We start from the raw sequence: 72,089 nt of genomic DNA on the forward strand, positions 1-72,089 counted from the left end.
AAACCAGACAAGGATCCCAACAAAAAAGAGAACTACAGACCAATATCCTTGATGAACACAGATGCAAATATTCTCGCCAAAATACTAGCCCATAGGATTCAACAGTACATTAAAAGGATTATTCACCACGACCAAGTGGGATTTATTCCAGGGCTGCAAGGCTGGTTCAACATCTGCAAATCAATCAATGTGATACAACATATTAATAAAAGAAAGAACAAGAACCATATGATACTCTCCATAGATGCTGAAAAAGCATTTGACAAAGTACAGCATCCCTTCCTGATCAAAACTCTTCAAAGTGTAGAGATAGATGGCACATACCTCAATATTATCAAAGCCATCTATGAAAAACCCACCGCAAATATCATTCTCAATGGAGAAAAACTGAAAGCTTTTCCGCTAAGGTCAGGAACATGGCAGGGATGTCCATTATCACCACTGCTATTCAACATAGTACTAGAAGTCCTAGCCTCAGCAATCAGACAACAAAAGGAAATTAAAGGCATCCAAATCGGCAAAGAAGAAGTCAAACTATCACTCTTTGCAGATAATATGATACTATATGTGGAAAACCCAAAAGACTCCACTCCAAAACTGCTAGAACTTGTACAGGAATTCAGTACAGTGTCAGGATATAAAATCAATGCACAGAAATCAGTTGCATTTCTCTACACCAACAACAAGACAGAAGAAAGAGAAATTAAGGAGTCCATCCCATTTACAATTGCACCCAAAACTATAAGATACCTAGGAATAAACCTAACCAAAGAGACTAAGAATCTATACACAGAAAACTATAAAGTACTCATGAAAGAAATTGAGGAAGACACAAAGAAATGGAAAAATGTTCCATGCTCCTGGATTGGAAGAATACATATTGTGGAAATGTCTATGCTACCTAAAGCAATCTACACATTTAATGCAATTCCTATCAAAATACCATCCATTTTTTTTCAAAGAAATGGAACAAATAATCCTAAAATTTATATGGAACCAGAAAAGACCTCGAATAGCCAAAGGAATATTGAAAATAAAGCCAAAGTTAGTGGCATCACAATTCCGGACTTCAAGCTCTATTACAAAGCTGTCATCGTCAAGACAGCATGGTCCTGGCACAAAAACAGATGCATAGATCAATGGAACAGAATAGAGAGCCCAGAAACAGACCCTCAACTCTATGGTCAACTAATTTTCGACAAAGCAGGAAAGAATGTCCAATGTAAAAAAGACAGCCTCTTCAATAAATGGTGTTGGGAAAATTGGACAGCCACATGCAGAAAAATGCAACTGGACCATTTCCTTACACCACACACGAAAATAGACTCAAAATGGATGAAGGATCTCAATGTGAGAAAGGAATCCATCAAAATCCTTGAGGAGAACACAGGCAACAACCTCTTCGACCTCAGCCGCAGCAACATCTTCCTAGGAACATCGCCAAAGGCAAGGGAAGCAAGGGCAAAAATGAACTATTGGGATTTTATCAAGATCAAAAGCTTTTGCACAGCAAAGGAAACAGTGAACAAAACCAAAAGACAACTGACAGAATGGGAGAAGATATTTGCAAATGACATATCAGATAAAGGGCTAGTGTCCAAAATCTATAAAGAACTTAGCAAACTCAACACCCAAAGAACAAATAATCCAATCAAGAAATGGGCAGAGGACATGAACAGACATTTCTGCAAAGAAGATATCCAGATGGCCAACAGACACATGAAAAAGTGCTCCATATCACTCGGCATCAGGGAAATACAAATCAAAACCACCATGAGATATCACCTCACACCAGTCAGAATGGCTAAAATTAACAAGTCAGGAAATGACAGATGCTGGCGAGGATGCGGAGAAAGGGGAACCCTCCTACACTGTTGGTGGGAATGCAAGCTGGTGCAACCACTCTGGAAAACAGCATGGAGGTTCCTCAAAATGTTGAAAATAGAACTACCCTATGACTCAGCAATTGCACTGCTGGGTATTTACCCTAAATATACAAACGTAATGATCCGAAGGGGCACGTGCACCCGAATGTTTATAGCAGCAATGTCTACAATAGCCAAACTATGGAAAGAACCTAGATGTCCATCAACAGACGAATGGATAAAGAAGGTGTGGTATATATACACAATGGAATACTACGCAGCCATCAAAAGAAATGAAATCTTGCCATTTGCGACAACGTGGATGGAACTAGAGGGTATCATGCTTAGTGAAATAAGTCAATCGGAGAGAGACCACTATCATATGATCTCCCTGATATGAGGGAGAGGAGATGCAACATGGGGGGTTGAGGGGATGGGAGAAGAATAAATGAAACAAGATGGGATTGGGAGGGAGAGAAACCATAAGTGACTCTTAATCTCACAAAACAAACTGAGGGTTGATGGGGGGAGGGGGGTTGGGAAAGGGGGGGTGGGGTTATGGATATTGGGGAGGGTATGTGCTATGGTGAGTGCTGTGAAGTGTGTAGACCTGGCGATTCGCAGACCTGTACCCCTGGGGATAAAAATATATGTTTATAAAAAATAAAATTTAAAATATGTAAAAAAAAAAAAAAAAAAGAACAAAGGGCTAAGAAAACAAGACCCTTGGAAGTTCAGAAAAATCTTGAAGGTTTGAAGGTTGTGTGCATTGGCCTTCAAAATAATTCTCCCTACATTTCAAGAGTCAAAGAAGTCCAAGCTGATGTGGAGGAAAATGGCTTAGATGAGGCAGCTTTTCAAAAGGGTGTAACTTTATTGATTGATTGATTGATTGATTTTTGCAAATTCTTGTTCATTCTTAGATTCTACCACAATTTCATACTAATTCTTTAATTGCATTAATTTTTCTGTCTTTTAGTTAGGTTTAGAGTTTTCTTTCCTTTGAGATGGATGACAAATGGACTTGTTAAAGTCCGTATTCTTTTTGAGCTCAATATCTTATAGAAATTCTCATCTCAGTAAATGTATGTTTGCTAGGGCTTCCAGAACAAAATACCACAGAATAGTCGCTTGAATAACAGGGTTTTTGAGGCTAAAACCCCAAGATCATGATGTCAGCAGGGTTGGTCTCTTCTGTGTCCCCTTCCCCTGGTTTGCAGATGACTACCTTCTCACTATGCTCCCATAGGGTCATCTCTGTGTCTGTGTCATGATTTCTTCTTATAAAGACATTAGTCATATTGGTTAGAGCCTAAACTAATGACCCCATTGTATCTTAATTACCTCTTTTAAGGCCCTATCTCCAAATACAGTCACATTCTGAGGTACTACAAATTAAAGTCTCAAGATATGAATTTGGAGGGATACAATTCACTGCATAACAGTAGCATAATCATATTTTCTCTGTATTATGTAATCTAATTTGACAAAACCTTCTGTATCCTTTATATATCTGTATCTGTATCTATATCCTATATAATGTCATATTCCTTTACCACCATAAATGGAAATGATTATTTTCCATCAATAATTACATATATCTATAAATACACACAGCTACCACACATGTCAGAAATCCCATTACAGGCAGGTCTATGTCTTGATCACTCTAAGGTACAATCTTCATCCTCCATATACCAGATTGTATCTCTGTTTTTATGTGTGTGTGTGTCTTCACATGTCTATAAATCTTGTTTACTCATAGTATCTTAATTAGGGTTAGGAAAGACTGATTCCTAGTATCACCATAGAAATTACATATTTTAATGAAGGATGTTACACATGGGATTATCTATTGGATAGTTGTCTCTGACCAATGTAAATGTCTACTGTATTTTGGTTATTTGAGTCAGAAATCTCAGACTGTTAAGTGATGGATAAAGATGAAGAAGAGGGAGGCAGAAAACAGTGTACAAAATGTAAGCCAAGAGAACACAAGGAACGCAGTGACAGGCATAAAAATACAATGTAATCCTTTCAACATTCTGTAACATGTTTTTCTATGAGATTATGATACTTTAGATATGGGTTATAGAAATGCCATTATTTCTTTAAGTGCTACTACTCCCTCTCTTCCAGGATTTCTACCACATTACAGAGAATTTATAAAAATCATTAGAAAAGGTCCAAAGTACTTTGAGCTCCTCAGAAGAAAGGCATAAAATAAAACTAACTAATTGTCACTACTATCATTATTATGCATTAAACATGTCAGGTTGCTTCAGAAAGGTTACTCATGGGACCAAAAAACTACTATTGTACTAAACAATATATTAAATCGATTAATATTTAAAAGGGTATATAAGAATCATTGCCCCTCAGGAATTTACCTTTCATTAATCAAATTACTAAATGTAAGTATTAAAGCAGTACTCTATGCATATCAACAAACTCAGAGTTCCCAGATAACAAACAAAGACTAAATTTGCCTTCAGGCTCAGGTAGATTTATCTTCACATACAACACTTCACAACCAGAATGTAAAGTATCTACAGCTCTAAGTTTCCAACCTTACTTCTTAAGAAATCTTTTAAGATATCATCTGAATAATTGTTAGGAATGATATTATACTGCATGGAATCAGAGCTGTGGATTTGATAAGTATAAAACTTTTTAGTAAGTGTTTTTATGTCTCAAAGTCTTAAATTAAGGAACAAGCCAGGAATCTAACTTTTAATATACTAAAAATGAGAATTTTAAATGGGTATACTGTCAGTGCTGCCCATACTCATCAGAGACAAATTCTGTAAAAGGATTTGTATATTAATTTCAATGAGGCATTTTGATGCCCTAAAGAACTGAGATGACTCAGGATTTAAAAATGTTTGCCTGCCCAATGCATCCAAAAGGCCGGCCAACTCAAATGTAGCTGTAAATTCAAATATCTGAATTATTGTGCATCTGGGTATAGCTAGATTACTAAGTGCCAATAAAAATGTCAATTTGTAATAGAGATTTTTGAATTATTGTTCATTTCTTAAGAAATGTGTGTATTTCCTTTTACTTTTATGTGCATGTATATCTCACTTTTAAAATACCACAAATAAACAAAAACAGAGAATTCATTCCTAGTAGTTGTGCCTTACAAAAAATATTAAAGGAAGTTCTTCTGGCTCAGCTGGTTGAGTATGTGACTCTTGATCTCGGGGTTGTGAGTTTGAACCCTATGTTGGATGTAGAGATTACATTAAAAGAATAAATAAATAAAGTAAAATAAAATAAATAAAAAATAAATAAAATAGATAAAAACAAATAAAAGAAGTTATTCAGGATTAAAGCAAGGAAAGACTGATGGAATTTGAATCCATAAGAACAGAAAGCACCACTAAAGGTAATTATGTAATTATTTAAAAAATATATATGTATGTATATGTATATGTGTATATATATGAATATATATGTGTGTGTATGTATATATATGCATGTATATATGTGTGTATATGTATATATATGCATTTTCTTCCTCTTCATAACTTAAGAAGCTATTGAATAAAATAATATGTATATGACATGTAAGTATACTATATGTATAATATATTTGCCACCAACAGCTAAAAGAGTATACTTTTTGTAACATTAATTGTTGTAATCTGTGCAGCAATAATTCCACAAAAAGGGGGGGAATGGAATAGAGATATATAAGATAACATTTCTATATATTACTGGAATTATGTTAATATATGCCTGAAAATAATTCTATAAAATAAGTTCAGATGTATATGGTAAGCCCCAGAGCAACCATTAAAAAACAAACAAAAACTGAAAAACTCAAAGAAATTGAAAGGCCATATTAGAGAGTATTTATTTAATGCAAAAGAAAACAGCACGGGAAAAACAGTGGCAAGAAACATAAGACATATAAAAAAATTAAAAGTGAACTGGCAGATGTAAACACAACTATTATAATAATAACATTAAGTGTAAATGGATTAAACAACCCAATCAAAAGTCAGAGATTATCAGACTGCATTGAGAAAAAAAAAAATCTGTATGTTGGAATACTAATACCCAATGTGATGGTATTAGACAGTGGGCCTTTGAGAAGTGCCTAAAGTCATGAGGATGGTATCTTCATGAACAGTGCAAGCATTCTTATAAAAGATATCTCACAGGGATCCCTAGTCCCTTCTACCATGTGAAGACAAAACAAGAAGTCTCTGGCTATGGGCCAGGAAGAGGGCCCTCACCCAAATATGCTGGCACTGTGATCTCAGACTTCCAGCCTCCAGGGTTGTGAGAAATACATTTCTGTTTGTAAGCTGGCTAGTGTGTGGTGTTTTGTTATAGCAGCCTAAGTGGACTATGACAGAACCACACCTGCAGAAAACACCATGTGCATAGCTATAACACTCTGATGTGAGAAATATATCAAGCGAAAAATGCTTTTGAGAAGTCAACATAATGGTTGGCAACTGAAATTTTTGTTTTCAAAATTTTTGTTTGAGGAAACAGCTAATAAGTAAATTGGCAGGTTTTATTTATTCGGATAAATGGTCCTACCACGGATCCTGTTTTAAATAACCTTTTTGGCTTTTATTCTGCCATAGGTGGTATATGAATTTCACAAGATACAAAAACAGAGAACTAAGGTTATTATATAGCCAAGTTGCTTTGCAATGTTCATATTAAGACCAAGATTACCATCTGTTCGTTAGGAAAACTGTGTAACCACAGGAAGATGTATGCTTTGCCTCAAACATGTCTTTACCCATCAAATTAAATAATAGTGGCCACTGCCTTGATATTACAGAGCTTCTGTATTATAGAATAAAATATGAAATCAAGTGCTAATGAACAGGCATAGGTGATATATAACAGACATAGCCAATAGGCAAGATTTTCACTTGTCAGGAATGACACCCTTTTTTAAAATTATTGGATTTGTATATTCATTTTGTAGGTTCAAAGTGTTTTTGTATGTGGCTTTTCATTTGATCCTCACAATGGTCTAAACTCCAGAATAAAGCAAGAGAAAATATTCCTTTACCAACAATATTTTCATTTTTATGGTAAAACATGGCTAAAAGTCATTCTGTGTCATGCATTTTGTGAAGAAAAATAATGGTTTTTCTTCCGATATTCAAGAGGGTCATCAGATCATATGCTTAACATTTAGCAAGTATAGATTTATGCCTGACCTAGGCTATTATAAATGTATGAACTTTTTTTAAAAAAGGAATTTCTATTTGCAGTTAATCAAATGAGTTATTTCTTTAAGATAGTATCCTAGCAACTTCAGACAGAATAGGAAGTCCCTGCTGATGTTAGAAAGAGATTTGTTTATCACATACCCAGATCTAACTTCTGAATGTGCTTCAAAGTGTTGCTTTGATCAAACAACTATCAAAACTTTTCTATTATAGAACTAACAAGGTTGTAAGAATTTTCATTTCACAATTTCTCAATTTGAGATACCCATAGAGAGGGAATGGTGTTTCTTTCGTTTATAATAAACACCTTTATTAAAATAAAGAATATTTTAATGAGACTGTATCTCTAAAATAAACCTAATAAGTTATCAATAATGAAACATTTAACTAAATATTTTCAAATATTATTGGGATGACAACTAAGTAATTAGGAGTTTGCAACCAACTTTAAAATAAACCTTACCTGGCACATTATCCAACTTAATATCTCAGTCAATGACAAATGAAAAACACTTGAGTTCTTAATATCATCTTCCAGTCCCTGTTCTTCGCTTCTAACCTCTACTCTGATTCAAATCCAGAACTTAAAAAAAAAAAAAAAAAAAAAACTAACCCCAGCTTAAAAGCATTGAGTCCAGTTCACTCGGTATAGTCCATGATTTCACATCTCTGTTAAACTTCTCTCAGGTAATATAGTATAATAAGAGGAACTATCAGTTGAAAATGTGGCCTTGGTTTTACAACTTCTAATGCAGAAATGCAACAGCCCTACCCATTGGTTAGATTAGGCAAGAAGGAGAGACAGGGAATCCAATGAACAAATCTAAATTTGAGGACATTGATACCTGAGGAAATATCTAATATATATAAATGAATAAATAAAATAAATGAATGGAGACTAATCCATGTAGAACTTTGAATCTGGCCTTAATGAAAATACATTAATAAGATGTATGGAGAAAAATCTGTTTCTTCAAGTTTTATCATTTCCAAAGTTACAGGATTTTATATTGGAAAATACAGATATGTTTTCACATTTCAAATCTTATAATTCATAATTAATCCCTAACAACCAAGGAAAATACAAGCCTATAATATCTACATTTTCACTTCTATAAATTTCAGTCCCTAAATTTGGTAGATAGAAGGACAATTCTTAAAAGCATTAAATACTGTGTCTTGGTTAGCTTCCCCCACTACTCCCTATGAATCAGTCACTATTAAAGAATGTAAGTTAGAATAGGAGCAATGCTGCATATCATGGATGCTGGGAATAATAATGTTAAGAAGCAAGATGTGCCCTGTTCAATTAAATCAGAAAGGAAAAGGAATCGTCTATCTTTAACTGATAACAAAAACGATGGCAATAATAACATCTAACCTCTAATAAGTGCTAGATGCTGTGCTAAATTATCTATATACATTAGCTCATCTAATTTTTATAATAAAACTTCAAAAATTATTATGAATAGTTGGTAGATTAAGAAAATAATGCTTAACAAGGTTATGCAACTTCCCCAGAGTTACCCAAAAAGTGGCAAAATTGGAATTCAATTCAGGACTCTATAACCCTAAGTCTGTGGTGTTTTGCATGATGCTACACGGTTTTCTATCAACCCAGCATTGTCAAATATCTTTAAGTAATGTAGGATGCATGGTTCTAGGAGCCAACAAATCCTATAAGATTATATTAGAAACAGAGGCAGTGACTTACTTCCATGAGCCATTTCTTCATATCAGTAATTCCAGTTTGGGTATTAATCAGGTAGGATTAGCTTGGTCTGCATAAAACATAACACCTTGCCCCTAAATAACAATGGTTTAAGCAAAACAGATGTTTATTTCTCCTACAGGTAGAAAAAATTCAAATGTACAGAGTCTAGAGCTGATGTGGCAATTTTACAAGCACTCAGGATCCAAGCTTATTCTGTCTTTATATACCTTGATCTTTAGAACTGGTTTCCATCGACAACATTGCCTTACTGTACAAGTTGGTTGCTTGTGTTAGTCATCTAATTTTAGGCAGGAAGAATGAAGAGGATGAAGGGGGAAAGGGGAAAGTGTCACTCCTCCAAGATGAGTCCACACGCTTTAAACAAAACAAAACAACTCTTCTAGAAAGACCAATACCCATAGTTTGCACTCACATCACCTTGGCCACCCACAACTCACTTCAAGAAAGTTTGGAAATGTCTTCCAACTGGGAAGGCTTCTAGTGGCAAAGTACAAATGTGTAATAAGTGTTCTATCAATAACTAGCAATTTCTTTTTTTTTAAAGATTTTATTTATTTGACAGACAGAGATCATAAGTAGGCAGAGAGGCAGGCAGAGAGAGGAAGAAGCAGGCTCATCTGCAGAGAGCCTGATGTGGGGCTCGATCCGAGGACCCCAGGATCAGGACCTGAGCCGAAGACAGAGGCTTTAACTCACTGAGCCACCCAGGTGCCCCTATAACTAGCAATTTCTATCAAGTGTGAGATACTGTCACTGGTAAGGTTGTGTAATACCTTCTTTTAAAACTGTCTCAGAGACAAAACCATTAAGTAAAACATGGCATCTTGTAGAAGCAACACTTTTTGACTCGTTCAGAAACATGTAAAGAGACACAAATCTCATAATCAGAATTCTATTCCTGCTTTAATAAACATTCTTCTAATTACTTATAATTTAAAGCTTATTAATTCAATATTAAATACAAATTAGATACAAGGACAACTAAGAAGAATCCTAAGCTACTAGATAACACATCTGTCTAATTTATTCTAGCTCATTTGGCTCTGTTCCCTGGAAAGATTTCATGTATTTACGACAAAATCTGGTCTGATGACCAATGTCCATAATTAACATTCCCAATCTCAAGCTCTGTGTTTTCTTTGTTTTCTTTATTAACTTATGTTACCTCAGATATAGCACCCTTTCCTCCACCTCCATTAGCCTAAATTGACCAGAACACATCCTCTGGAAGTATACTTCATATAGCTCAGAATCAAATATTCTTATTTCTCTGCCATGTCATTGAAAGGAAATCACAAAGTCCTTACCTCTGCTTCCTCCTTCAAAACCTTACCATGTTCTCTTCATTTCTTTCAAGTAGCCACCCTTGTATTTGGCTCCCCTTATTTAGACTATCATGATTAATTATCATGTATAATAACATGTTAAAATGAACATTTGATATGGCTTCATGGTATAGAATGAAAGCTTATACGTAGAAATGACAGTGAGGCAGATGTAGCTAACGTCTTTACTAACCTCAAGAGTAGCCTCAAAGTGGATAAGACGATCTCAAGGTGCAGACAACAAATACCATACACCATTAAGCAAAGGCTAGATGCCAACCAGTAGGGATAGTAAAAAGTGAACTGTTATGTTGAGTGGGAGGTCAGCTGATTCCCTAACATTCCCTTACACTAAAGTACTTTGTCTAAATTAAAATAAATTGAGTTGCGCCACAACCCTCCAAGTGATAGCTAATGAAAGCTTATATTTTATTGGATATTAGCTTAGCTGATGAAATTATAGTTGGTCCTCTGTGGGAGTGCCTGTGTCAAATATTTAATACTAATTAGACAATAAAATTCAGATCTAGCATTGACATAGGGAGGAAAAACAAAAAGGATTATTAAATAGAGGTGATGATTGCATGGGTTTTTATTGCTTTTAGGAGAACTTAAAACTTAATCAGCTCTTCAAGTGACTGATTATTTACATTGACTACAAAGGATTAAACATTGAGAGAAAATACCAAGCATTTTAAAGAAAGCTAAGTAAAAAATCTATCTATCCATTATCATCATTAACTATGTTAAATCTAGTTATATAATACTAGAAAACAAGGCAAGGTCTATGAAAACATATCAAATGACTTCATTGCTCAAAAATATTGAACAAATTAATATAATGCAATTTTAAATTGCTCCAAGATAAAACATTTCTATTTTTACACAAAAATAACTTTTCTTTCTAATATTAATCTAGTGACTTTATTTTTTTAAGATTTTATTTATTTATTTGTCAGAGAGAGAGAGAGTACAAGCAGGGGGAGTGGCAGACAGAGCAAGCAGGGAGAGAAGCAGGCTCCCCACTGAGCAAGAAGCCCATGCGGGGCTTGATCCCAGGATCCTGGGAATATGATTTGAGCTGAAGCCACAAGCTTAACCCACTGAGCCACCCAACCATCCAATCTAGTGAATTTTTTTAAAAAATTAACAGTATTGGGGCAGCTGGGTGGCTCAGTGGGTTAAGCCTCTGCCTTTGACTCAGGTCATAATCTCAGGGTCCTGGAATCGAGCCACACATTGGGCTCTCAGCTCAGCCGGGAGCTTGCTTTCCCCCCACCCCCCTGTCTGCCTCTCTGCCTACTTTTGATCTCTGTCTGTCAAATAAATAAATAAAATTTTTTTTTTAAAAATTAACAGTATCAAGTAGACTTTAGTTATCCTGAGACTCTAAATTTCAGTCATCCTTGAGGCTCTCAAATTTCAATAGTTTTATTTCTATAGAACCATGCATATAAAGAAAGAATGTTAAAAACACATTTCAAGTTAATACTCTACAAAACAAAGGAGAATTTGAATGCTGAAAAGACTCAGAAGTCACAGAGTGTGCTGCATCATACATTTCACTTTTGATCTCCATGTCAATATTGTAATTTGATAAAAAATGAGGTATTTTCTCATAAAAATAACATCTATTTTCATGGGCAAGATAGAGAAGTTGAGGCTAAAGAAAATGCAGTTATGGCCTATACCTCCTGGAAATTGTTAGAAAAGACAACAACTAGCAAAGAAATGTGCTGAATTTAATTTATAAAGAGAGTTAAGGGAATATGAGGCTTGGGCGTTTGCTCAATTTCATCTTCAAATTGGAAAATAGCAATATTAACATAGTTATTAAGAGAAAAATTGCTTGCTCGTATTATTGCAAAGCACTCCAACAAATAAATTGATATGATGTTTAATATTAAAATCGTCTGTACTTTGAGTTTTGTGATGATATTTTATATTAATTGATTTCTAAAATGGTTTTATCTTTACTGCATCAGTTTGCTGTAGAAATCTCTGAACTAATGTCTTAAAAGAAGTGTGTTACAATTATATGCACAATAAACCAAACCAGTAAAATCTCATATTCTAGACTTATAGAAGACAGCGTCAAATTGTAGAAAGAAAAAGTATTCAAGTTAAGGGGTTAATCTTGGTACAACCTGTTAGTATGTAAAATTACCAATGTTATTAATCTCTCAAAACTTTAATAAACTCTGATATGAAAAATTAAGATAATGATTGTATGCCTAGTTATATATTCCCCACCTCCTATACCTAACAAAGTGCTATGGAATACAGCAGATACTCAATAACTGACAGTCATCTGCCCCTCTTCCCTTTTGTCACTTTCCCACAACAGGAATTCAATCCTCAACAAATAAGAAGCAACCAAGTGATCATTCTTGTCACAAGAAAATAAAACATTGAGAAGAACAGTCAAGATGATATAAGAAAAACTATGGTCATAATTCCTCTTTTCCAAGATAGCATTAAAATAATAGTAAATTTGTTCTTTAATCATTTAAATGCATAGCATTTTTTGATAGAGACAAAAATACTAATAATGAAGAAGCTTGAAGGAAGCCATGATCTAAGATCCGTGAAAGGATAATGTGGGGGAAGCAGCTGAACTGTTGAGTAGAATCTTGGAGAATCTTTTTTTTTTTTTTAAGATCCCTCCCTTCCTTCCTTCCTTCCTTCCTTCCTCTCTCTCTTTCTTTTTCTCTCTTTCTTTCTTTGAGAAAGGGAGATGTAGAACTGGATTCTCCAATGAGCGTGGAGCCCACTGCATGTGCTTGATTGCAAGAACCCAAGATCATGACCTGAGCGGAAAGCAGACACTTAACTGACTGAGCCATGCATGTGCACCAAATCTTGCAGAATCTTCAGAAAATACTTCAGAAAATACAGAAAAAAACAAAAAGTCAGATGTACAGCTAGAGAAAGACTGTTAATTGAAGTTGTATATACTAAACTCTTTATCACCTTCAAATTCTCCTTCCTTCCTTATCAAAGAGTTTGGGACAGACAGGTATCAAAAAGGGAGAATGGAAAGGTTATTTTAAAAGGAAATCAACTAGCCACTGAAGGAGAACAAAGGCAGGTATGGTAAATATTAGCAGTCCAGTATACTTCCCATACATACTGGCACTTAGGCCAACTCCATCAACATGGCAGTCTTCCTTCCCACTCACCTTAAAGCTAAATCTATTACTTTACAAACTCAGAAAGCCACATAGAATTACCAGACTGCTTCTTTACTGGCTCACTTTTAAATATGATTGGGCAGCCAAGTGTCACCATTTACAAAGAGAAAAGTTGATCTCAAGCAAAGTACAATCCAGAGAATAAAAGGAAGATGAATTTCTTTACTCAAAGAAATGCAGAAAGATAACACATTCATAAAACAAGAATCAGTGACCATTATAAAAAAAGAAAAATTAGATAATGAGAGTTTTGGGGTAGTGCCATAGACTGAATGCTAGTGTCCCTCCAAAATTCATATTTGAAATCTAATCCCCAATGTGATGTTATTAGGAGGTGGGGACTTTGGGAGATGATTACGTCATGAGGGCGAAGCCCCATAAATGGGATTAGTACCCTTATAAATGAGACTCTAGAGAGTTCTCTGTTCCTTCCTCCATGTGGGGACAGAGCAAGAAGGCCACCTATGAATCAGGAGCAAGCTCTCACCAGACACTGAATCTGCCTTGATCTTGGACTTCCTAGCCTTCAGAACTGTGTGAAATAAACTTCTGTTGTTTATAAGCCACATAGTCTCTGGTATTTTTTATAGCAGCCCAAATGGACTATATCAGATAAGAAAATATTACAATATGAATACTGAGACATAGAGCTGGATGTATTCAGGACAGGGCACACAATTGGACCAGCTGATGAGACCAACACTTTTCTGCACCAGTCTCTACTTATAGGGGGAGGGGGAGTGGAGTCCCTGTTTTTGATTAGACTAATTTCTAATAATTTCAAAGAGAAACAGGATTTTTGTAAGATATATAAGCTAAATCCAAAACTAGATATTATGAACCACCTCTCGACTCTTTCAACTTTTCACTCATAAAACTGGAAACAGCCAGCACCCTTCCACAAAACCATGTGCTCATTAACATCTTCATTAACATAGGCCACTCCATGGACAGTGAGACCAAGAAGACAACAGAAGCCTTAGTAAGAGAAGTGAATCCTAATGTGCAGTGGGACAGCTTGAATACATGAATGTGTATCGACGCTGCTTGCCATCTTGTTCAGCTTCTCAGTAGGTCAAAGTTCTCCAGTTTCACAAAGAGTGCTAATGGAACATATGGATTCTAGGATTTGTCTGTAAAGAAATTCAATTCTACAAAAATACTTAATATCAGTAGAAGCTCACAAACAAAAAGACATTTGGTCAAGAAAACAGTAAAAAAGAAAAAAAAAACAGCAAAAGTGCAGAGAATAGACAACTCTGCATTTGGGCAAACAAGAGGTGAAGTGTGATTTAACTCATCCATGAAAAATTTTTAAATATTTTATATAAATAATAGTATCATTAACAGAGCAGCAACACCTATAGTAACTGCCTCCCTCTGCCCCCCCAAAATAAAAGCCACTTATTCTAGTTTTATTTATTTGCTATCTTAAAGTGAAATGATCTAACATCTTCCAGTAAAGATCTTCTTTGTCCTTTACCTCATATAAGTGATTGTCTACAGTGTAAATTGCAGTCTCATTTGTTGAAACAGTGTTGGCAGGATGGGTAAAGATTTGTATTCCCTTACCCCTTCCCCTAACCCCTGTACTATGTAATGTCTTTGTTTTCATGAATATCACCCTCATTTATTTTTCTGTCTTATAAAGCATATTACAATAAAAAAATGTGACTTCTTGAAATAAACTATTTCAATGGAAAGCCAGAATATAAACTCAAAAATATCTCCTAAAATATAAATCAAAGAATCAAGACATATTCCTATGGAATTCCAGAAAAAAGAACATATAGTAGAGGAACTTATCTATGAAAAAAATGCAAGGAAATATTTATAGGTGAAAGGAGACTGGAGACATCATACTGAAAGGATGACAAGAGGGTGAAGCATAGCCATTTTAATCACTCTTGTCCAACACATTTTTTTTAAAGATTTATTTATTTATTTGACACAGAGATAGAGAGCACAAGTAGGCAGAGAGGCAGACAGAGGCAGAGAGAAGCAGGCTCCCCACTGAGAAAGGAGCCCGATGCGGAACTCCAACCCAGGACCCCAGGATCATGACCTGAGCCGAAGGCAGCCACTTAATGGCTGAGCCACCCAGGCATCCCTTCCCCAACACATTCAAAATATTCAAAGTGTCAAGGATAGAAAAAGATTCTGAAAGATGCTAAAGAGGCAAAAATAAGACAAGTCATCTACCAAACAACAGCAATAAAACAGTTCTTACTTTTAAATATGAGTAGAAAATCCTGAATACATACAATGTAAAATGAATATATTATTGCCTATCACAACTGTGGGGTTTTTTTAAAAATTAGTTTCAGAGTTAGAATTTAGTGATTCATCAGTTGCATTTAAGATCCAGTGCTCATTCATCAAGTGCCCTACTTAGTGCCCATCGCCCAATTATCCCCCCCCACCAACTTCCCCTCCAGCAACCCTCAGTTTGTTTCCTAGAGTTCACTGTTTCTCATGATTTGCCTCCCTGTCAGTTTTCATCTTATTTCATTTTTCCTTCCCTTCCCCTATGTTCATCTGTTTTGTTTCTTAAATTCCACATATGAGTGAAATCACATGGTATTTGTCTTTCTCTGATTTATTTTGCTTAGCATAATACCCTCTAGTTCCATCCATGTCATTGCAAATGGCAAGATTTCATTCTTCATGATGACCGAATAATATTCCATTGTATATATATGCCACAGCTTCTTTATCCATTCATCCATCAATGGACATCTGCACTCTTTCCACATTTTGGCTACTGTGTCCATTGCTGCTATAAATGGTGGGGTGCATATGCCCCTTTGAATCACTATGTTTGTATCCTTTGAATAAATACCTAGTAGTGCAATTGCTGGGTAACAACTGTGTTTTAATTGTCTCTTCCTGCTATTCTGTGAGAAAAGGCAATTTTTTTCCTAAAAATAAACCTAAACATTTACAGAAAAGTGTAAGAAATATATCAAAGTGCATATGTATATAAAGATACACATATGTATAGGTCATTTTTTCTAAATTTCTTAGTTTTAATTCATTAATTAATATGTACTACTTATGACTAATGAAGACAATAAATATTTTTATTTTAATTCACTAGTTGACCTCATGCTGATGCTGTGTTTAGGAAGATTGGCTAGCAAATTTATAATGAATCTTGAGATTTAGGTGCTTAGATTTGCTTCAAATCAAAGTGTGGCAGAAACACATTAGAAACACCTGAGAAGTACTGGTTTTTAAGAGATTAATATTTTCTTCTCAGGACATAACAAAGAAGTAGTAAAGAAGCAACATAATTTTATTTAAGTTTTGAAAGAATCACTCTGTTTTAGCTCTAATATAGACAACAGGTGTTACTTCTGTGTTTGAGAAAAAGCTGAACGAAATAAAAAGAATGACTTTTCTTGGACCTATCAGAGAACCAAGTACACTGGCCAAACTACCATCCCAAATCTTGAGACCCAGAAAATGCAGAGTCACAGCTGAGATCACACCCGGAGCTGAAGACACCGGAACCACAAACTGAGATGAAGAATACCTTTAATGGGCCCATTCCTAGCTTGGACACAACTGAGGCAAGATCAATGAGCTATATCAGTAGAAACTTCCAAAAGTGAAATACAAAGATAAAAAATGAAAACACACACATACACACAGAAAGAGAGCGAACATCCAAGAATTATGAGACCATTTCAAAGAGTGTAGCACACTTAATTAAAAAAAAAAAACACAGGGGTGCCTGGGTGGTTCAGTGGGTTAAAGCCTCAGCCTTCGGCTCAGGTCATGATCCCAGGGTCCTGGGATCAAGCCCTGCATCAGGCTCTCTGCTCAGCGGGGAGCCTGCTTCACCCTCTCTCTCTGCCTGCCTCTCTACCTACTTGTGATCTCTTTAATAAATAAATAAATAAATAATAAAATAAATAAATAAAATCTTTTAAAAAATTACTCTGGCTATAATACTAGGAAAAGACTATATGTAGACAAGGGTATAAATAAATAAATAAATAAATAAATAAATAAATAAATAAAATCTTTTTAAAAAATTACTCTGGCTATAATACTAGGAAAAGACTGTATGTAGACAAGGATAAAATCCAGGAAACTGCTTAAGAGTTCATTTCGGGAATCCAGGAAGGAGATTTTGGTGATGCAGGCCAGGCTGGAAACAGACCCACCTCTACTGGATTCTGGGTATATTTTGAAATTCTCTTAGTTCTTCCGTCTAAATATAATAGTTTATTTTTGTATCATGTGTTACAGTTCACATGCATTGCTGGATTTGAGCTTTATAAAATCCCTAAAAAAATATAAAGAATCTCTTATAGGAGACAAAACTGAGGTTGGAGATGCCACATGGGTTCTTCTGATGCCATCACTGGTTGACTCTTTGGTTACACATGCTTCAAGGCTAATTTTGATCTTTTTGGTAGCTACCAGAGAAAGTATTACTATTTGGAACAAAATGCAATACATATATAATCATACCACTGTCTTTTTTTTTTTTTTTTTTTTTTTTTTTTAAAGATTTTATTTATTTATTTGACAGAGAGAGATCACAAGTAGATGGAGAGGCAGGCAGAGAGAGAGAGAGGGAAGCAGGCCTCCTGCTGAGCAGAGAGCCCGATGTGGGACTCGATCCCAGGACCCTGAGATCATGACCCGAGCCGAAGGCAGCGGCTTAACCCACTGAGCCACCCAGGCGCCCCAATCATACCACTGTCTTAAGAGGCAAAAAATACACAAGTGTTAACACAGAAGCATTCTAAAACTTCATTCGAACTGACAAACCAACTGTGTCTAGTTGGAGGCATGACTGACAGAAATTTCCAAATAGTAAACTGAATCATTCTGTGATCTTTTACTCTATTAATGAACTCCAATCAATCTTTTACTCCATTAATGAACATAGTACATTCATTCAGAAGAATGTTACATAAAGACTTTTGCTTGATTCCTTTTTGTTTGATTCCTTTTAGTTTGATTCCTTTATACATAAACACAGCCTATGGGAGAATTATTACCTATAAATTCGTTAACATGAAAATTTTAAATGTGCTTATCATGTTGGGTAGTAGCTCTGTTATACCTGTTATTAATAGTGGAATAATACATATTGTTGTCATATTAGTGTAATGCAAGGCAATGTGCAGTTGCTTCTTATTATAACAACATCCCCTCCCGTTTTCATAACTCTTCTCATCCGTGGCTCCTTGATAGTTTTACAAACATTAATTAAGACTTACATCACCTCTGTGAGACTGGGAACTGCCACAGTCATCATCCTGATGAGAGGCGAGAGATTAAGCCCTTGCTATTAAGAGCAGGTCTAGGATTAAAGCTGGGAACATTTCAAACCAGAACTTTGAAACAGTATAAAATATACCTGTTTGTATCCCAGTTCTGAACTCACTTATTTTGTAGCAGATATTCATATCTTTGTGGAAATTGTACACACCAATCACAAAAGTTTTCCAATTAAAGTGTATCTATTTTGCATATGTTCATCTTAACATTTCTGAAGATTGAAATTCAATAATGCATCTTCATTGGTATCAGGAGTTACATAATCTTTCACAGCCCTTTAGAAAAGGCAATCAGGCTTCCAAAATAGTATTCCCAGCCCCCAAGATTGCATAGCAACTTAGTTACAGGGTATGGAATCGAACTTCTGATTCTCTTAACTTTTCGTCCGACTTGCTCTAGTGAGCCGTGCTGCATTGCACTAAAACAGGGCATGCTAAGAATCTGAATTTACTTTATAAGGTCAGCTTTGCTGGAAGACTGCTGCTCTTTCCCTCTCCATTAAAAAAAATGAAAAATAAAAAGCTATGTTCTGAAAAGTCATATTATATTATATTCTTCATAGTCAAAGTGAAACTGAGAAAGTTTTCAATGTTGTTACTGGATCACATTGAAAAAGCTAACTGTTTTCTCACAAATTTTCTCTTTAATTAAGCATCCTGTTGAAACACCTAAAAACATGTACTCTCATTTTCTTTCTCAATTTTTTATTACTTACAAAGTATTAATATTTAGTATAAGTTCATTTTAATTGCCTGTATTGTTACCATAATCATTAAGCTTTATTATGCACAGTCCTACACTGTCGGTCACACTTACAAAAGTGGACGGATTGGGGTGCCTGGGTGGCTCAGTGGATTAAGCCTCTGTCTTTGGCTCAGGTCATGATCTCAAAGTCCTGGGATCGAGCCCCACATCAGGCACTCAGCTCAGCGGGAGCCTGCTTCCCCCGCTTTCTTCCTGCTGCTCTGCCTACTTGAGATCTCTCTTTCTGTGTCAAATAAATAAATAAAATATTTTTTAAAAGAATATATTAAGTTCTGAGTAATAATTCTGGTACATGTAAAACTATAGAATCATTATTACTACATTAATGAAATCTTCACTACTACACAGGCAGAACATTCCATTTGAGTAAAAGTTCCTGAATTAGATCTTGACTGAAGTCCCATTTTAAGACTGCAGAGCAGGACAGATATTATTTGGCATCCAAAAATTTAGAACAAGTTTAAATAGTTGTCTCCTTGATAACAGAAGAATATTCAGCATTCTTCTTGCTGCTCTAAATGCTTTTAGCAGCACTGATTTCCAAACCATCTGCCTGCAAAATCTATCCCAAGGTAATTAAGTAATTTGATCCAAATTGGAAATGGGATTATTTAATATTGTCTATTTGAATTTTGAAGACTTTCCACTTTAGACAACTAGAGTACTTTGGTTTTGACATACTAAGCTGATACAGAATTATTCATTCCTGCAATAATTAGACAAAGGTGGCATTTGCTTCTCTTGGCCAATTCATTCACTCATGTCAATAGTATGATCAGATTAGTCTCCCTATTTCCCACCTTGATGGAATGTTGATTCATCTCCTCTGCTGTATCATTAAGGTATCAGGATATAAATTAAAGAGAGATGGTTTAAGAGACAATTAAATAGTATCTGGGAGCTCTAGCTGGTCAATCAGAAATCAACCCCTAAACACTTACTAACAAAATGTTTAACTTGCAAGGAGCCTCTGCCAATCTATGTTGGATTTACACAACTAGCTCCACTGCTGATGTCTTCCAAAGTCCAATGAGACAAAATGAACCCTAAAGATTTTTTTCTAAACATTTCCAGTTTTATACCTCAGCATTCCCATCCCTAGAAATCTAACTTATCTATTGACCAAGATAATGTAGTAATCTATTAGGCAATTAATAAAAGACTTCCATTTGTTTTGGTCTTTCATCTCTCCTTCTTTCCCTCCTATAAGACCGAGATAGTAATTATTATGCTTTCTCCTTCTCGAGGAAACTTTGAGAGCTTTGAGAACTTTGAGAACATCAGTCACTTATTATATGTAAAATTTATTCATCTGACATGTGATATTTGTTTTTGTTTACTTCATATAATAGTAGATGACATCATGATGTGAGAATTGAGGATATTTCCCAATTTCATAAAGTATCAGAAATCCCATTCCCAAAGCTGTTGATAAAACTCTGCTGAGACAAACGTAATTTATAACATTTCCATGAAACAATCCTCTATAGCCTCACCCTTTATGTAACACAATTTTCACTGAAATAAGTTGGATTTTCAAGGCATGTCCCCTACCAAATGGCTAAGAAAACTTAGTCACTGTCTGAAATACCTAGCTACCAACAGTTGATTTGGGCACCTAACTCAGCCATTTAGATAAGGACAACTAAAATAACGTAAACGCCATGCTTCCACATCTGAATGCTTTCTCTCTCCCTTTCTCTCTCTCTCCCTCTCTCTCTTTTTAAAAATTTTATTTTTTTATTTGACAGAGAAAGATCACAAGTAGGCAGAGAGGCAGGCAGAGAGGGAGGGGGAAGCAGGCTCCCTGCTGAGCAGGAAGCCTGATGCTGGGCTCCATCCCAGGACCCTGAGATCATGACCTGCTTTCTCTCTTTTAAAAGCTGTTCAAAATTAATCTCAAAATGTAAAACCAATGATCTACCCATATAACACTGAAAAGTTCGGGGAAGTAACCAGTGAAGCCAAGCCTGCAGTAAAAGAATGTCTATTGAGGGGCACCTGGGTGGCTCAGTGGGTTAAGCCTCTGCCTTCGGCTCAGGTCATGATCTCAGGGTCCTGGGATCGAGCCCCGCATCGGGCTCTCTGCTCAGCGGTGAGCCTGCTTCCTCCTCTCTCTGCCTGCCTCTCTGCCTACTTGTGATCTCTCTCTCTCTCTCTCTCTGTCAAATAAATAAATAAAATTTAAAAAAAAAAGAATGTCTATTGACCATTCCTTTCTAACGTATATCTGTGAACTATCTCTATTTAAATAAATAATGGCTTCTGATCAGAGATCAGAATTGTCACTTCTTACCTGGACATCTATTCAGAGTCTCTAATTACCAATGGCAGCTCTTACAGTTTTAGAATCTAAGCCCTCCGAAAGTGACTTTCTTCTAGGAAAGATCTGGTAACATTTATTCTTACTGTGAACTCTTTCTTACCTTTCACTCAATTTCTGATAAAGTTGCTCAATCTCAGTACTATTAACATTTGGGGCCAGATAATTTCTTATTGGTTTTATTTTATTTTATTCTATTTTTGTTTTGTATTGTTTTGTTTATTATTTTTTAAGAGAGGAGAGGTGGTATGTTCTATGCATTCTAAGGTGTCTCGCAGCATTCCTGGCCTCTACCCACCAGACACCAGTAGCAACCCCTCCTAGTTGTTACAACCAAAAATCTCTCCAGACCTTTCCAAATGTCAGGAGGTGGGGAGAAACCAGGTTCCCTGGCTGAGCACCACCATGATAAAGCCTTTAAGTGATTTTTCACTTAAAAGTCCTTTCACTTCTTTCCCCCCTTCCTCTTTCTGAGCTTAGCTTGAGACAGAAGGAAAAAAAAATTCCTTTTTCTGCAATTTTTTTCCTGATGTTAGGGAAACCAGTTTCCATCTCTATCCAGTCCCATACTCACTACCTTCTTTCAGAATTATGATAATAAGTATATTTTTAATTAAGATACATTTTTCCGAAAGGAGTAAATATAAAATACCTGGGTAAGTACATTTCAGACAAGTAGGTCTCCTTTTTTAACTGTATCCCAGGAAAATAAACATCAGGATATATATGCAACCAGTGTAGATTTTGATAGGAATAAACTGGAAACAATTCAAGTCTCCAGTAAGAGGGAAAGAGAGATAAACTACGTTCCAGACATACCGGGAAGAGCTAGGCCACAAATTTTTTTAAATGTTAAAGAGTAATATTTATGGCAAATTTCAAGTAATATTTAATTTACTTATTTAAGTAATATTTAAGGAAAGTAATCAGAATCACTTATGGAAAAAAATTCCCAGGCACCTGGGTGGCTCAATTGATTAAGCAACTGCCTTCAGCTCAGGTCATCAACCTGGAGTCCCAGGATTGAGTCCCACATCCGGCTCACTGCTTGGCAGGGAGTCTGCTTCTCCCTCTGACCTCTCCCCTCTCATGTTCTCTCTCTCTCTCAAATAAATAAATAAAATCTTTTTTAAAAAATTCCCACAGGAACAGCATATACATCACAGTAGTGTTTGATAAACTGTAAAACATACATAGGAAAAAAGTGCAAGTACAGACACCAAATTATTATCAATTATATCTTGGGGGTACAGATATTAAGTGATTTTTCTTATTTTCCTTTGAGATTTTCCATGTTTTATACATTAAATGTGTTATTTTTGTAAGAAGTAAAGAAAGTTGTTTAAAAAGATATCCATTTTCAAAGCTAACAAATAAAAATTATTAGTGGTTATGACTGTTGATTTCTTCAAATTCTCATACTTGTACACTAAAATCGGTAAATTTTACTATGTCAACTATTTAGATGCAATATGAATCCTGTGTGCATCATACCAATTCAAATCAATTTGGTTTCTTTTTCTACTAATAAGCAATCTGTTCTGAAACAATATATATTCTTAAATAAATAGAAAATATTTTATATGGACAAAAGTAGCAGATACTCAGCTCATAGTTCTTAAGGAATATGGAAAAGAATAACTATAGACATTGAAATTGTTCCTCTTAGTAATAAAATGGAGTGCTATTTTCAATGAGCATTTCTTATAGTAAAATTGTTTTTGTGAAGTGCTGCCCTCAAAACTGCCACTTAATTATATCTGAAATCTAATCAGGTCACTTATTTAAGGAAAGAAATTGTAGGACTCCATTAAACACTAAGCCAAGAAACAATTGAGTTCTGGAGTTTATTTATTCCTCTATCTGTGTAGGAAGTTATCTAGAAATATTACTTCAATTAGAGTTCTTTGTATTAGCTTTCTCCTCTCTTCAATGTTCAAATAAATATTTTTATACCTAAATAATTTAAAGAACTTCTCCCTAAGGCTGAATAACTGCTATTCTTCTATGCGTTATTTTTCTTGGGTTAAAAATTTTGTGAGGTCCATTATAAGTAAAATATCAATAAGGAGATAAGAGCTAGCATAAAGCCATCATGTTCCACAGACTGCACAGATTAGATGCAAATTGACTCAGGGGAGAGAAAAAATGGGTCTCCCAATCTTCACATGTTATCTCTCCTCCACCACACTTCCAAAAAACAACCTTCCCAGGAACCTCAAATAATTGATAAGTTTGGTTTTTGTATGCAAGAGTTGTTTTTAAGTCGATGAAAACCCTCCGTTCATAATTATTTTATTTTCTCATCCTCACATAATTAGACCATGTAAAAAGAGCTCTTCAAGCTTGCTTAAAACAGTACCCTTCAAATCTTGTCCCATCAGTTCTGTGGCAGTTCAATCAATAATAGATAGCATCAAAAATCTATTTCCTGTCCCTGACAAGAGAAGGAGGTCCATAAGATTATCTGTTCTGAATGGCAAATGCAAACTCCATACTATCTTGGAATGCCAACTCTGCTGTTTTTACCTACACATATTATTGGAATCATGGTCAAAGCCAGGTTCCTTTAATTACATAAAACTTTAATTTTTAATTATGATTGAAAGATAGTGTAAGGTAAGCCACCAAAACACCTCAAAGTCACTGAAATGCTGAAATTGTTTTCTGTCAGGTATTTCATTCGTATTAACTGGTTGAAGCTCATCCTTTAAAATTAATTTCCTTCAAATGGCCATCAAAAATGAAACTGAGGGTGCCGGTGAAATTCTCAGAATGATGTATGCGTGAAATTATCTGACACAGTTTACCAGAAATAAGGAACACAAATCTCAACAGCTTCCATTTCCTTTCAAGAAAAAAATTAAAATATAGAAACACCTTTGCTATCTTCAACTGAAATACCTAAAGCAGTGAATACCTAAAGCTCACATGCTAAATCAAGATATCTGCTGGAAATCTCCATTTTACTTTTATAACATCTGTATTAAGAGAAAATTTTAAAAAGAACTATTGTGGAAAGTTTTGGGAAGAAAAGCAGGAGGGAATGACAACAGCTACCAGACACTTGCCATGTGTTAGGCACTGTAGTAAGTCTGTGAATTCATTTAATACTTAAAACAATCCTTCCTGGTTGGCACTGTTATTACCACCATTTTAAAATGTAGAAACTGATGTAGAAAATAGTCTTGTGGGATTCAAACTTATTCTGCAACAAGCTTTTAATGAACAATATTATGCATTTCAATGTGTACCATTCCTTATTCATAATCAACATATATCACGCCTAGCAGAATTGTATTAGTTTAAGCAGTGAAGTTTTTTAAAGATAAGAGTGGGATTTTTTTTTTCTTTCAAAGAACTATCTCTAAGATTGAACATTTCTATTATTTATATTCCTATTTTCTAATTTCTTAATTTCTGATTTTATCTTTATCATTTCTCTTCTCTTGCTTTTCTTCAGTTTGTGGGTGACAGTTCTAATTTATCTGATAATAGTGGTATGATGCTCTTTTTTTACTTGATAAATCTTATCCTTTAACTATTTTTTACTTTTTTGAAGATTTTATTTATTTATTTGAGAGAGCGCATGCATGAGAGAGAGAGAGAAAGAGAGCACAAGCAAGGGGAAGGAGCAGAAGGAGAACCAGACTGCTCACTGAGCAGGGAGACCTATGTGGGACTCGATCTCAGGGCCCTAAGGTCATCACCAGAGGTGAAGATGGAGCTTAACCGACTGAGTCACCCAGGTGCCCTATCCTTTAGCTTCTAAACAGTCCAGGTCCTTTGATTAGGAATGATCAAAGTATTGTAAATGCTGGTTGAGGGTTTTATCTAATCTAATTAACCAAATTTGAGACTTTCTTAAACTTTTATTATGGAACTTCAGTCCATTTGCATTTATTATCAAAGACACTAAGCTTGTCATTAAGCCCTCATTTGGTTTTTCCCCCCACTTTCCTTTTTAGTTTACTGAAACATTTTCTTTGTTTTCTACATTTTTTAAAATGTAAATTTCTTTTCCTTCAGCTATTCAAAATCTTGTGCATTTGAATTACCATAGTGACTATTTTCAATTTTTAAAGACCTTACTTGACTGTATTTCTCTAATTACCAATGTAAATAATATAAGCACATCTATTCATTTGCACCTGTGTTTTAGAAGAAAAGTAGCTTTTGTTTATTTCCAATTACTTCCTGATTGTATTGTATAATTGAACTTTTAACAGAATATTGATTATTTGTTTCAACTTATCCTCTTTTAATAGTTAAAATAGAAAATTATAATCATTATAATTATAAATGTTAAAAATAAACATTGATTAATAGAAATCAGCAAGTCTAACCAAAATTACAACTTTGAGGAATAACTGGCATCACTGGGCAAGAGAAAAAGAGTGGCCATTATGGGGTGGAGGGATTTTACATGAATCATTGTAATGAGCTGAATGCTGTCCCCAAAAATATGAACATGTCCTAATCCCTGAAACCTGTGACTATTCCTGATTTGTGATGAAATTAAGGATTTTGAGGTGAGGAGACTGATATTTCTGGAATATCTGGGTGGGCCTTACATGCCATCACAAGTGTCCTTATAAGGTTTGAAGAGGTGGGGGGGGGATGGGAGGTTGGGGGAACCAGGTGGTGGGTATTAGAGAGGGCTCGGATTGCATGGAGCCCTGGGTGTGGTACGAAAACAATGAATACTATTATGCTGAAAATAAATTTAAAAAATGATTAAAAAAATAAGAAAATGACAGAGGGAGATTAGAGGGTGACACAAAGGAAAAGACAATACGAAGACAGAGGCAGAGACTGCAGTGAGGCTCCCACAAGCCAAGGAACACCTCTTCTAGAGCTTCCAGGGGGAAGGGGGCCCTCCGGACACCTTAATTCCAGACTTCTAGACTCAAGCACAAAAGAATCCATTTCTGTTGTTTTCAACTACCCAGTGTGTGGTAATTTGATAGGGCAGCCGAGAGAAACTGAAATAGCAATGCATTCCTCCCTTTCACAAGTCTAATGGGACTAGGTAAGAATCTGAAGTATTTTAATTATATTTTAGTTCTCAAACTGTACTTCTTTCAATACTATGTAAGGACGGGGCCATGCAAACTGACTGAGCAGGGTAGAGAATGACAGCTAACATTAAGTGTTTCCCTCATGCAGGTACTCGCCTGGGTACTTTACATACATTAAATCTTTTCCTCACAGAAGAAGACTGTGAGGCTTCCAGAGTTTAAGCAATTTATACAAGATCACAAAACAAGAGGCAGCTGTAGAGCTGGGATTACAACCAAGGTTTTCTGAATTTGTGACTCAAAATCTTTCGCTAAAAGGGACTACATTGCTTTTCATTTCAATTGCGCTCTTCCTTTTGTCAAAGACATTGAAATGGTGTTTCAGGATGTATGAAAATTGATCTCAAGTCAGGCACTGACATTGTTTCAACACAGCGTTTGGGAAACACTATTTCTGCTACCTGGAACCGCTATTGTTGATAACAGAAGTGCCAGTGAAAGCTTGTTGTGTCCAGACGCTTGCTGGGCATGAAATCTGAGAATCTGCCCCCTCTCCTCTAGACCAGTAAGCTCCAACATAGTTACTCTAATCTTTTTCTGACTCTCTCTCATAAGCCATGTTTTCCCTTCCATAATCTTTGCATAATCATTTTTCTTAGGATGACTATTGTCTAAACCAAAAAAATGTTGAAACTCTTAAGAGTGTCTTGTTGATCATTACACAAGGACAGAATGTTCAAATCAGATTGTCCTGGGCAAACTGGCATGTATAGTCCCTCTAGTTATTTATTTAGTGCATTAAATATCGCAATTCCATCTTCCCTTTCAGAGTATAAGTTCTAGAGAACAAAACACTGATTTATTTCTGCTCTTCATTTTATCCCCATTGCCTAGTACGGTGTCTGACACTCAGTGAATACCCAATAAATACTTTATAAATGAGTCATTCAACCTTGATATACAGAGAGTTATTTTATGTGGTGGTAAGAGGCTCATATTTTTTATATAGTTTTTTTTATTAATTTTATTTTTTATAAACATATATTTTTATCCCCAAGGGTACAGGTCTGTGAATCACCAGGTTTACACACTTCACAGCACTCACCATAGCACATACCCTCCCCAGTGTCCATAATCCCACCCCCTCCCAACCCCCCTCCCCCATATTTTTTTTAAGATTTTATTTATTTATTTGCCGGCGGGAGGGCACAAGCGGGGAAAGTGGCAAGCGGGGCAGGCAGGGCACAGATCATACTCTTATAGTAGACAGTAAAATTCTTTAAGATTCACAAGTAACTATGTTGAAAAATATTGGAATTATGAAGTGATTTAAATTATTGAAAATACCCTATACTGAGGCAAAAGGAACACATCCAAATCAGATGAGCTGCAATTCACGGTCAGCCACATTAGCCTAACAAAGGCAGGCATTTCCTTGCTTGGGCCCAGGGCAGCCAAAAACAGTTGTTATAGCAGGTCAGATGTGCCCCTCTTCCAACCTGGTCTTGTCCCTAGAGACACAGGCCGAGTCACCTCTAATATGTAACTCCATTTATGACAGCACTAGACACTGAGAATGCTGTAGCCTAGAATTCTGTAAAACACTAAAATGCATTTTCACTTTTAGAAAAAAAAATGTATTATTGAAATATTTGGAAGGCCATGGACATTATTTCTAATCCATGATCTTGCTAAGAGCTAAAGCCATTGCATGATTCCTAGTAAGTTGGTACATGATTTTAAGACCCTTGTTTATAAAAGCCAGTATTTCCATAGACCTCTTATTGTGCTACTTTGTCATCTTTGCAAGGACTTATTCTGGTGTTTTGTTGTTAATTTGTTTGTTTTTAACATAAACTGATGATATCCAAGATTTATTTAGGAAAAAAAAAAAAATGAAATGACTAATGGACCTTACTACTTACTGAATTGTGACTCCAAAGCAGAAATAGGTTGAATTTGTTTGTTAACTAACTTGCAAATATTAGCCTTCTTTAAATCCAATTGAAAGCATAATGGACACCATTATGTAATAGATGTAAAGATTGTCTGGACTGTAGGCTTGTAATTAGGCCATTAATAAGAATTAAGCACTACTGTACACTTTTCCTGAGAAGATACGGTAAGAGTGGTAACAGAAAATCTGGCGTCCTTACAGTCCCATTATCAGGTCCAGAAAAATCTTGGCTGAATCGAAGCAGAAAAACAATTTACCACATCACCAGTTGAAACAGGATGTTCCAGCTCATCCAAAGTCTACTTACTGTATGTTTGCCTCCCTCCTCCAAGAGGCTTAGAAATCATTCGTGGTCAAATAACTAGTTATCGAAAGATAAACTGACAAGCACAATGTAGGCAAGGTAGATGCTTGTCCTGATTCAGCTCCAGCCTATCATGGTTGGACGGCTCAACCTCTAAGGGGGTGAAAAGATAAGCTATATAGGCTAGAATTTAGTTTCTATTTTAGAAGACAGAGGGCCCAAAGCAAGAAAAATCCTAATTAAATAAAGGCTGCTCTCTGTATATCTCACTCTTTCAAAAGCTCTTTGGCAATTTTGAAAGGAAAATATCTTCTCTCCTAAAATTCAGTATGTTAAAGTCTTTGCAGCTCACATCCCTTGAGTGTTGTTCATTAGAGATATCTGTCCATGATTTTCTGAATTTAAAAATATTTTAAATCTGTGTTGGAAAAATGTACTTAATCTTAAGAGAAATGAAAGAATGTGAGATTAAATGTTGCAACAAAAGGAAGTAGAATCAAAACACTTGGTCTTTACTTGAAAGGCTTTCTGAAGAGGTTGATCAATTGAAAGATATTCAAATATGGAAATCAATCCAGCTGTCAGGAAAGCTTCATCCTTGTCCTTTAGAAAAGGTTAATAAGAATTTATTATTAATGGGCCTGAACTTATGGTTTCAGATGAAATGTGAGTAATAGTAGTGAGCCAGGTACATCATTTCAGAAGTAAAATAATGGCATGAAGTCATTTCCAGGGCAGTAAATGACTATTACCTCATCCTGGTGCAACACAAAACTGGGAAATACTTTTCACACTAGATTTAAGACAGTTAAGCCATAGTTTCTCCAAGATAACTCTGAAGTTCTCAGCGTCTTTGTATTACCAGTGGGCTTCTAGCCTCCTGGAAAGCAATACACCAGCATTTAAGACTCTCCCGTTGTGTGGCAACTTTGACGTGTTATGCCCGATGATGGGTAAAATCTTATAGTATGTCCAGTCTCATTCCAAACGACTCAGCTTGTTTTTTTGCTCACAATTTTACATATATATATATATATATATATATATACACACACACACACACACACACTAAATATTCTTTATTAACACTAATATGGATTTCTAGAATAAAGAGTATATTCTGCTGATATAAAATTTATTACTTCATTCCTGGTCCAAGTCATATACCTTTAAAACTACATTATCCTTATGTCATCGTGTATTATGTAATATTCTGCACTACTTAAGTTGTATACCTGTTGTATTGCTATTCATCATTTTTTGGAAAGTGATCAATGTGATGGGTGATATAAGTGATTTCAGATGAAGGATTTGCTGATGAACATGAATTTCATCTCTCCTCTCTTCCCTTGACTACACTTTTGTAGACTTATTCATCACCATTGAAAGAGAAGGCTATAAGATTTCAGGAGGGAAACAAAGAATCTCCAGAAGATACAAATTAAATAATGAGCTCCTACAAACTTTTAAGCATTCTCTCCTTAGAGAATTAGCATCTACTAAATATCAAGCTATATCCTTCTCCACTGAACTTCTTTACTACTAAGGGAAAGTGATATTTAGAAAACAGCTTTTCTAAATTAAAAAAACAAAACTTACTCCTTAGGAAAGCATGCATGATAAGCTATTTTAACTTGCTTTTCCAGAAAGTCAGTAAAGGATAAAAGAATAGATGTAAAGAAAACTGACTTTAAGTAACAATATAGATCTTTTGTATTTAAAATACATAGCAGTTCTAACAATAAATAAGAACATCTTAAAATGTTATTTTTCATTGTGTATGGAATTACAGGCTCAGGTTTTCATTTTTGACTAGTGAGAAAATCAAGGGATTATAAGTAAATCGAATTTCCACACCAGTGTCAAATCAGTTTAGGGGGTTTCTGAAGTGTTGACTTCCCAATGTATGTGAAGAAACAATGTAACTGCCTGCTGCCATCTGTAAATAAGACCTCCAGCATCACAAAGACTGTGATATGAAAGGCCCTCTCCATGCTCTTCTGGGCCCTACTGAGCACTATATTGTCTAAAAAACCTATCCTAAGAAAAAGAATGTAATTAGAATGATAGCCCAACTTCTTCAAAAGGACTATCAGGGGCACATAAGTGGCTCAGTCGGTTAAGCATCTGACTCTTAGTTTTGGCTCAGATCATGATCTCATGGGTCATGGGATTGAGCCTCCACATCAGGCTCCACCTTCAGTGAGAAGTCTGCTTGAAAATTCTCTCCCTCAGTCCATCTCCCATCATTCCCCTCTAAAATAAATAAACAAATCTTAAAAACAAATAAGGACTATCAAAGCTTGCATCCTATCAAGACTAACTTCCTTGTTTGTTTCAGTTAGGACAGAGCAAGAAGTCTAAGACTACCAGCTCAACCTTCATTCACAGATCTACACACTCCCCAAACTGATCCATTTTCTGCCTATCACTGTCTTTCAAACTCTGCTGCTGATCTGCATTGTATTCTCAACTTCTTCCCTAAATTTCCCTTTGCCTTCTTAAACCTGAAACCTGACTACCCCTGGAAAATGTACTTGTCTTTCAGCAAATAGACTTCAGAACTTTTTTTTCCTCCCACATTCCCATACAATTACACTCAGAAGTGTCCTCCTTAGTCCTCCTCTTCTTCCTGATAATTGGCATGTTATTCTTCCTTAAAAGCTCTAGCATCCTTAAAAGGCATTTCATCAACTCCCTCACTACTAGACTCCCTTGTCACACTCCTACACTGACCTCTGCTCACTGACTCACACTTCTGGAAAATCTTGGCATCTGGATTACATTCTTACTCCACCTTATCATCATTGATATAAGATTACCCAGCTGACTCTTCACCTCCACAAGTTTAACTGTCTACCCACCTTAGCCAATATTTGTCAACAATAAGGGCACCACTAGCAAAATATAAATTTCTAGCATCCCACTTTCTGACCAAAATCTATGTTTCTAGGTCATTTACTTTAGTACCTTCACATCCATCTTCATCCCCATTGATACTTCCAATCATTTGACAATCCTCACTTGTGTTAGTTTTCTATTGCTGCTTTAAAAATTGAGCACAAATTTGATGGCTTCAAATAATGCTTACTTATTATCTCAATTTCTATAAGTCAGAAATCTAGGAATTGTGTGGCTCAACCAGTTCTCTGCTTAGAGTGGCACAAGGCCCAAAGCAAGGTGTTGGCAGGCCTGCCTTCCTTTCTGAGAGCTCTGGGTCTGTTCCACTTCCAAGTTCTTTCAGGTTGCTAGTAGAATCCTATTCCATACAGTTCTAAGACTGAGGTCCCCATTTTCTTGCTGGCTGTTAGCTGGGGTTATTTTCAGCTTGAGTCCTTGAAATAGGTCCACTCTCCCTATCTCAAAGCCAAACAGGTTGAGTCCTTCTCAATCTTCAAATCCTTTAACTTTCGCTCTACTTCATCTCTCCTCTCCTTCTAGCCAGAGAAAATTCTCCATTTTTAAGGGCTTATGCAGTAGATTGGGGCCACTCAGATAATCCAGGAAGATCTCTCCATCTCAAGGTCCATAATCATAACCACATCTGCAAAGTCCCCTTTGCCACACAACATAACATTTCCACAGATTCCGGGGATGCAGGTGTAGATGTCTTTGAGAGGCCATTATTACGCCTTTACACCACTTTTAACTGTCATAATCCCTGTCATCTCCTCTCCTTTGCCTTCTTACACAATTTAGATTTCATGAGACATCACCATAGTCCCATCCTTTGTAAAATCCCTCCATCACTTTATCTCTTTCCTTCTATTTTATTTGCCTGGAAAAATGCTAATAGTGTCTAAATCCAACTTTGCACCAATTCCACACCTCTATACAACAAGGTGACCATGACTGGAGAAGAAAACACCAGAATTAATAGTATATGTACCTCATCTTAGTCCAATACTGTCAGCCACTCTCTATTTATTAGTCATAAACTTAGCTTTCCATTCTTCGAGACAATTATTTCACATGTTTTCCACACTCCTTAAACTTTTAATACTCATCCCCAATTCCTTTGCAGCAGAGAATCATGTTTCTAATTTCACTGAAAGAGAGAGAGAGAAGGAACTAATACTATATTCCCACTGCTTCTTTAATCTATAGCCCATGTATTTTACTTCCATTACAGTTGAAAATTTTCTATTCTTATTCCTTTCTCTTACATAAGGCTACTAGATCACTGGATCAAATGCTCAGTCACATTTTCAAGAGACAGCTTATGCAATTTTCAATCCTTTGCCACATGAATGCCTCTATTCCCTTGTATTATACCAGTTGAACTGGTATAATACAGTTATATTATATTATATATATAATATATATATTATATCATGCTTGTATTATTCTAAATGGTATAATACAAGCATGATATATTATTTTTCCATCTTAATACTTTCTCTTAATCATGCCATATTTTTCTCCCATTTATAGAAAAACTTATTAGAAGAGTTTTCAGTATCTGCTATCTTTTCTTCTTCACTTTTTAATTCACTGTGATCAGGCTGTTGTCCCTTTTCTTTCACTGAGACCATTCTTTTCTTTATCACTCTATCTTGTTAAACCTGAGGGTTAGTTAGCTCTCTGTTCTCACCATACTCAATCTCTTGGCCGCAGCTGACACTATAACCATTTTTTCTTTCCTGAAACACTTTCTTCATTTGGCTTCCAGGACACCACTTTTCACAGTCTTCCTTTTATACCACATGTACCGGTCCTCTTTAGTCCCATGGTGTGGATCTTTCTCCTTTTCTCAGCCTTTAACTAGTGGAGAAGCCCATATCTCAGCAGTCCTGGGTCCTCTTTTCTACTGTCTATAAACCAATTTTCTCATTAATCTCACTAGAACTCATTATTTTAAATAACATCTATATGTGGTAACTGACAGATCTCCAGCCCCATATTTTCCCTATTTAAATATCCAATTACCTCTTGTCCTATTTACATAATTGACATTTCAAATTTAACAAAACCAAAACCAAACTCTTGACTTTATCCCTTTTGAGAGAGTCAACTAACAGTTTCCAAATACCCATTATTTCTTTTTCCTTAGAGAAAGATTTCCTGGGTTTCCAAAGGACATGTGGTTACCTAGAAGCAAGACTATATTTCTCAGTCTTTCTAGCAGTTAAATATGGCTATGTTACTAAGGTCAGACCAATGGAATGTGAATATAGATATCATGTATAATTTCTGGAAAGTGCCAAATGCAACTTCTGGAAATTATTCTGAGAGGGAGGGTGAACAAACACCTTCCTATCCCTGGCAATGCTAACCCTCAAAAGACAGCACATTTCTCCCTAGATAGGAACTTTACTTCTAGATTATACTGCCACATGGAGAGGGAATTATGTTTGAATGTAGCCTCTAGAATTGAACAGCCAAGCTTTACTGGACATGGTAAGAGAGGAGTTGATTTTTTTTCATTCAATAAAATCCTTTGCTTCCCCTTAACCATTAACCTGGATCAAATATAAAGTACATTCTATTTAAAACATTCTAAAAGCATGCTTTTAAGCACGAATATAAGCATAATCCCACTTTTAATTTAGTGCCCCCCCACTCTATCTGCTGTCATTCAATCACTTGTAAACATCTCAGAATGTTCACTGCATGCAAAACACTGGTTTGAGTATAGCAGTGCCATACATCACCGAGTAATCTGGAATAGTTAAGCAATGAATGAAATCCATCAAACTTGGGAGTTAGAAGGGCACACATGTGCCCTAACCATCTGTGGGCCTAATCCTAAGGTAAAAAGCTAAACAATTCTCAGATGTTCAAGAATATGTCATACACTTTGCTCTCACTTGTATCTATATATAGAACATGCCACTGTAACTGTTCCACATCTCTGGGGCATAGCTGTACAGTGGATATCTTTCTTTATGGATCATCCAAAGGACATAACTGATCATATTGGTTTTTTTGGTTTTTTTGTTTTGTTTTGTTTTGTTTTTTTAGTAGATCTTTGGCAATAGTATGGAATTCTGCATGTGCATTTCTATGTGCTAATCTTATTCTTCCCTTTATTAGTTTGCTATGACTTTTTTAATATTGCTTTTTCCCTCAAATTCTTATTACCACCTAAAATTCTCTGTGGAATAGAGCTGAAATGATTATGCAAATAAAATAAAGTTCTTGTGTCTGGAATGGGTTAACACGCCTGCCAAGCACTCAGGAGAAAGTATGGGGTTTGGATTCAGGGCTGACAATCTATTTTAGGTGACTACTTGGTCATTCTTTACTAAACAAGTAAGATTCTAATTTCAGGGATGCTCTCCTTTGCTTAAATTTAATTGATTATGCATTGTCATTCTTTTATATTAATCTCTGCTTTTTAAATGTGTTTTAAGATGGCTGGCTGACTGCATCATTGAGACAGAGATCCACTATCTGGAATAAGCACCTCATAAACCAATCACTTCTAGACTTTTCAGGCCATCAGCAGTCATTTTCTCATATAGAAAAGCAAACAAGCCCTACCAAAGCCTTTCATAAGTAAAGGTTGAAATTATTCAGAACAGATGAAGTTCAATTGGAATAAGACTAGCATAAACAGAAACCTGGAAAAGTGGTGTGGGAAATCAGGTAGGAGGATGTGAAGTGACACTACTCTGTTATCTGGTGCATACATAATAGAAATTATTAAAAAGATAAATGCAATAAATGTTAGTATTCTGTTTCCCTTATATGCAGAATTATTTATGAGAGTAGAAATTCTGAATCTTCGAGAATATCTTTTAAACTTTATTTTAATGAAAAGAAACATGAGCAAATGAAAGGGCTACTTATGTCTCCTTTCCCCTCAAACCTAATGTTATCAAGGAGAAAAGAAAAACATAGAACTGTCATCCATCATTCTTTTCCTTTCATTTCTATATCATATTATCTATCTACAATTTCCACACATTGCAAAGATTATGTATGAGTATTCTTAAACTTCCAAATATTAGAAAGTTAAGCATGGTGGTCTATATTTCGTACACACAATGTTAACTGATGTGGGAGAGAAATACAGACATGACCTCATTCATATGGTAATTTCTTACACCATACAGACACTTCCCAGGACAGCTCAAAATCCAATAACTAATATAATTATGCAATGAAAATACAACTTCAGGTATATCAGTATTTCAAAAACAGAAAGCAGGATCTCTGAGTGAATTTAATATTTTAGGGAAATTTAAAGAAAAATTAACTCTCTAAGTGAAAATTATCAAAAACAACAATTTATGTGATAGTTCTATAATGTCAACTTATCTAAGCTGAACTCTACTTCCCAGAACTGGTTGGGCCACAGAAATTCTCCTGAGAGATTTGGATGGCCCAAGTAAAGAGCAGTCATCTTATAGGTCATCAGCATTATACTTGACTGGGTGACTCATTTTGTTGATGTGTGGCAGTAAGTAAGCCCGCAAGTACTCCACCATCCTCTAGATCCTCTTTTAGCTTCTCCAACTTCTGAGTCAGGTTTGTGCATTTTAGCTCCTTAGCAAATCTTCTGTGGGCCCTCCATACCACCAAAATCAGAGACAAGGAAAACTGACATGTTTCAGTCCATCCTCATGGACTCTACCATTTTGTGTCTATCGTCCTCACAACTGTCTTTCTTGCAAACTTTGAACTCCAGGGTCACATAGGAAGTCATGGACTTAAAAAAATTTATTTAACCATCTCTAGATATTATGTTAAGTCAAATTGTTATAACAAACACAAATCCCTTAACATATATAGATAGATAGATAGATCTATATATATAGGTCTATATATATAGATCTATATATATCTTCTAATATTTCACTTCTCTAAATGAGTACTCACTGAAAAATCACAATCCCTCATATATTTATGTCACTCAAAACACCTATAGATATTTAATGCAACAGTTCTCTCTAATACCATAGCCGACTATATATGGGTCAGCCAGCCTGGAAAGAAGGGAACAGCCTCATTTCTTTTCAGATGCAAAATACAAATACAACTACTTTGTGGTTCCAAAATAATTGCCTCATTTTCTCCTTTTAAACTTTACACAGTTCCAATCCAAATGATTTGGTGACCACTAAACTCCTGTAAATGTGCTGCATAATTCTGGTCTGTAAACATGTCCTCAATTTCGGATTATCTTTCCTCTCGCCTTGGACCAATAGAGATCTCACCAAGACAGTTCCATCATTCCTCCACAGGAAAAAGGGAAACTTATGCAAATTATTCATGCAATAAGAAATTTCATGTTTTGGAATGAATAGTAAAAAATATTCATAAATCTATATGTGTAAGCCTTGTCTACTATATTGTATCAAAATTATATTTCAATTAAAAAATAAAAAGAAAACCCATGTTTTATGTTTCAGTAATTGCCACAGCATGTATTTCAATAGAATGCCCTGGAGGATCAGGGTCAGGACAAAGACACCAAGATCCCCGTTTTGCATAAATTAATCTGCCGGCATGTTTATGCATCATACATGATATAAAGAAAATAACCATATCCATTTCTCTCCATAAATCATAGTAGCTTCATTGGCTTCTTATAAAATCAATGCATTCACTGCAAAAAGAATAAATTCAAGCACTTCAGGGAAAAAATTTTAAAGGAAGAAATGTATGACCCAGCAATAACAACAACTTGGGAAACTTTAGTCTGGTTATCTTCCGATGTATACACACATGTATACAAACAGAGAAACAGCTAGCTGAATAATTAAATAGTGAAACAGATAAAACAGTATATAACAATGAGATTCTACCATAGTTATATAAAGAGCACTGGCTTTGCTTGAGTAAAAATCTTCATATTCTCAAGTAAACTGAGTAAATTAAATAACCTTTCTGTGTCTCGGTTTTCTCATAAGTAAAATTAGGAAAACAGTAGAACCTTTTTATATGGTTGCTACAAGAATTAAAGTGCTTATTAGATGTAAAACACTGAGATCATACATTCAGTAAATGTTAATTATTATGTCATAGTGGAAAATATTTGATTGTGTAAGACTTTAACAGAGGAAAAAGAATCTGAAGAAATAGCTGATTAATGTTTCTTTAATACTAGTTCCTAAAGATCTCTACACTCAAGAAGAAAATTCTTAAAAGATATCAATGTTAGATTTATTTTTGGATATACCTCTTTTTATACAGCATATCCAATAGCTTGTTAACAAGAAAAAGGGTGTGAGGTTAATACTGATATTATTATATGTTAGCTTTTTCATATCTCATAATTATATATTCATTTTATATTTTTATTTTTATATCATTTTTCTTGTTTTGTCAAGATTTATAAGATACTTTTTCTGTTCTGTATTAATGATTCTCTCATAATTTACCCTCTTAAATGTAGTTCATATTTAAGTGACTTCCATAGTCATGACTAGTCATTCTATTGCTACTTTTTCATTTGAGTTCTTTATCTGGATGAGTTGAATTTCAATTTATTTATTTCCTCTAGAATAATTTGGGGCTTCTATATCCTCTGAGTTTTCCATGTTTGAGATGCTTTCCTATTGCCTTAATTCCAGAATAAATACTGTTGACCCTTGAACAACACAAGGGTTAGGAGCACTGACGCCCCACATAGTCAAAAATCTGAGTATAACTTAGACTCCCATAAAACATAACTACTAATATCCTACTGTTTACCAGAACTGTACCAATAACATAAATAGTTGATAAACATGTATTTTGTATGCTATATGTATAATATACTGTATTCTTATAATAAAGTAAGCTAAAGAAAATAAAACATCATTTAAAAAATCATAAGGAAGGAAAAAAGAAAATCATAAGGAAGAAAAAATACATTTATAACATTGTACTATATTTATTTTAAAAATCCACATAAAGTGGGCCCACACAGTTCAAACCTATGATGTTTAAGGGTCAACTGTACTTGGCTGAATATAAATAATATCTTTTGATCACAGCTCTTCTTTAGGAATCTTTAGACTTTGTTCCACGGTCTTCTAACATTGACAGTGTTTGGTGAAGACTGAAAGTAGCTATTAAAGAGGGAAATTTTCCTTTATAATTATACTTTTTCAGGTTCATTTGTTGACTTTTCTGTGTCAGGAATACCAATTATCTTTATATTTTATCTTGTTTGCCTATCCTTCATATCAGTAACTGCCTCTACCTTGCTCTATCCTCTATGTCAATGATTGTTTTAGCTTTTATTCTATTTTTGCTGGTTTTAATTCATTTATCAGATTTGTAATGGAGTTTGTTGTTGTTATACTCATTTTATTTCCCTTATTCTTCTATCTTATTTTACTTCTCATTTCATTGCTTAACATCCAGATGTTGTTTCACAGAATTTGTGTGTGTATCGTAGAAAGTTTTCTTTTCTTTCCTGAGTTTTCTTACAGTTCAGGTTATTTTATGTGATGCGATGTCTCTTTTTTTCTTTAAGTCTTTTCATAAAAGTGTGCTTATATCATCTCCCTATATCAGTGCTTCAATCAATGTAACTTTGCAGTTTCTCCTAAGAGGCAGAATCAATCTCCCCAGCCCTTAACTTCAGACAGGACTTGTGGTTTTTTTCGGCCAAAGAGATATGGTATATTTGTTCAAAGACTAGCCCTCAAGAAACTTTGTATACTTCTACTTCCTCTCTTTGACCTCTGTCCATCCAAAATGTGAACAAGCCTGGGCTACCTAGCAACAGGAATGAGAGACCACATGGAGTCACGATGCACAGTCCCATCTGTGATGACCTGGCCACTGAAACAGACCCATGACTGAGCCTAGCTGAAACAGAACTCCCTAGCTGAGCACAGGCCAGTATTCCAATCTCCAGAACTGTGAGTTAAGTAAATCCTTATAATTTTAAGTCACAGAGTTATGGTGGTTTATTATGGAACAAAATATAATTGATACAGTCTCCACACCATTACTTTTCCTCCTCCATGCCTTAAACATTGGCAGCTTTATTCAGCACTCCAGCTTTCTCTAATATAAGTGAATTTTCTTGTGTACTTTCTTCTTTATCTCAGATAATTGGTATCTTCTATACCCTATGTTTCCTCCTCCCACACATACAGTTTTATAGGAGTGATGGCTACTACTTCTTGTCCTTTTTGCCTGAGGGCACGGAGATGGGGTAGCATGGGAATGGGAGGACATTTAGCATTAGCTGGGTTTCTGGGCTTATTTCATTCTTCTGAGATGCCATAACTGTTTATTATCTAACTCCCATGGGCTTCAGCTCATCCTCCTAACACTAAGACCTTTTGGTCCTGCTAATGAACACTGATTTTTCAGAGATGGATAAGAATGTCTACTTATTTTTTTTTAACTTTCAAATGCTTTTCCCCACCTTTTCACCAGGTTACCTATTCACTTTAAAAGGCCATTTCTCTCCAAATCGGGTCAATAGTAAAATTTTTCAGGGTTTCATTATGTATGCTTCATTCTGTCATACAGAAAACAGGTGTTAGGGGTGAGAAGCCAGGCTATATCTCACCAGAATTTTCTTTCTTCTTCCTCAGCTGTCCTTTTTTTTTTTTAAGTTTATGGCCTGATATTATACATCCTTTCCTTAATTTCTGGCTACTTGTAATTTGTTATATTTTTTTACACCTACCAATTTTTATTTATTTTTTTAAATATTAGGATGAGAGAGATTTTACTTTATTTTAGCCATAAGTTTGTCATATGTGTATAATGTTACACATGGTAATACCCAGTAACATTACTTTCACCTGTTATTTTTCAGAGAAGTCAAACCCAGAAGTAAAAAACTCTTCATAAGTCTGAAAAGGTGAATCTGTCACTTCAATTGTGTAGTTACTCCTGCCCTAAAGATTGTTATCACTTACAAGATTCTTGAAAAGGCTGTGATTCCTAACTAGGTGACAACACTTAAAATAAGTGTTCACTGTTGGAGAGGTCTAAAATTCACACAAAATTAGGGTGAACTGTTCTAGGAAGCCAGCTTGAGGCACATGGGATTCTTAAACCTGCACAGTTCTTTTTCTTTGTTCTCCTAGCCAGAACCCTTCATGATGAATAATGTTCTCTGAGGTCTAACGCTTCCTGTGCTTCCTTTGTCCTCCTGCTTAAAAAGCCTTTATGTTGGAGAATCCCTCACATCCTGCCTTTTTTTTTTTTTTTTTAATTCTCAAAGCAGGGTTTCTAGTGACACTCACTTTTAGCTGAAGGGATTTTGTATTTGCAGCTTATTTTGTGGAAGGATACAGTAAATTCGTGACCTCCTTTCCCCTGTCTGCTATGTGGAGTTTATTTAATTTAGGCTTTTGATATAAAACTGGTGTGAACTAGAAGAGGGCAGAGGAGGGTTAAAGAGTCCAGCTGAGCACCCACAAGTTAGAATCTCCAAATGCTTCTGGAACTTTTACAAATCAAGAGGAGAAAGATTTCAAGTGGAACCCTGAAGAGAAACATCAAAAGTTCCCTCTTTTCTATCTCTCCTTCAACGATATATATATATATATATATTTTTTTTTAACTATTATCTTTTAAAAGTTTCTGTGGTGGAGGGATAAAATTGGGAAGAATTTTGGGAAAATATTATAATACAGACATGAAATAATATATAAATTCTTTGTGAAGTTTTTCTTTTCAAGTCAGACTCAAGTTGTCACATTATTCTTGTGTTGCTTTAGTGGGAGAGCATAAGAACTACACCTAGGGTTTTAGGGAAGCTTTCATAAAAGAGAGGCTAGAATAACATTAAGATTCATGGGCTTACATCTGCATCCATGCACTATTTCTGAAAATTCAATGTCACTTTTCTATAACACGAATTAACATCCTAAATAAAGGAACAAATATATTCCTGTTATAATCATTGAGAAGAGGAAAAATATGAACGTATCATAAACAAAAGAATTTCTAATTACTCTTCTTCCTTGTTCGATATACTACTTCATTGCAACTGTAGCTGTAGGAGACTTCAGCTGGTTTTGTATACTTAGCTTCCATCCCTTCTAATTTTGCTCTCAGAACCCATTCTTACTCCTTTACAAACAGTGTTGACTACTGCTTGCAGGATACTTCTCCCTCTCCTGTCTAAGGGAGGGTTGGTACAAAATCCAAGCTTGGGCAATCAGATTCTTCTCTACTCCCAAACTCAGAATTTAAGTCTTAATTAAATATAATGACATAAAAGCTGAGATCCAGATGGCTCTTTTTCATCCCAAAGTTGAAATCATGAAGGATGTTTCACATGGGGAGTTTTAAAACCTATTGATGTCTCCATCTACCCAAAAGACCCTGAATTAATTGGTCTGAAGTGTAGCTTGAGCTACACAGGATTTTTAAAAATTCCGTAGCTTGTTACGAAATTCAGTGAGAATTAAGAACCACTGCTCTAAGCCATAAGAGATCCATTTGGTTTCTGCTGCCCTGATCTGTGAAATGCCCTTATTCATACCTTTTCAGAAGGTGATTATTCCATTTTTTAATACTGTAAACTACCTTATATTATCCCAATAAATATTGCCTACATTAGCCAAGTCAGTTTCTATTACTTGCAACCAAGAAACCCTAATTGTAATTGTGCTAAAGATTGAGTATATGATGGTAATTATCTAAAATAAATATATATATATAAAATCTCTTGGGGCACTTAGGTGGCTCAGTAGGTTAAGCATCTGACTCTTGATTTTGACTCAGGTCATGATCTCAGGGTCCTGGCATAGAGCCCCACGTCAGGGTCCACACTCAGTGAGGAGTCTGCTTGAGAATTCTTTCTCTCCCTCTCCCTCTGCCCTCTCTAGACTTGTGCTCTCTCCTACTCTAAAATAAATTAATAAATCTTAAACATTTTTTTAGTATCTTCCTAATAACTCTTCTTTCCCTCTAAAATGAAACTCCTCTACCATCCACTGGACCACCATAAATGGTCACACTGAGTATTGACCATCAGGGTCCCTTGGCCAAGGAGGGAATAGGGATAAGGACTATAATTTAGTCTACAATCTTCTTGCCAAACTATGTATCCTGGCACAGGACTTCACCTGCCTGTGGGAAAAGACATTTTTTTTTTAAATTTATGCAAAGGTATCATCAGGTTTTCAAGCCATGAGCCCATGGAATGAATCTGCCAAAAGAGAGTGTCTTTTCCTAATTTGCCCAAAAAAGACATATGGGTAGTGGCCCTAATGATTCACATTCTAGCACAATCAATCTTATTTTTTTAACTTCAATACTTAGATTATTTTATCCATTTAAAGACCCTAACTCTCTCACTTTCAAGATCTACCTCATGACCACTTCTCCTTAAATGACTTCAAATAGGTAATAAGAAAGACTTGGTTACTATTATTCATCACTATCAGTTTATACCAGTGTCTAGAGAGGATTTTGATTTACATAAGGAAGGAACATGTCTCACCTAATCATAGTGTCAGAAGTTGTAGAATCAGAAAGTAAATAGGTTAATAATCATGAGTAAGGGATAGGTGGAGCTAGCTAGCGAGAGATAGCTACAGGGCTATGGGATCAGTGTCACAAAAATCCCAAAAATGTGCCAAAGATAAGGGAACAAATCAGACCACCATGTCCTATATGTGTGTGTGTTGAGGGTGGGGGGGTCCTTGTTAAAACAGCTGTGGGTAACCAACAAAGAATTACTGGACCCTAAAAAGGGAGTAAGTCGTTGAAGGTGTTATCACTAATCCTTACTCAATGGTGCTATCAATAGAGTTGTTAAAAAGATTTAAATTCCCTGGTTAGCTTTCTATAAAAGACCAATCCTAAAAGCCCTCAGCTGCAAACCCTCTTACTCCTGAGAGCTTTTTCTGTATCCTTACTTAATAAAACTGGACTGCTTTATTCACTCTTCTTTGTCCGCCAAGACTCATCCTTCGACTCCAAGAGACAAGAACCTTGCTCTCCTGCTTCAATAACACCTACCCATTAACTTAAAGCAGTGCTGGTGTATTGAGTGTTTTCTTTTTCCCTACTCTAGGTGAAAAGATTGATGAAGAAAAATGAGGTATTGATGTACTTATCTAAAAAAAGTATTAAAGATTTTCACTTAAATTCAGACAGTTTTTAAAAGAAATAATGTTTATTAAAACTAAAAAGTTTTTGGGCACCTCAGTGACTCAGTCAGTTAAGCATCTGATTCTTGATTTCTGCTCAAATCATAATTTCAGGATCATAAGATCAAGCTGAGCATGGAGCCTGCTTGAGATTCTCTCTCTCCCTCTTCCACTGCCCCTCCCCACCCACTCACATACTCTCTTTCTCAAAAACAACAACAACAATAACAACAACAAAAGAAAACTAAAAAGTTTTGTTTTCAAGTGATTTGACGTGATTGGACAGTTTCAATGTATTTAGTCAATTGGCCAATGTGAGTTGGAATATATTCTTCTAAATTTGACTTTTTCATACCAAGTTCATAAGCTGTCTCATTATGAAAATTAAATAGAAGATTCTTAACCATAGTATGTATTACTCATGCAGCTATGATCCGAGAGGTGCAACTTCAAGTATTTCAAAGATTCATGATTGTCAGCTTCTACTTGCTTCAATTTTTATCATTGGTACGCAGAATTTTTTATTCGGTATTTCAACATGGGGCCAATTCTCCTTTTACTGTTTAACATAGCCAACTAAAGTTTTCCTTTAGCTTGTTTTATTTAATTTTATAGTTTATTAATCTCTCAGTATAAAACTTTAAGAGATTAAATTGGTTTTATGATTATAGAGTACCAAACAATCAAAGAAATATTTTCTTTACATAAAAGCACCCAATGGTGTTTGTTATTTGAGTGAATCAGCATGAAATGAAAAGTGTAATCCTTTCACACTTAATGTTAATTAAGTCTTGCACAGGGTTCATAGATATCTGAGAGAAGGAAACACATCAACCAAAAGAGTGGTGTTTACATAAAATATATGGGAGACAAAATGTGAAAATGACTGACTTAATGGACTTAAAGCCTTAGATTAGCCCTATGGGTTTTATGGACCCCCATGGGTGAGTCTTTAAAATATTATGTAGAATTAAAAGAACTGTGATTATTAATAAACTGACATTCATAAGGCATTGTTTAAATTGCTACCACAGAGTCATTGTCTCTGAAGCTATAGGACAGTTAGCCCTGATTCAAGTTCATGAATTTCCACTGAGCTCTCAATAGAATGGAGCTTAATTCATATCAGAGACCAATTGGAGAGGTTTTTTAGGTCTAATAGGATACTATTTATGATCAGTGAGAAGTAAATTAGAAATATTCTACAAAATAATCAATCCTTCACTCATGGTCTAAGATGATCTGTTTTCACAAAACACACATTAACTATCTTTTATGGTACTTGGTGAACAATACCCCTTTTGGATTTTAATAAATCTATAATCTGTATAGTTAAATTTCATATTACTAATATTGCTTAATGGAGTTACCAACCTAAATTACATTTATTACCCCAGCTTTTCATGGAAGTAATATTTACATTCATGTTAGTTTGCTAATATTTGGACTTCTGTGTTGTTGTTGTTGTTGTTGTTTTTTAAAGATTTTATTTATTTATTTGACAGAGACAGAGAGAGAGAGATATCACAAGTAGGCAGAGAGGCAGGCAGAGAGAGAGGGGGAAGCAGGCTCCCTTGCTGAGCAGAGAGCCCCATGTGGGGCTCAATCCCAGGACCCTGGGACCATGACCATTGAGCCACCCAGGAGTCCCAGAACTTCTGTGTTTTGAATGAAACCAACCATGTATGATGATTGATTGGAGAGCCTCTCATTTTGTTCAATTGGCTCAGTAATCCCCCATAAATGCATCATTTGGACAATCTGAAGGAAAATTCAATTAGTTTACCTATTTTTATTACTTGGCATTATTGATCATATTATCTTTGAAACTGCCTTTTTCCTTGAGTTCTGTCTTAAATACAGTATCCCTGTGGCTACGTCTTTGGTATATATATTTACCAACACTTTAACTCTTCCCTCAGAACATTTAATTTCAAGACCATGAATAAACTCATTCCCAATCAAGTGAACAGTACCACTGGGATAAATTACTCTATTAGTTATTGATTACTATAAAACCATTTGCCCTAAAACTTTGCAACTCAGAACAATAGGCATGTATTATTTCACAGTTTATGTGTGTCAAAAATATGTATTTGGCGTATCTGAGTATCTGTGGCTCAAGATCTCTCATGAGGCTGTATTCAAGCTAAACTATATTAGCTAAAGTTCTGATCGCACCTGGAAAGCTCAGTCGGAGAAGGATGGTAATGCATTTCCAAACTCACTTGTATATTTGTTGGCATGTATCTGTCCCTTGCCATACATGGTCTCCAGGGCAACTAGCTTTCCCAGGGCAAACAATCTGAGAACAAAAGAGAGCACCAAGATAGAAGCTGAAAGTTGTTCCATTTCACTTTGTTTTAGAACCTAACCTCATAAGTGACAACCTTCTTCTGCTATTTTGTATTCATTAGGAAAAATTCACTAAACCCAGCCCACACACAAGGGGAGATTACTCATGGGTGTGAAACAGTGGAGGTGGGGATTATTAGGTGCCATCAAGAGGCTGCCTATCCACAACCATTACTGTCAAATCCGAATTTTTTAAGTCTGAATCTGTGATAGTCTCATCCAACATAAATGACCCTCCTAGTTTTTCTGTAGTAATACCCTTGTTACCATGTCAGGTCAAAGTTTCATGTATCTTTCACCCCTATTAAAACCGTGATATAACGTGTTGAGACTCAATTTTCCATTACATTTCACTTACATGTGCCTTTCTCATTTCATAGCCACTATCTTTTTTTTTTCAGTATGCCTTCATTTTTAATTGTTTTTAAGATTTTGACTACTTTGTATTTGAGTACCTTACCTTTATCTATTTTAATTTTTATTATATCTACTTGATTTTTCAAACAGATCTTTGGCCATGGCCCATTACTTTTCCTGAATTTGATAACTGTTAACTGTTATTTCACAGAATATCAAGCCTCATTATTTGATAGCCATCATCATCTATATTTACTGTCAGATCATGTCTGGGTATTATTTCCATGGATCTACTGATCTGCACTAATGTCCTTTTCAGTAATAGTGGCAATGATTTTGTGGGCAACATAGCCACTATCTTAATTCAGATCCCCATCATCTTTTCCTTGGTCTGTTTAGTTATCTTCACAACTGGCTTTACCCCTTAAATCCATATTTCATAACTTTCCTGCTACACAATTTTATCAGAAACTCTCTTTCTAAACCTTTTAGCTGTTTAACCAGCTGAGTCCAAGCATCTCATTGAGACCTCATCCTGATTTTTACTTATCTCTCCCTATTTTTCAATGCTGCATTCTAGGCAAATTAGCCCATTCACTGTATCCCATAATACACTTTGCATGTATTAGCTTTACATCTATGTTCTTTAATTTGGATGACTTTTCAACAATTCCTAATCTTAGCATCCTTCAAAATTCTTTCAAATCAATATCCTCTTCATTCATCCATTATTACTTATTATTTACTCATTTAAATAGTAAAAACTTTGGTTGCTAGACACCATACACTGATGCATAAGTGATATTTAAAAGTTGATTGTTTTAACTTTTAAGTTATCTAGCTCTGGGTGTCTGTTTTACAAAGTTTTTGAGCCAGTTGTTAACTAACTGATCCCAGATCCAAATGGATACATCTAGTAGGCAGTTACCAAATAATCCAAAACTTAGGAGAGAGGTTTAGACTATAAGACATCTCTTATCACGTCAACTGAAAGTGTTTTTCTTTCCCAGAATTCCTATGCCCTCTGCACCTAGACAACTAATGTGACAATTATCACATTCAATCTCATATTGTGAAACTTCTTAAATTCATAGAGTCTGTGTCCCATATAGAACATAAAATTTTAATTATGTTTTTTGTGCTTTGCATATGCAGGCACTGAAGAAAAATTTATTAGCTTGATGGTTGAATAATACAAAAGAAGTAAATTATTTTAATCTAAATTACATCATTAATTAGCCTTTGGATCTCTTTCCGTTCTGTGTTTATTTTTAATGTATTTCCCATTTATCATATCTAAGTGATTCTACCAATAAATACTTAGGCATCAATTTTTCCTAGAATGGGTTGTCTGGTTTAGTTGCTCCATTAGAAATAATGAAATATCTGAATGACTTTATTCTTACAGCATAAATGTTTATTATAAAACATCATTTAGAACTTCTTTTAGGAAAAAGGAATTTAACTCTCTTAACCATTAATACTGATCAAAGGATATCATCAAAACCTTATATATTTGTGGCCAAATAAAAATGTGAAAAGATCAGAGCTTATCTGTTTGAAAGATTATGACAGACACTAAGCAGCCTAACCAATCACTCCCTACTCCCATGACCTCTATTCTTTCTTTCCAACAGAACTTGGAATTTGTTCAATCTTACTGTAGAAGACTACAGACTCAGAATTTAGAAACAAGATTTTGCCATTTATAAGAAATACAATACAGAAAGGAAGAGGGAAAGAGTTTACAAGCCAGGGGCTGAGAATCCCCACACGTCAGTTTCTTAAGGCATCAGAATTAACGTTTGCTTTTTACATTGGCATATTTCCAAAATTCCTTTCCAGATTTCTCTCAGGATCACCAGGGAAGGAGGATCCTTGTGATACTCAGGGAAGATGAAACCTTAGATGTTCAGCAAGCTGGAGAGAAAAAAACCTTTAAGATCTAAAAAAGCAAACTTCTAAACAGCTATTTAAAAGGATACAAATAAGATTTAATTGAAAGTCTTAGTAACTCACTAAAGCATCGAGGAATTATCAATGAGTTACATTTTTTTTTAAAGATTTTATTTATTCATTTGACAGACAGAGATCACAAGTAGGCAGAGAGGCAGGGCAGAGAGAGAGGAAGGGAAGCAGGCTACCTGCTGAGCAGAGAGCCCGATGTGGGGGTTCAATCCCAGGACCCTGAGGTCATGACCTGAGCCGAAAGCAGAGGCTTTTACCCCACTGAGCCACCCAGGCGCCCCCAATGAGTTACATTTACTCAAAAGGGTAAACATGGATCTACAAAGAGATCACAATGTTCATCCCAAAAACAAAATTAAGAACTTTGTTAAGTAAGATCTTTATCACTTAGTATACAAGGCAGGAAGTTCTATTTATGATGGATGCCCTGATTTTGTTAAGATGAGCTTTGAAAACAGGATCTTGGGAGAGGCCCCTATGATCAAATGATGTCTGAATGAATCACTGTGGACACATGACGCTTGCCAGCAATTGGTTTAAGAATAAACATAAATAAAATTTTCATGTTAAATATGAATTTCTTGGTGAAAGGCAATTTGAAGGCATTTTTGTAGTCAGAAGAAATTATTCATTACATTTACTTTGATTCAGAATTTTTAAATTATTATTTATTTATTTATTTATTTATTGAAAGAGAGAGCAGGACCCCTGGAGAGGGTGAGAGAAAGAGAAAGTCAAGCTGAGCGCAGAGTCTGATGCAGGGCTCGATCCCACAACCCTGAGATCAGGGCCTGAGATGAAAGCAAGAGTCAGACACCTAATTGACTGTACCACTCAGGTGCCCCTGATTTTAAAATTTTAAAATTTATTTTATTAACATCACATATTTGAAAAACCAGTCCCCAAGGTTTCAGCTTATAGATTTAGTATATTCTATTAATAATCTAGCAAGTCTTAATAATTGGGTTTAAAGGCCAATTATTTCTTGACACCATTTACAAACTTAAACAACTTCAAACATTTTAATCTATATTTATAAATTAAACGTATTCAAATATTAAAGGACTTAAATTATTTTACCTAATGCAAACTTTTTGTGTTCAAAATTTACTCTTTTGTATTTAATAAATGTATTATTAGTATGATGAATCTTGTGTTGTCAAAAATGTTTCAATGTTGTATGCAAACTTAATAAGATCTTAATATAAAACACAGATCAAAACTGATAATTTTATATTTTAAATGGGAATAACCAAGCCAACTTCTAAGTTTAAGTCTACTGGAGCCAATTTCTTAAAAATTACAGTTATATAAAACATCAATTAATTTAAACCCATTGTTTGATTATCTTAGACTTCTTGATGCTGAATTCTCATTTCCCCAGGGTTAAAAGGTGCTTAACTATTTAGGTAATAGTTATGTCAAAACAGGCAATTTTGAACAATAACTTTGCCATCAGTTGTGATTGCTTAACAACTGTGTATTTTGGCAGTATCACTGTCTTTTTTTTGTTTTGTTTTGGGTGGGGTTTTTTTGTTTTGTTTTTATATGTCCTGCTAGAGTATCCTTTATAAGCTAAAAGATGCTTTTCATGGACTAAAACAGGGATTTTATAACTAAGAGAGCCATTGTTCTTAGTGTCTCAGAGTCAGCAGAATGTGTGTCCCATTCACGCACAGTAATGATATGATTGTATTTTACATTTTTAGGTCTTATAATATAAATGTATTCTCACTATCTAATCCTAAAGATAATTAAACTTGATATGATCTGATCTCCTCATAAGTTCCCTAACTTTTAGGACCATACCACTTTTATGATATAAAATTATTTTTTAATAGAACTCTGAATATTTCTCATGATATTGCCTGATTATTCAAGGCACTTCCAAGATCATTAAACTGACACTGACCAATGACCCCTGAAGGGAAGCCTGGTGGGATCTTCTGCAAAAATAGGAGAAATACACAAGAGGAAAGCCATTCTTTAACTGGATGTTCTCCTGGCGCCTGGAGTATCTGGAACCCTTTTGTAACTTTGAGGAGGCAAGCCTGTAAAACCTAGCAAATGTGTTGAGTTTGATGGAGGCAAATCTAGGGGCATCTTCCTCTAAACTTTTTATTTATTAAAATAACACATGTCTTTTGGTTTGGCCACTTTCAGTTGGACTTTTTGTCACTTGCAGCCCCATTCACCCTAACTAATAAAGTAATCCAGTAAGACGTCCACGTACTCAAGGTGCCTGGCTGGCTCAGTCAGTAGAGAATGTGGCTCTTGTGTTCAAGCCCTACAGTGGGCATGGAGCTTACTTTAAAAATATAGAAATAAATAAAAATAAACCAGTAAAAAGATGTGCGCATAATGAGTTATGAAGTTACAGGGAGCCATACTGGCACACCCTATATTACATCAAATAATGCCACCAGTCTCCAACATATACCTAGCAGTGTATCCAATACAAAGGATTTATGCAAATTAGATTTCATGCAAAAAGTATCTCTAGGCATTGGTTACCTAATGGTTATGTACAAGTAATGAAATCTACATAAACAGACAGAAACTAAATATTATATTCAGTTATATTAAGTGTGTCACCTCATACATAACCAAATGGTCACTTGGGTTATTGTCTTTTCCAATTAGCTCTGAACACATAGCAAACCACCCCAAAGCTTAGTGGTCTAAAACACCAGCACTATTTATTTTATTCACAAAACTGGAATCCAATCAGCTTATCTCTAACCCACTCAGCATCAGCTGGGACCACTTGAAGGCAGGAGGTTGTAATCATCCAAAGGCTCAATGTGCAGGGAGAACACAAACATCTGGGGGCTGCTACATCTGGGCTCCTCAGGTGTCTCTCTCTATCTCCACAAGCTCTCTTCATAGGAACTCTCTAGTATGGTAGCTTTAGAGTGGCTGGACTTATTAGAAGCTGCGAGTCCCAAGAGGAAGAGACGCAGGAAGAGGCTGTACCATTTTTATGACCTAGCCTTGGAAATGATGAAGCTTCCCTTCCACTTCATTCTTATTTGTCAAGGTAGTCATACAGGCCTGCCTGAGTTCAAGGAGATGGAAACAGACTCTACCTCTTGATACAAGAGTGGCAAGAAGAGTATGTGGGACTAGAAATATTAATTCATTTATTTTTTTATACAATCTACCACACTGTAACAGCTTGGGTATTTCTCAGTTAAATCAAAAGTGATTTCTTGAAAAAGGCAGATTGTTAGTCAAATCTTAAAGAATTTGAGGAACCTGGACTGTCACACTAAGTCTGCTTTTTAAAGATAACATATTTTAAAGCAGTCATTTCTGAAATATGCAATTGATATCAAGAAGCAAAGAAATGACAGTTCTACTTAGAAGTTCTCAATCTCTTCACTATCCTAATTTATAAATACCTCAAATCTAGCCCTTGTCCCCCTTATCTACATGTGCAAAATAATCTTTAAAGTACACATCATGGAACTTTCCATGACACAGAATTTGACTAAATAAACACAAATATCTTCAACCTTTTAAACCTTTCTTTGGGCTTAGATGAAAATAAGCTATGAAATAAACTCCAGCGGATTCTAACTTAGAGAAAAATTTAGCCTTAAAATTCTTGCTTTGAACTAAAATGCAAGCTCTTTCATGTGAGGGACTTCTGTTGTTTGTGTTCAATATCCCATTCTAGTCCCCACCCTGCCTAAAGCACTGCTTTGTAAATTAAAACAAACAAACAAACAAACAAACAAACAAAGCATGAATAGAGAAAGCTAGTATGTACAGGATATTTTAGTTAATAAAGCACTTTCATATATTTTACTTCACAAGAACTTGTAACATAAATATTATTATTGGTCCTACGTAATAAAACAGAAGAATCAAGAAGGTAAGTGAATTTCCCAAAGTCAAAGAAATAGTGACATTAAAAGTAAGACTTAGAACCCAAATACGTCCCTTATTCAAAAACCCACCCCCTTCCTAATGGTTATTGATATATTTGGGGTATTTTCATGACTTTCACTAGAATATTATTTCTGGCATGGATTTGTGCTTTTCTCGATCTTCACAAAATACCCCAAAGTAATCATCCTACATAAAACCAGCAACCTCAGATGTTGCAACTCTGCTGTCATGATAATTGTTAAATTTTCAAATTCCTACATGAATAATCTTTTAGGTATTCATCTCCTGTTTTATTCATTTGTTAACAGTTCTAATATAGCCTTAGTGAATATTTTCAACACTCATACCTAGAGTGTAACCCAAACTTCTTTTCAACCAAATACAGTTACACTGATCAGATTATGCAGACTTCACAATGTTGAGGTTAGGGGAAAAAACTGTAAAAGAAAGAGTCAATAATCTGTTGTAGCATGTTAATTTATCAAAGCAACGATAAATATTTAACACATGGAAATACCTAATAACAGAAACCAATTTTGTTACAAGGAAGGGCATAGTCATATGTAATACATGGCCATAATTAGAGCACATTTGCATATTTACCTTGAAGAATTTTTCTCAGGGAATTTAATTTGCATTTTGACCCAGAACTCTCTGAAGAGAGATATATAAAGAAAAATGGAAGAATTTTTCCAAATTCATGTATATAAAAGTTCTGACTCTCTGAACATTACTTTGCCTATATGTTAGGGAATGTGGAAAGAATTAAATGAGGTTATGTGTTCATAACAAGAGAGAGACAGTCATCCCCAGGAGGGAATGACATTACCCTCCTCAACATTCTTGAAGAACAATACAATGGCTGCCCCAGACCCAGGGCTCAGAGAAAACTACTTTATTGCTGGACGTTCAGAGCAGGAAGGACAGGGAGGCATAAGAGAACATAACGCACCAGCAGAGTTAACACTGAAACAAAGCTTCCAGGTATTTTTTATTTGGAAAAATTCAGAGACTGAAATTTACCTTTAGAATAACATGCTCTCTCTTCCTGGGAAAAATGCCCAAGAATCCTTATGGTTATGCAAATATAAAGCAAACCTAGTGGGTAGTATTGGAACTCGGGTTCCAAACAGCAGCCTCTAAAACACTGTACTAGAAGGCTTGGCATGACTCTTGCTATGTGCTGCTGCTTTGAGGACTAACTGTTCAGAACCAGGACCCACAGCGCCCAGGGAAGGCCCAAACAAAGACACTTAGCTGAACTCCGCCTGTGTTCCAAGGATCAGAGAAAGAAGTCCTCACCCTGCAAGAAGGATAAGAACAGGGAAGGCCTGGAGCATTGGACTGGGTACCAACACAGACACTTGAGGCCCAGGAACAGCTCAGGGCACCAGGAACAAGAACAAGGTATCATCTACGTGCAAGGGCAGGGAAGGGAGAAGGGATGTGATGAAGTCACAAACAAAGCAAGATATCAGTTTCTGGAAACTGACACAAACAAAAGTTTTGGGTGACCCTGAGCAGGATGCTGCCCTAGATTCTTCACTTTCCCGTCTCTGAACAGACCTGTTTCCCAAGCTTGAAGGGAAGTGGTCTTAGACAGAGGGTACTGGGAGAGTATAAAGGTAAATGCAAGGGGAATCACTCTACTTATCCTAAATTGTCCCATGGATGAAAGACCAAGAAGCCTAGATCAAAGCAGCTGCCTGCCTCCCTTTCCTGCCAACGGAAAACAACCACTAGGAGCTGAATATCATCACAGTCATGAGAGCCGCTGCTGGCAGGAGTGTTTTGCAACCAGGGTCATCACTGAAGAAACAGCTGCTGGAAGCTGGGACAGGGATTAGCTGCTGAGGGTGACCTGAAAAGAATCCTCAGCACAGGACATTTCTTCGAGCAGCCAGTCCCTCCATGCTGAGCAGCACTTGCCAGTGCAGGGGCCTCTGGCTCACTCTGGTTTGCGCTAGAATTACCTGGGCACAGGGAGAAAGGGAAGTTATTCCTCTATCCAAGGGGAGGGTGGAAATTACTGTTTTTCATTTTTTTTCTTATTACAGAAAAAGAGCCAAGTGTTCATGTCAATGTAAAAGAACCGAGTGTTTGCCTGGGCTTTGCATCTCCAGCCAGGAGGAAGAGGGACAGGGAAAGGGGGTTACATCCAAGACATTCTAGAAGGAATAAGTTAAGAATGAGTGGGCTTCAGTATGTATAGTATAGCAAATCATCATGCTATACACCTTCAACATAGGCAAATCGTAGTTTTTAAAAGTAAATAGAAAAAAAAAAGAATGTGTAGTCTTTGGAAAGCCTTTTGTTTTAAGCATTATTACTTTTCTGAGGCTCTAAACGAAGGTTAGTTTTATCTAATTCTAGAACAAATGAAAGTTAATTCTCAACCTTTTCCAAAGATGGTGGTATTCTTATTGTTGCTATTGTTTTGCTGTTACAAGCCAGTTCACCCTGTGCTATTTCTATGAATAATTGACTTTGCTCTTCATGTTTTACAGAATATAGGTCTTTGTTTTCTGGTGTAAGTTAGTCTCAGTTTTATTAAAATTAACACACCTTAAATAAACTGCCTAACATTTTGGTAAGTTTTAAATATGTTCTTAATCTTCACAGACTCTTGTCATTTTAGGGGAATTTTCAGTGAACAGAGAGAGTTCTGTCACAGCTAACAAACAAGAAAATCTGACATCAACACTCAAGTCCTTCCAAAACAACCAAACATTTTTTAAAGCAAGAGATACAAATAAAAACTTACTTTAAAATGTATTTTTACATTAAGATTGAAAATCAGGATTTTCCTCACATGAAAGCTTGCAGCATAATTCTAAGAAATTAGTTTAATCTATATTTTCAAATATAAAAAACGTAATAACAGCTCTTTGAAGCAAACATTATACAAGACTTTTAAAATAAGATGAGAGCAATTTGATCAAAATACTTTCTTTTTCTGCTCAGTTCAAAGCCTGATTCAAGTCAAGAGGTCATACGGTGCTCTAGATATATCCTTGGGTTTTCTTTTGACTCATTTTTCCTCCACTCATTCCTACCTTCAAGAGTTTATAAAATTTCAGGTGGAGGCAATAGAGAGCTACCTCTCCTTGAATGGGAAAGAATATTATGCATTCCTTAAGTATATGCTGGTAATTACTGATTTAAGGTATTTTGCTTAAATCTTGCTGTGGATCAACCTGTGTAGTCATTCCACTATGCTAATAGACTTATTAACGTTAAGACTGTCTATGCATAGCTGTTGCATTTAAAAGCCTCCTTTCATTAGCTTTTGATGTTGTTTGAGATGAGAATACATAAAGTGAGATCTGGTGTGGCTCTCCTTGTAGTACAGTTATACATAGGTTGTAAAATGTCTATGATAGCCCCAAGTAACAATTACAGCCATAAAATAACTTAGGTGCTTAGTCACACACTAAATATTTGAAGTGGTAAGAGTAAGTACAGCAAAGTGCATCAAATATATTTTTTACAAGGTTACCTCACAGATTTTTTAAAATTCCAATCTTATATTCCAAATTTTATACAACGAATGTGTATTATTTTACGATCAACAAAGCACACACTCGTTTAAAACATATAAATATGTTACATCTCCAATGGAATAAATTACATAGCCACTTAAGTTTTACACTTAAATCTAGAAGTCAATCCCCTTCCAAAGGAGGGAGAAGAAAGAAAATTCTGTCAATGGCATTGTTTCTCGTTGCTTCATGATAATGGCAAAGCAACTAGATTCCACCCAGTCCCACAGATCCTGCTTCACTTTTCCATGATGGCAGATGCTTGCCCAGCTGCAGGAGAGCCCCATAGTTAGACTCCAAAGGGCCTACTTAGTCCCAGTCACAGCTGTGATCATCATTCCCTGAAGGGCTTCTAGCCTCAGCCGCTGATTGTGCTAGAACCAGTTTTCACCCATAACACAGTTTGTGTGTCAGCTCTGAGTTACCGAATTTCGCCCGCCCCCTTTCCTGCCCAGGGATACTGCGCTTCACCTGGCCAGGTCTTCCTAGAATCGAAGTTGAAATAACGCTCTTGGGCTCCTACGTAAAAATAAACCATACCCTGGTGGTCAGAATCTTATAGGTTTCTCAGGGAGTTACTGTTTTAATTAAGTCAACAAGAACTGAATAATATATTAATCTCAGGACTATGACTGTCTCCTGACTCAAGATTTGAATAACTATAACATGTCATTCAAGCACTCTTACTTCAATAACAAAGTCTAAGCCAGGTAACTTGAAGTCAACCCTCTGGACTGGCATTTTTGTCCCTCAAAGTGAGCAGCCTATTAGCCTCAGCTTTAGAGGTAATCCTATTACATTTACTTTCCAAACACTTAGCATGTTAGTGCCTTGGACTAGAACCAGGACCAACACTCCTATGTCCTAAATAAGTCTAACATTTCCTATTGGAAAACATTTTTTTTAAAGATTTTATTTATTTATTTGACAGAGATCACAAGTAGGCAGAGAGGCAGGCAGAGAGAGAGAGAGAGGGAAGCAGGCTCCCTGCTGAGCAGGGAACCCAATGTGGGGCTCGATCCCAGGACCCTGGGATCATGACCTGAGCGGAAGGCAGAGGCTTTAACCCATTGAGCCACCCAGGTGCCCCCTATTGGAAAACATTTTGTCTGATTCTCTGTCTCAGTTCTAATAAGTCATCAAAAGATAAAGCTCCAGTCCCACTCCATACACTAAGAAAGGACATAAATATAGTCCCCTTTCCTGAGAAATTCTCAAGACTATAGCCACCATCAGTTGGAAGGTATTCTGAAAGTAAGTGGAATAATCAAGCTATAGATCCAAGTGATGACTTTTACAAATTGTTGATTGTCTTTTTCTTATAAAGATTTATTTACTGAGGCACCTGGGTGGCTTAGTAGTTAAGCGTCTTCCTTGGGTTCAAGTCATGATCCCAGGGTTCTGGGATGGAGCATCACATAGGGCTACCTGCTCAGCGGGAAGCCTACTTCTCCCTCTCCCACTCCCCCTGCTTGTGTTCCCTCTCTCACTGTCCCTCTCTGTGTGTCAAATAAATAAATACAATCTTTTTAAGAAATAAAATAAAAATAAATAAAGATTTGTTTATTTATTTGAGAGAGACAGAAAGAGTGTGTGTAGGGGGAGGGGCAAAAGAAGAGGGAGATAAGTAGACTCTCTGCTGAGAGAGGAGCCCGAGGTGGGGCTCTATCCCAGGACCCTGAAATCATGATCTGAGCCAAAAATCAAGAGTCAGATGCTTAATCAACTAAGCCACCCATCTGCCCCATTGATTGTCTTTTAGACGTGCAGTTGAATTGAAAAAGTGAACATTCTATTTCATGTAAATGCAATCTCAGCATGGCAATTTTCCCATGAGAAAAAGTAATCAAGGAAGGAAAATATCTTTTACACTGTATTAGATGACTTCTGCATTCAAATAACATTTTCCTTGAGGCACCACTAGGTTCTTCCCATACACAAAAGAGTTTGGGGTATTCTGTTTCTGGTGACTGTTTACTTGAGAGAGACAGACATTTCTAGAAATGAGAATCAAAGGGAGTAAGTGTTATAAGAATAATAAAGGGAGAGTAAGGAAAAGACCTAGTGGGCCCCACAGGGTATACCTAGGAAAGAGGATGAAATATGACATCCTGGATTTGCAGAGAGAAGAAAGGAAATTGGAAGGAAAAGTCACTAGAAAATGCAGAAAGTGTTTTTTTCTGCCTTTTTCAGGAAGGGAAGACATTGCAAGAAGAAAGAAATGCAATTCTGATATGATTCACCTGCTAAAAATAAAAGCTCATTGGAGAAAAATCAACTGCTTTGTGAATGAGTAAGGACTCAGCCAGAAGCCCACATTAGAGCAGCATCCTACTGAGACTAGAATAAGAGCTAACATTTATTGAACATTTGCTAAGTGCCAGGCACAGTTCTAAACATTTTATATGTATTAACTCATTTAATCCTTGTAATAACTCTATGAGGAACTGAAGCCAAAGAAAATCTGGGACCAGAGTGTGGGATGGACAAGAGAAAATCTCTTCTGGCTCTTTGAGGATTATAACTGATCTGGTGTCATACTCAGTGCAGCACTCCATGAGCCTGGATGTTGTGGAACTCTTGATCAGCTTCTGCAGGCTGCAAATCCAGTGTTTTATTTTCAAAACAAAGAAAAAAAAACCATCCTTAATGAAGTATGTTAAGCAAAGAGCACTGAAATACTACAGTATTTTCCAGGAGCTGACCAGAGTCAAATATGTTTCCAGGGACATTTTTGACAAAGGCTTATATTGATATTCAATAAATAGTGACTGCTTCAGCCCTGTGTTCAGAAGAAAAATAAGTTGTTCAGCCAAAGTAATACATATATAAATGAATGGAAAGATGGAGCCATATCTCTGAGAAAGGTGTCTGAGGACAGTTTTCTCTGAGCTTTTTTTTTTTTTTTTTTAGCTTAAGTTTTAATGGAAGTATTAATCTCAAAAAACTGGGGGTGACATGGAGAATATGCAAAATATATAAAGAAACAACAATGGAGAGTACAAAATAAAGATATATTGATTGTGAATATGCTTGTTTTCACCATATCTTGGCAATTTTTGAGTTTCCACTGAGATAACTGAGAATTACACAAAGAAAATGTCTTAAAACGCAATTTTTCTAGTTAAAAAAAAAAGTCCAGCCACTTCAAAAAGGTGGCTTTTCTTCTTATTTCAATTTTATGCAAAAATTTCTCTCTGCTTTCTCAGCAGTATTCTTTACCCCTTTAAATTTCCAAACTGTTCTAAAGCTATTTTATGATGGTTTTCAAAGACTTCTGGTAAAGTATGGGAGATTGTATGTGTGTGTGCGTGTGTTTGCTCACACACACACAAGTGCATTCATGTGTGTTTTTAACAGTAAAAATAAGAAACTACCTTTCCATTTGGGTTACAACGGAGATGAAATGAGGAATGGCCGCCACCAAGCAGAAAATGTGCTCACTTTATGTGTGCCAGTTAATTACGACACTTCAGAGGCGCTTCCGAAAGGATAAGGCAAGCTGCATAAATTTAGCTGTAATCCAGGCAGGCAAAACTAATTTGCAGGGGATGGCCTTATCTAGCCACTGCAGCTTTCTCAGAAAATTAACCTTGGATATTTGGGCCCAATTCAGAAAGTGTTTGATTTTTTTTTCCCCCTTTCCCTGCTCAGCATAAGAGAATTTTTTAATTCAATACAATACCTGACTTTTAAGAGGCACGATGAATGCTGTAGGCAGTTCAGAGTTATTACTGACAAGCAAAAATATATATTTTATATATACATATAGATGATTGTCCTTCATGCCCATTATCCTGCCTTCTTACATGGGCATCAGAGGGTTTATCAGTGTAGGTATAGGGGCTTTCTTGGATTAAGAGAAGGATGCAACTCATTTTTTATGTACTTAGAAAAATTCATCAAAGTTCATTGCAGAATAAGCCATGCATACTGGCTTGTTCATTCCAGTGGAAATGAAGAAATCCCCATAAAAACAGAAGTTTAATGAAGTGTTGGAGCCAAATCTTGCCTGTCATTGCAATTATCACTGATTTCAACCCTTCCTTGGTCTCCCACTATTAATTAATCGCACACAGCACAGTTAAAACCTTTCCATATTCTTTTACGATGCAATCATTCATTCAATCAATAATTATTGAAGTCAGAATGCCTTCATATGTTTCCTCATTCAAGCCTTAGAGTCACCCTGTTTGTATTTCACTCCTTACACCAGTCAAGGTGCAAAGATTTCAGACGTCAATGTTTCCAATATGCATTTAAATTTCTCAAAGCAATGGAAAGGGTTCTAGTGTTTGCATGATCAAGGTTTAAAAAGATTCTCTCTGCCCAAAAAAACTTAATTTTGTTTTAACAAGTATCTTTAGAATACAAATATAACTAGTTCCTATTTTTTCCAACTTTTAAACTGCAAACTGAATTTTTATTGACCAGCTTTAATAATAAATTCATAAGAAGCCCCACATGACCAACAACAATGGCTGAGCTAGAACTTTCACGAAAAGTTCTTTTTAATACCCTAGTTACAATATAATTATTGTTTCACTCATTTTAAGCCATAGGAGTTACTTATTCTAAAGTGCCATGAACTCAATTGGCAATAATTGTTCTTGAGGATGTCACAATTAGGCAAAAAGGAACATATTTATAATAATAAAAGAGGCATTTTAAAACATGGATTGCACATCGAATCATGAAATGCGAAGCAATGACTCCCATTTGGATCTAAATTTTCTTCATGCTTGTTCAATAGCCAGGGCTAAATGTTATGGCTATTTATAGTTATACTCTAGGGTGAAAAGGGGGGATTAGATGTCATAAAGTATCATACATAATGCATAAAGACTCAAACTGTATTTTATGAGAACTGAAAAATTTAAGAAACTCTGGCTGAAATATGGAAATGTCGCGTCAAGTAGAACTTTCTCATGCACAATAATGCTAGTAAAAATTTAGCAGACAAGAACACAGTAAACCCTCAAACCATCTTGGTCTGATCTGCATTTCTCCTACATATAATATAATTTAATGAGGAATTTGAGTAAATACATTGAGGCTAAATTTGAAGGTCAATGGCAAAAAGATATCACTATGGATGTCAATGCATTAAATATCTGCTCTCTGTAGAACCAAAAATATAAAACAAATAAGATATTTGCTTATATACTTTCACTTACCAATAAACCTTTTGGAAATGACTTTTTAAAAAGGATGTATTTTTTAAGAGCAGTTTTATGTTTACAACAAAACTGAAGGGAGGTAACAGAGATTTTCATATTCCTTCCCCCACTTCCACAGAACAAGAACCTCCCCCATTACCACCATCACTCACCAAAATGGTACATTTGTTATCAAAGATGAATCTATGAGATATTACCTTACACCAGTTAGAATGGCCAAAATCAACAGAACAGGAAACAAGTGCTGGAGAGGATTTGGAGAAAGGGGAAACCTCTTACACTGTTGGTGGGTATGCAAGTTGGTGCAACCACTTTGGGAAACAGTGCAGAGATTCCTTAAGAAATTAAAAATAGAGCTACCCTATGACCCTGCAATTGCCATCTGTACCCCAATGTTCATAGCAGCAATGGCCACAGTCACCAAATTGTGCAAAGAGGCAAGATCCCCATCAACAGATGAATGGATAAAGAAGATATGGTCCATATATACAATGGAGTATTATGCCTCCATCAGAAAGGATGAATACCTAACTTTTGTATCAACATGGATAGGAATGGAAGAGATTACACTGAGTGCAATAAGTCAAGTAGAGTCAATTATCATATGTTTTCACTTACTTGTGGAACATAAGGAATAACATGGAGTACATTGGGAGATGGAGAGAAGTGAGTTGGGGGAAAGACTATGGACTCTGAAAGACAAACTGAAGGTTTTGGAGGGGAGGGAGGTGGGGGGTTGGGTGAGTCTGGTGGTGGGTAATATGGAGGGCATGTATTACATGGAGCACTGCATGTGGTGCATAAACAATGAAATTTGGAACACACACACAAAAATAAAATTAAGTTAAATTAAAAAAAAAAAGATGAATCTACACTGACACAACATAATCACCTGAAGTCCAAAGCTTACTTTAAAGTTGTAATTGACTTGTAAAAGATATTTCTTACTGCAGTTAATTTCTAAAAAAAGAACATTGATCAACTTGATTATAAAGAGACTCAACTGACTGTAACAAAATAAAACAAAACAGAACAAGGTTCTGTAACTGATCCCACCTTGGAGGGATCACCCACAACACTGTAAGTCCTGTTAGGTCAGGAGATTCTACCTAACTTCTCTGACTCCCCTAGGGTCTAACATAGTGTCTGTAACATAGAAGATGCATGATAAATGCTAGCCAAATGAGTGTGTAATTTCATATATGTATGGATGCTGGATGAATAAATGAAAAACACCGTTAAGTTCTCTTACAAAGAGACCTATGATTTATCATCTCATTGCTCTGAGAAGCTCTGGGGTGTCCTTTCTGGTAAAGGACATAAAACAAGACCCCCAAATTCCCCTTTTATTCCCACCACCACCACTTTCCTCTCACCACAGAAACATACTTTTCATCTAACTTCAGCAAGAATAACTCTTATTTTAAAAGTGTATAAAATATGGGATGCCTGGACGGTTCAGTCAGTTAAGCATCTGCCTTCAGCTCAGGTCATGATCCCAGGATTCTGGGATCAAGCCCTGCATCAGGCTCTCTGCTCAATGGGAGGTCTGCTTTTTCCCCTCCCTCTGCCTGCTGCTCCCCCTGCTTGTGCTCTCACTCTCTGACAAATAAATAAATAAAATCTTTATTTTTAAAAAAGTTTATAAAATATGGTGATGCTTGAAACAGTTCAAGTAACAGTTTGATTTACCTGAAAATTTCCTGGGACACTTCTACTATATACAATAGAGTATATGTGTCTTCTATTATTCAGTCTTTCTTTTTTCTTTTTTTTTTTTTTTAATGTGACAGAGAGAGAGAGATCACAAGTAGGCAGAGAGGCAGGCAGAGAGAGAGGGGAAAGCAGGCTCCCGGCTGAGCAGAGAGCCCGATGTGGGGCTTGATCCCAGGACCCTGAGATCATGACCTGAGCCGAAGGCAGTGGCTTAACCCACTGAGCCACCCAGGCGCCCCTTATTCAGTCTTTCTAAAAGGATGCATTAATCTTACCACATCATATATGCTACACAGAATGTGGTTTCTGTTTTCATTTGTTCAGTTTTAATGAGCAATTGTATTTATTGTTTCATAGTTAAAAAAACATTTCCGTCCTTTAGACTTCATTTTCTCAATTATTCTAAAGTGATCTCTCATAATTTAATAACTCTTCCTAGGCTAAAATTATCACATAACTACCTTAGGCTGCCATAGATTTTCAGAATTTACTCTGCAAAATGAGTTTTCATTAACACAACATACTCCTTCTTTTATTCAACCAGCATTTATAGGTCGTCTACTATGGCCTATAGTCTTGCATAATAACACTGAAGGTAACAGTCTCTGCTCTCACAAAGTAAGTGATATTTATTTACTTTCTGAATCTTGGAGAGCCTTTTTTTTCTTTAAGATTTTATTTATTTATTTGTCAGAGAGAGAGAGAGAGCTCACAAATAGACAGAATGTCAGGCAGAGGCAGAGAGAGAAGTAGGCTTGCCACGGAGAAAGGAGCCCAACTTGGGACTTGATCCCAGGACTCTGGGATCATGATGTGAGCAGAAGGCACCAGCTTAACTGACTGAGCCACCCAGGCATCCCAATCTTGGAGAGCTTTTATAAATATTTTGGAATCATAAGTATATGCAGCTTGTAATAAGCAAGTCAGCTACAGTTTCGCAAATATATTTTTAAAACTATAGCACTCCTCAAAATTTCATCCTTGCCCCACTTATTGGGGGCACAGTAGAAGTCACAATATAATGCTGATTAAAGCAGTGATGATAAAACTGAGTACTTTAAGAGAAGCATGCTAAGAAAGGAAATGGCATATCTTTCCAAAAGCAGGATCCAATGGGGCACTTGGGTGGCTCAGTCAGTTAAGAGGCTGGCTCTTGGTTTTAGCTCAAATTGCGATCTCAGAGTCCTGGTACTGAGCCCCACACTGGGCTCTGCTCTCAGTGGGGAGTCTGCTTATGGATTCTCTCTCTCCCTTTCCCTCTACCCTTCCTCTGGTGTTCTCTCTCTCTCTCTCTCTCCCTGAAATAAATAAATAAATAAGTCTTTAAAAAATATAGGATCTAAAATCCACAGATGAAAACATACATTTATGCATTTTATTGACAGCCATGCACTTAAAAAGAAAAAAGCATATGCTTGCACCTACTTTTGGGACAAAAACTTTGTTTTATTTCTCTCAGTACTTCAAGCATTGCCAAAAATTATATTGAGGAACATAGTTCCAATTTGTCTGATTCACTATAACACAGAGTAATTGCCTCCAAATTTGGGTACATATTCCTCAGGATGTATCATTCCTCAGGATGTATCATTCCTCAGGATGTATCGGGATGAAGTAATCCCAGGATTACTTCATTGGGGTACAGGAATACCCATACTAGTACTTTAGTGTATATTTCTGTTTATCAAAACAGTTACAGTTCCCTAGTCATCAATATGACTATGTCAATATGACAAATGATTGACATTGGTACCCTCCTTGGTCCACATATCAAAAGTAAGGGTGCTGTCATTTATTTATTTTTTTTTTTTTTAAGATTTTATTCATCTGACAGAGAGAGATCACAAGTAGACTGAGAGGCAGGCAGAGAGAGAGAGAGAGAGAGAGGGAAGCAGGCTCCCTGCTGAGCAGAGAGCCCGATGCGGGCCTCGATCCCAGGACCCTGAGATCATGACCTGAGCCGAAGGCAGCGACTCAACCCACTGAGCCACCCAGGCGCCCAGGGTGCTGTCATTTAATGGGTGAGGTATTCCGAGGAAACAATAGAAGTCCTACCATGTGAAGGAAAGGAAGGAAGGAAGTTACCTTCCCTTTTGTCATTCTTTTTCAGCATATTATGGTATATCACAGTTTACATATACTCTGTCATGTTAATCCATTGATTATGCAGCATAAAGAAATCAACCATTATAAAATGGACATATAAATTAGAAGATTCACACAATTTGAGACTGGTGATACTACAATCTCAGGTGAATGGCAACAGCAGGACAGGCACCCCTACTTCCAGTCCAAGCTCTTCCTCAGTCATGTTACAAGACCAGAACAATGATAATCACATTTGCCAAAATGTCAACCTAAAATATCCAAACTAATAAGACTAATTGAGTGATGAACTTATATCTACTCTGGTCATTTTTACATATGCTATACATAAAGTAGTTCAGCCATATAATTTATACATAAACAAATGAACAGCAGGAGCCATGTATGGATTTTTTTTACTAATGGGGTTATAGCGTATAAAACCTTTGGAATCCATTAACCCAGAGAATTACTTTCTGTTGTTATGAGGGTCCAGGCAGAGGGCACAAATGCTCCTTCCTACCTTGGCAGGAATCCCAAAACCCTCCTACTTCTACAGACAGAGGATGATGACTGAAAAAAAGACACAGCCAAGATGGAAGTAAGATACTCCTGATTCTATTATACCTGGTAGCATTCCTCTCATTTTAACTTCCCACAACAATAAAATAAGTTCATGGATTATGTGTTTTTACCATTCCCCTCCAAAGAATTAAAAAAAAAAAGCTTAAAAGTAGATAAATATTAACCCCTTTTATTTAGCCCCCATATGTGATAAAGAAAGAATTTGGGAAAGAGATGGAGACTTATTTACTTTTTTTTTTTTTTTAGGAGAAATAGAGCACAGGCTGGAGGGGGTAGAGGGAGGGAGAGAAAGAGAGAGAATCCCAACCAGATTCCACGTTCACTGCAGAGCCTGGCACAGGTCTTGATCTCCTGACCCTAAGATCATGACCTGAGCCAAAATCAAGGGTTAGAAGTTTAACCAACTGAGCCACCTGGGTACTCCAAAATTTTTTTAACTTTTTAAAGCTTCATACAAAGAAATCTTCACTGCCTAAGCTTGGTGGTAAGTCAGTTTCCATTATTAAAAATGTTAATGTGATTCCTCTTGGGTTTTGGGTCTGGGGATCTGTGCCCTTACAAGTGGGCATGTTAGATAGATGGTTAGGATGAGCCTTTATAGTCTAGCCACACATCCCTTAGCTTGGAGAAACTACATTTCACTGATATCTGCAGGCCTTAGGAAGACCAAGAACTGAAATCAGTAACTAGAATTTAAAATAACACACATTAGGTCTGAAATTTCCCAGAGAAAACATTTTTAATGCAGGTTTAGAGTCCATTTGCCAAGATTTACCCTGAATCTGTAATTTGGGTCTATGTGCTGATTTTCAGATCATAAGCCCTATCTTCCAGATTCCCATATTAAACATTCATAAAGTATAGGAGGAGACAGAGTCATAAATAGACAGTAAAAAAACACTGTGGTGAACGACAGTATAAGTGTGAACAAAGCGCTACAAAACCATCAAAGGCTGACCAACCAACTTGGCCAAATGACTCAGGAAAGTTTAGCATTAGGTTCCATGTTGAATAGGTTTCCAAAGATGGCTCACATGAGCAGGGGTAGAGAATTATCCAGAGGGAGCGTACCACATGTGCAAACATATGGTGGCATGTGTATTCACAGCAATACTAAAAACTTCTCAGGTGGCTTAGTGTGGCTGGGAATTGTGTGGGGAAAGTTAGGGCAAAGAAATGAAGAGAAGAGAGGAAGAGAGTGGCAGAAGTTCAGACCAGTAAGACAGATCAAGATGAAATCTTAAGAGGCTTTTAATGTTTTTGGAGAATTTAGGCTTTGTCCTGGGGAACTATAGAACCATCATGGATTTTTAATTATGAGATTGGTTAGATTTTTTTTCTTAGAAAGAGTTCTTCCAGGCATAAGGTTCTCATCTATTTTGTAAATTCTGACCCATTATTTACCGAGTTTTTGTCTGTGTATTTCTGAATCCCTGACATTTTATGAAGTGGCTAACCCCACATCTCTTACACATGAACTTTAGAATGAATGCGCTCTATTAACTCTAGCCTCTGAAGTCATCTATACCCTATAGATATCTATATGATATCTATATATCACCACTCCAATCCTGACTCTGGCTTACATTAAAATATATAAATATATTTGAATAAACTCTCAGTGGTCTAATTCAGAAAACCTTTGAGATTCAAAAATTTAGATTTTAATATTTTGGGCACTTAAACATCATGGAAATGTCTCCAAAGTGAATTAAATCAAAATACAAGTATTTTGTGATCCTAGTAATTTAGGAGAGCAAATTAAAAACAATGTTTTTAATCATTTTTTTTTGTTTTATTACTTCTCTAAAACCATAACAAAATGAATTCCCTTCTCTACTCTTTGGAGGTGAGGCCATGTACCTTTACAGGCAAGGACAGGAGCTATTCAATCACCATTTAACCACTCTGATGGCAGCTTCACTGTTAAGAAATCTGTATGTTAGTGTTCAGTCTATAGGACTTTGGACTACAAGAGGTCATAGATGATAGGACCATTGCAGCATAAAGAAATGGATCGCTTCTGAAACTGTGCATGGCCTTGCCCCCTGCCTCAAGCATAACCCCTCTCAATCTCCCACCTTTGGCCCCACTAGCAGACCAATGATCAGTTGTAATCAGGCTGGACTAAGAAAAAAATCAACTTACAGGCACCACACTTTATACTTCTTTATTTTTTCTTTCCTTCATTTTTAATGTTTGTGGTTTAGTTACAGAAATTATCAAAAATATCCTCTACACTGACTTTTAAAGAAGCCAAAGTGCTAACTGTGATAGCCAAGAGGCTCTTAAAGGTAACTAACTGTTGTTAACAAATTCTACACACTCATTTAAAAATATTATTTTCACAAAATAACTCCCATACTTTTCACTCTTTCAAGTAACACTTTGCAGAGATTGCTCTTCTAGAATTTAGCTATGCTGGTATATAGTAAAGAAACTTTCACAACAAGACATCAAAACACCAAGTGGTTACTTTTTAATTCCCAAGGTAGAATTCTGTAGCTTAAAGTCAGTGATCCATTGTGAAATTCAATTTCCCAATTGCTTAATTAATTTATGTATATAATGTAATTATATTTAATATATATGCATATCTGAGATGCAGTAAGCTTCCAAATAAAAATCTAGGACAGGATTCCAAAAACACCTGAGATTTTGTGTTTTTCTGAGTACAATCAGCAGGCATTTAAAAAATTAATTTTGTTTTACCCATTATGAAGTAAGTACCATTAGAAGACCAAAAATAGTCACTGACTTGTGAAATATAGTAATTAATGGACTATACTGCTTCCTCCAGCCCCCCACCAAAGTCTTCGTGATGCTGCCTCACCCATTTTGTTCTCTGACTAGCCTCTATAAACTTCTGAATTGATAATTAACCTAATTTTATCTTTGTCATTTATTATTTCTTTAACAAACTTAAAAAAATACTATGTAGAAATAAATACTAGTGACAAATTAAAGGGACAACTCTATTATATCAGAAATAAACACAGGAAAGTCGCACAAAAAATACGGCGCTGTCAAGTGACAACAAAATCACTTGTTATTGGGGAAAACTATTTACAATAGAAAAAAATCTATTGTGATGTTCATCTCTGATGTTTTGGCATCAAAACACTGATACAAATTTTATAATACTACTAAAAATTAATTTTGAAAATCGTGTTGGTAAAAGAACATAATTGTGAATTGTATAATTTTAAATGGAAAGAGAACAGATTTTAGAGTGAATTTGACCTGAACTCACAATCCCTCTCTGTCACTTATCCATCTGAGCCTAAATTTCTTCATCTGGAAAATATATGCTCATTCATTTACTCATTCATTCAATAAATATTCACCTAGAAAATACTTGGGGACAGTACTATGCAAAGCTTTGAAAATATATTATGTATCTGTACCGTGCCCTCCTGAAGCTTAGTCTGTAGCTAGGGAAACAAATATTAGACAGCTAATTAGACATATATATATGTTTAATTACCATTGTGACAACTCTGAATGAAAAACATTTATCAAGGAGTCCTGACCTCTCTAGAGTCAGGGAAAGCTCCAGGAGGAAGTGATAACTGAAATAAATTTGAACCAATTGAGAGTAATTAACTATGTATATTAGGGAAGAGGGCCAGAAGGATGGAAATGCAGAAGGGGAGAGAGTGAAAGGAGAGAAGGCTTTCCGAAATAGGCAAGGACCATAGAATATCTGTTAAGTATTTTAGTTTCTAAACTAAGGACAAGAAGCTACTGAAGTGATTTAAGGTATAAGGCATCTTGAGAGCTTTGACATTTTTTGAAAAGATAGCTCTGATTATAATGGGAAAAAAAAATGGATTAAAAGGGAGAAGAGTGTGTAGAAATGAGGGAAACCAGCTAGAAAACCATTGCATTTGTTCAGTTGAGAGTAAAAGTCATTTGCAATAGAGTGGTGGAGATGGGAATGGAAAGAAGTCAAGATACTTGAGAAACATTTAAGTTATATTTGGCAGGACTCCAAGTTAGATTGTATTATGCATGATGAGGCTGGAGTGTGTGGGATCAGTTCTGGACATCTTGAGTTCAGAGTGCCTGTGAGATATCCAAATAGAAATGGCCATTTAGCAGTTGGATATATGGATACAGAGCTCAGAGAGGGAGTTAGAGCTGCACATATTCATGTAGATCATAATTCTACCCAATATCAGTGAAAGACCTATACTCTGAAAACTATAAAACACTGATGAAAGAAATTGAAGACAACACAAAGAAATGGAAAGACACTCCATGCTCATGGATTGGAATAAAAAACATTATTAAAATATCTATACTACCCAAAGCAATCTACACATTTAATGCAATTCCTATCAAAATACCAACAGCACTTTTCACTTTTCACGCTAGAACAAACAATCCTAAAATTTGTATGGAACCACAAGAGACCCTGAATAACTGAAGAAATCTTGAAAAAGAAAACCAAAGCTGGAGACATCACAATTCCTAACTGCAAGTTACATTATAAAACTGTAGTGATCAAAACTATAGTATGGTACTGGCACAAAAATCAACATACAGATCAAAGAAACAGAACAGAAGGCCCAGAAACAAACTCTCAACTACAGGCCAATTCATCTTGGATAAAGCAGGAGAGGGTAACCAATGAAAAAAGACAGTCTCTTCAACAAATGGAGTTGGGAAACTGCACAGCAACATGCAAAAGAATGAAACTGGGACACTTATACTATACACAAAAATAAATTCAAAGTGGGTTAAAGACCTAAATGTGGGACATGAAGCTATCAAAATCCTCCAGGACAATGTAGGCATTAACCTCTTTGACATGAGCCATAGCAACTTCTTTCTAGATCTGTCTCCTGAGGCAAAAATGAACTATTGGGACTTCATCAACACAGAAAGCTGAAGAGCAAAGGAAAGAATCAACAAAACTAAAAGGCAACCATAGAATGGGAGAAGATAGTTACAAATGACATATCTGATATAGGATTAGTATCCAAAATATATAAAGAACTTATAAAACTCAATACCTCCAAAATGAATATCTAACTAAAAAATGGGCAGAAAATATGAATAGACATTTTTTAAGAGAAGATATACAGATGACTAACAGACACAGGAAAAGGTGATCAACATCACTCATCCTTTGGGAAATGCAAATCAAAAACTACAACCAAATATCACCTCACATCTTTCAGAATAGCTAACATCAACAACACGAGAAACAACAGGTGTTGATGACAATGTGGAAAAAGGAGAACTCTCTTGCACTGTTGGTGGGCATGCAAACTGGTGCAGGCACTGTGGAAAACAGTATGGTGTTTCCTCAAGAACTTAAAAATAGAACTACTCTATGATCCAGCAATTGCACTACTAGGTATTTACCCAAAGAATACAAAAATACTAATTCAGAGGGATACATGCACCCTGATGTTTATAGCAGCATTATCAACAATAGCCAAATTATGGAAACTGCCCAAAGGTCCTTTGACTGATGAACAAATAAAGATGATGTAGGAGATATATATAGATAGATAGAGACGTCTATTTATCTATATAGATAGATTATATAATGGAATATTACTCAGCCATAAAAAGAATGAAATCTTGCTATTTGCAATGATGTCAATGGAGCTAAAGAGCATTACACTAAGTAAATAAGAGTAAGTAAATAAGTAAAATAAGAAAAACAAATACCATATGATTTCTCTTGTATATGGAATTTAAGAAACAAAATAAATGTGCAAAGAGAAAATAAAAAAGAGAAAAGGGCAAACCAAGAAACAGACTCTTAGCTATAGAGAACAAACTGATGGTTACCGGGGGAAGGTGAATGGGGAGATATGTTAAATAGGAGATGGGGGGATTAAGGACCACACTTGTGATGAGTACTGGGTGTTCTATGGAAGTTTTGAATCACTAAATTCTACCCCTAAAACTAATATTACACTATATGTTAAATAACTGGAATTTAAATAAAAACTTGAAAGAAAAAATAAATTCCGTATTAACATATAGTGTAATATTAATTTCAGGTATATGATTTAGTGATGCATCACTTTACCCATCACTTATATGCAACACCCAATACTCATCACAAGTGCCTTTATTTAACCCATCCTCCCCACCTTCCTTCCCCGCAACAAATCTCAATTTGTTCTCTGTAGTTAAGTGCTAACTGGAATTTATTTTTTTAAGATTATTTATTCATTTATTGAGAGAGAGAGAGAGAGAGAGAGAGAGAACATAGGGTAAGGAAAACAGAGAGGGAGAGGGAGAAGCAGATTCCTTACTGAGCAGGAGCATGGAATCATGACCTGAGCTGAAGGCAGATGCTTAATCAACTGAGCCACCCAGGCACCCAAAGAATTAACTGGAATTTAAATAAAAACTTTA

The sequence above is a fragment of the Lutra lutra genome, chromosome 11 (genome assembly GCF_902655055.1).
Source record: "Lutra lutra chromosome 11, mLutLut1.2, whole genome shotgun sequence".
Lineage (NCBI taxonomy): Eukaryota > Metazoa > Chordata > Mammalia > Carnivora > Mustelidae > Lutra > Lutra lutra.